The 72,089-nt window shown below is 36.0% G+C and overlaps 1 protein-coding gene across 4 annotated transcripts; it reads right to left on the reverse strand.

Moving 5' to 3' along the window:
• Window positions 1-9,844: 9,844 nt before the first annotated feature.
• LOC110686373 (translation initiation factor eIF-2B subunit beta-like) lies at window positions 9,845-35,411 on the reverse strand. Of its 4 annotated transcripts, XM_021862973.1 has the most exons (11): window positions 35,266-35,411; window positions 32,690-32,780; window positions 31,541-31,620; window positions 31,283-31,437; window positions 26,655-26,945; window positions 24,137-24,266; window positions 19,273-19,380; window positions 18,600-18,702; window positions 18,391-18,516; window positions 15,886-16,079; window positions 9,845-10,140 (listed from the first exon to the last, which is right to left on the reverse strand). In XM_021862973.1, exons 3-11 carry the CDS (start codon window positions 31,591-31,593, stop codon window positions 10,044-10,046), a joined length of 1,257 nt encoding a protein of 418 aa, XP_021718665.1. In that variant the 5' UTR covers window positions 31,594-31,620; window positions 32,690-32,780; window positions 35,266-35,411; the 3' UTR covers window positions 9,845-10,043. The 4 variants fall into 4 exon arrangements, with proteins under 4 accessions (XP_021718665.1, XP_021718666.1, XP_021718664.1 ...); XM_021862974.1 differs by lacking the exon at window positions 32,690-32,780; XM_021862972.1 differs by lacking the exon at window positions 35,266-35,411 and having other exon boundaries at window positions 32,690-32,832.
• Between the last annotated feature and the right edge of the window lie 36,678 nt (window positions 35,412-72,089).

Genomic DNA, 72,089 nt, shown 5'->3' on the forward strand with positions numbered 1-72,089 from the left:
GATACAAGGGCTGCTGGATGGGGTAGCCTATACTGATTTTTTCAGAGGACTTAAGGACGGGTCGAACTTTAAATTTGACCTTGTCAGAAAGAGGGTGACCACCCTCCAAGAGGCCATGATGGAGGTGGATGCCTATATTCAGGCAACCGACCTCTGTAATACTGGGAAGCAGTCGGCAAATAAAGAAGAGAAAAAGAAAAAAGAAATATGGGCGGCCGACTCCTCTGAACAGCCATCCCAGAAAAAGAAGAAAGAAAATAAACCATACTCCCTCAAGTATGAGTTCAACAAGGCTAGCCGCGCTATCCTCAATGAAATCAAGGGTCGGATCTCAATTGAGAAGCCGACCGCCATGAAAGGTTCGGTTAGCAACCGGAACCAAAGCAAATTCTGCCAGTTCCATAAAGACATTGTTCATGAAACCAATGAGTGTATAAGGTTCAAGCGCTTTCTGGACCGCCTGGCAGAAAAAGGCGATCTTGACTAATATGTCAAGAAGTCCAAGGGGAATGCTCCTCCCAAACAAAAATAGACGGCCAAGAAAAAGCACCGATCGGCTAACAGTTCTGAAACTGACGATGCCGTCGTCTATACTATAGCAGGCGGCTTCGCAGGAGGCGGCCCCACTATCAGGGGCAACAAAGACAACATCAGGCGGTTAGATGTTAATTCCGTCAACCAAGGACGGACCTCCAAGAGTTCATTCCCAGAATTTGTCATCACAGAGGCAGACTTGGGAGGCGTTAGGGGGCCGCATGACGACCCCATTGTTATTGAATGTAAAGTGGCCAACCAGAGAGTTGACCGGATCCTCATAGACACCGGCAGTTTCTCTGATTTAATCAGCAACAAGTGCTTGGCAAAGCTCAAGTACAAACCTGACTACATACATCCGGTATCTCACCCTTTAGTAGGGTTTGGAGGAAGCGTCGTACACCCAGTGGCACACAGTAGGACGGGTGGATCTACCCATCCGTGTGGGTGAGAAAAGGGAGGGCCGTCACATGGTGGTTCGGTTCTTAGTTGTTAAAGAGCTCTCGGCCTATAACATGATCTTAGGGTGACCAACCCTGAACAATTCCAAAGCTGTCATCATTCCATCTCTCATGCTTCTCAAGTTCGAGAAAGATGATGGAACAGTCGGCTCCCTAAGGGGAGACCAGAAAATGGCACGAGAGTGTTATCTCTCGGATATTAAACCCACTGTGGCGACTGCTTGCCCAAGTGGAGAGAAAACGGACCTTGAACAAATCAAGGAGGATGCGCCTGCCCAAGCAGTAGGCGGCAAGAAAAGAAAGGCCGCCCAACCGGGGGCCGAAAGAAAAGAAAAGCGATAGCAATCACTGCCCGAGGAGCGGTCAGAAGAGTTCCGCCCTTAGCCGGCTAGTGAACATGTGGTCGTCGTCCTGGACAACTCACGTCCTGACCGAACAGTTAAGGTTAGGACGACTGCTCTTGCGGCACTTGGTGATGATTTTCACCAACTCTTGAAGGAATTCAAGGATATTTTCGCATTTGAAGTACATGAGATGCCAGGTATAAGTCCAGACTTGGCAGTGCATAAGTTAGCCGTGGATCCGAAAAAGAAGCTGATCGGGCAAAAGAAGCGGAACCATGGTGAAGTAAGAAGCCAGGCGGCCGCCACCGAGGTTAAAAAACTACTTGATGCAGGGTTCATTCGGCAGTGTTATTTCCCTGACTGGGTTGCAAACGTTGTACTTGTGAAAAAGCCGAATGGTACCCGGCGCATGTGTGTGGACTACACAGACTTGAATAAGGCGTGCCCCAAAGATAGTTATCCATTGCCCAAGATCGACAGTCTAGTCGACTCTACAGCCGGCCACGCCTTAATGAGTTTCATGGACGCCTACTCTGGTTTCCATCAGATTCCCCTGTGGAAGAAGGACCAAGAGAAGACGACCTTTATCACAAATCAGGGCCTATACTGTTACACGGTCATGCCGTTTGGTTTGAAGAACGCCCCGACTACCTTCCAGAGAATGATAAACACGGTCTTCTTTGACCAAATTGGGAGGAACGTCGAGGCGTACATAAATGATATGATTGTGAAGTCTAAACTCAAGATGGGCCATTTAGCCGACCTCCGAGAAACATTCACCACACTCAGGCGGCACCAAGTCATGCTCAATGCCAAGAAGTGTGTTTTTGAAGTTGAGTTTGGGAAGTTCCTCGGATTTCTTATCAATCAAAGGGGCTTAGAGGCTAACCTCGAAAAAGTGCAAGCGGTCATAGACATGCAGTCGCCCCGTACTGTCCGTGAGGTCCAGAAATTAACAGGTTGTCTTGCGACCCTGGGGAGATTTCTTAGTCGGGCAGGCGACAAATGCCTTTACTTCTTTCAGGCAATAAAAAAGAAGGTTATGTTTGAATGGGGGCCGGATGCTGAGGCGGCCTTCCAGAAGCTGAAAGCACACTTGTACTCCTTACCAAGGCTGGTCAGCCCTTTGCCAAAAGAAGTCCTCTACATGTATCTAGCAGTGTCTGACCATGCTCTAAGTGTCGTCCTCCTTGCTGAGAGGGACGACTGCCAGCTCCCGGTCAGTCACATGTTGAAGAATGCCGAGTTGAGGTACCCCCTAATGAAAAAAATATGGCCTTGCCCTCTTCATGGCAGTTAGAAAATTGAAGCCTTACTTCTTGGCACATTCAGTCATGGTATACACAGACCAGCTAATCAAGCGGCTACTGACAACCATGGAGTTGTTAGGCCGAATGATCAAATGGGCAATAGAAATTCAGAGCCTTGAAATTACGTTCGAGCCAAGAAAAGCAGCGAAAGGACAAGCATTTGCTGACTTTATAGTAGAGATGACTCGGCCCTCTGATTCTCAAATTCCAGACCAAGTCTGGAAGGTTTATGTAGACGGGAGCTCCACTTTGAATGGTTGTGGTGCAGACATCTTATGTCAGTCGCCAGAAGGCGACAGGTACGAGTATGCTCTACGTTTTAATTTCCAAGCCTCGAACAATGAGGCGGAATATGAAGCTTTATTAGCCGGTATCCGCATGTGCAAGGCGGCTGGGGCAAGAAAAATAGACGCCTGCTCTAACTCACAATTGATAGTAAGCCAGTACAACGGCGAATACGAAGCAACCCATCCGACCATGATTAAATATTTACATGCGGTACGAAAGGCGGCTTGGTCACTTGAAGAGTTTCATCTAACTCAAGTACCCAGGTCCGAGAACAGCCAGGCGGATGCTCTCTCAAAGCTGGCATCTTCAGCCTCCTGTGACACTCCAAGGACCGTCTTCAGGGAAGTTATGGAAAAGAGAAGCATTGAAGAAGAGCTTGGCGACAAGGTTACTTGTAGCCTACATTGGAAGCTGATGCCATAGAAATGGTTAAAAAATGTGACAAGTGCCAAAGGTTTGGCAAGCTAATCCATCGTCCGGCCACAGACCTCACGGCCATCCATAGTCCCTTACCCTTCGCTAAGTGGGGCATGGATATCCTAGGTCCCTATACGCCTGCAACAGGCGGCAGGCGGTACATACTGGTTGCAGTTGACTATTTCACCAAATGGGTGGAGGCAGAAGCAGTTAAGGGTATCAAGACAAAGGACGTGATCTCGTTCATCTGGAAAAATATCATCACTCGGTTTGGGGTGCCCATGTCTATGGTTTTTTATAATGGTCCCCAATTTGAGACGTCTGTTCTCAAAAATTGGCTGGGAGACCAAGGCATCTCACATTGTTTTGCATCAGTCGGCCGACCACAAGCAAACGGCCAAGTAGAAGCTTTCAATAAAATCATCTCAGACGGTATTAAGAAGAAAATTGAAAGAGCAGGCAGCTTATGGGCAGACGAACTACCACATGTTCTCTGGGCCATTAGGACGACTCAAAAAAAGGGGCAACTGGAGATACTCCATTCCTCCTAACTTATGGGGCAGAAGTTGTTCTACCAATTGAGCACTACGAGCCGACTCTTCGAATAATGCTTTATGACGAAGAGACAAATTGGGAGTCCATGCGTCTGGCATTGGATTCACTCCCAAAACGAAGGGGCAATGCAGCCCTGCGCCATGAAATCTACCGCCTGAGAATGACAAGGGCATATAACAAAAGAGTACATAGGCGTCCACTCAAAGTGGGGGACTTTGTACTACGAAAGATGGAAGCAGTCGGTAGGGCTAATGAGTTAGGTAAACTAACTCCCAACTGGGAAAGACCCTACCGAATCTATGAAGAGGTTCGGGACGGCACCTACCACCTGGAAACAACAGACGGCCAACCCTTACCTCAAACCTGAAATGTAGATAATCTAAAGAAGTATTATTTTTGAATGATGTAAATAGTCGAGAGCTACTAATAAAACATGCTATTTTGCTTCATTTATATTGTAAATAGAGGGGCATGTCGCCTGCTTCATTTAGGAGCTGACTACTCTCCATTTTTCATCAATTGAGGGGCATGCCAACTGGTAAAACAGGCGGCTACTCTCCATTTTACTCTAATATGTACTGAATTAAGAGGGGCACGCCGCCTGTAGCTATACAACCGGCTACTCTCCATCAAATGTGGTCGCCTGAACCAAACAGACGGCTACTCCTCTATACTTGAGGTCTAAGGCAACTTAGCACCTTTGTTCGCCATGAACTAAATAAGGCCTATAGCGGTCAGTCCAAGCGCCAAGCCAACTGATCCTCTCTTTAAAACTAATACGACCTGTCCCAGCATCATAGCAGACGTCCGGCGACATCCATCCGGATGAGATTCGTCGCAGAGAGCAGCTCCCTTTTGGGTGGAATAATGCTCTATAAACTAAACACGAACCACATAAACGACTGTCCCCCAAGGACGAACCACGTAGCCGTTTCGAGACAAGGATATCTCTAACACTAACCAAACAAGTGCTAGCAGTTGACATCCGAGTCGGATAACCGCCTGTATCACTTGGGATAAGTACAGGGGGTACCTCTTGAGTTAATAACCAACAAAAATTGGCGAATCCAGGGGATCAGCCAGCCTCCGCCGCCTGGTACCTCTACTACTCAAGCAAGAGAGTTGACGACTGGGTAATCTCAAAGATTACTCATAGTCACTCCCACATACTTAGTATGGAACCTAAAAGGTATAAAGAGTCCGCCTGTTTTTTAGCAAAAGGAACTCTCAAATCACTACTCCTACTAGGTGAACACCTATTGAGTAAATAACCAAGCAACACTTGGCGAATCAAGGGGATCAGCCGGCATCAGCTGCCTGGTACCTCTACTACTCAAGCATGAAAATGACGAATGGGTAATCTCAAAGATAGCTCATAGTCACTCTCTCATACTTAGTGTGGATCCAAAAAGCTATGATAAGTCCGCCTGGCTAAAGGCAAGCAAGGACTCTATTTCTACTTCAACGAACAGGCGGCCCGATTATAAGCGGCATGTTCCTTCTAACTTAGTCAAGTAAAACAGACCTAACGTGTTTCCTAAAATACATTGGGAAACCGACTGGTCGCCAATCTGGAGCCAAGACAATAAGTCGTCCGGGGGCATAGGCGGCCGGTACTTGATAAACTTTGCTTGCAAAATTCTAGGCAAAATTCTAAAATTGCAAAAATCTAAAAAACATACAAGCCGAAACAGTCGGTATGGCATTCAAGCAGACGTCAAGGACCCTCTATACTTGGCAAAAATGAGCATAAACAAGATTTTGTGATCAAAGGCAACCAAAACGTGGTTGCCAGATTCATATATAAAACAGCCGGCCATGAAGACCGACAAAATATTCATAACCCCGACCCCTTGGTCGGGTAAAGATACAAGGAAACAAACGGCACACAGGCCGGTGGAAAGTTGAAAAAAATAAAAGCTTTAAACATTGGGAGGGGCTTGGCTCTCAACTGCCGGCTGATCGAGCTCAACGACGGGCGCTTGATTCTTCATAGCATCCTCTTTTGTTGACTCGTCTTCAGGGGCAGGAGCTTTAGGCGCATCCACCTCCATTGGCTGTAGGGCCACTACCTCTTCTTCCTCCTCGGAGCTGGAGCCGGTCGCCTCCTCCTCTCGCTCGTCTTCCTCAGCCGCCTGCTGCATGATCCTTCTGTTGTACTCTTAAGTATAAGCGTTGAATTTGGAATCCCATGCGGCATAGCTAGCTTTAAGGAAGAGGGACGACCAGGTCATCTTCATAATATTGGCCGGGTCCTCCATCATGGCCTAGGCTAGAGCCAGCTTATCGGTCCCGACCTTCGCATTAAGATCTTTGGTGATGGCCGCCTCCTGCTCCTCCAGGCGTACCCTGACCGTCTCCAAAGACTTCTGCGGCCCTTTAACCTTATGGGCAATGTTTTTGAGTGCACGCAACTCGTCTCGAAGACTTTTGACCGTCTTCTCCAACTCTTCGTTCCGTTTTTAGGCCGCCTCCAACTCAGTTCTGATTGTTGAAGTGGCAAGCGCCTGATAATAAAGAATATCAGTTGTCAATATTTCATTTTGGGCAATTTGAAACATTGCCTTATCAATGTCAGAGGCGGCCATAGCTTTAGCAGCCTTTACCTCTTTGTTTTGGCACTAATTGGCTTACGAAGGCCGTGTACACGGAGCATGGTCTGAAAAAGAAGCACCAGGCGTCAGATTTGCAAAAACAGGCGGCAGGCAAAGTTATTCGAAATTACAAAAATGCTAAGTATACCTCGGAGAGGAGACCCATGATTCCGTCCAGGTCAAGGGTGCCGACTCCCTTCACTGCATCCCTCTCCTCTAGAGGGATGGCTTTTACCATGGACTTGGCCATTTGGACCAAATCAAGATATTGAGGGTCGCCTGAATTCAAAGACAAATTATTAGAACAAGAGAAAGAATCAAAGGAAGAAAAATTAAACAAGGGCTAAAGGAGCCGGTTATACCTCTTGGAGGCCGGCTGTCCCTGGGGACTTGTGTTTGTTTCCCCTCACTTTGGGGGGTGCGCGGCTGTTTTTTGGCAGAGCCAGGCGTACTCCCAGCCATCGTTTCCGAACCTTTGAGTCCGGTTGCTGGGAGGAAGAGGGTTTGGACGAGCCCGCCTGCAAAGGCACAGAAAGTTAATACAGGCTAAAAGAGAATTTCAAAGGAAAACTTGAAAGATCAAAACTCACTTTGGGCGTCTCCTTGGCAGGAGAATCAGATGATGGCCGCTTGAGGCTCATAATAGAGGTCCGAAGAAGGGCGGCCGCCTTCTTTGATGCAGAGATTTGATCCATAGCTTCGACTGAAAATAGGCGACAAAGAGTTGGTTAAACTTGAAAAAAAAAATCAAATGATACATGTACAGGCATAAGAGGCCAGCTACCTCTGGAGGTCCGACTGCTCAGGCCACAGGCGGCCAAAAAGTACTCATCATATAGCCACTGAAATTTGGGAACACAGTTTAAAGGCACCTGCTCCCGTACCCCAGTAGTAGAGTTTGCTCTTATCTCTACTTTGAAGAGTCCTCGGTCAAGGATCTCCTCCTTGGCTCGGCAAGGAACAGGCGACATACTACAGCCGCTTGCAAGAAGAGGCAGATCCCTGTTCCACCTGTTATACCGTTTGTTCAGGAGTTTATCAGGGCCGGAGACTAGGAGGAAAGTGTTTCTCCAATCCTTCCACTTGTTCTCTTTTCCCCTAGTCATCAGATAGCCTTTGTGGCTTATTATCTGGTACCAGCCGGTACCGCTTGCCTTGGGGGTTCGGCTTAAATAATTCATATGGGCGAACGCTTCAAAATTCGGCTCCACCCCATGCATTTCACATCCGGCTACATAGCCAAGGATGTTAAACCAGGAATTAGGGGCTAACTGCCACAGCCCCACCTCGTACCCATCGAGGATTTGTTGAACGGCCGGATGCAAGGGAAATCGAAGGCGGGCCAGACGACTGCATCTTCAGCATCCAGCACGAATAATTGAAAATCCGGACCCATCACATGGTCCGACAAGAAAGTCTCTATTCGTTCTTTCATGGCCTTGATTCAGCCCTTTGGGACATGACAATAGTAAGGGGTATTCAACTCCCTATGGGAGGAAGATGGCTCTGACCAGTCGACCCCTTTTTCGACTAAATGAGTTAGTCTCGCCTCATGTAGGCGAGAATGCCTTTCTTCTGAGCTAAGGGAAAGGGGCTTGAAGAGCTGGCTTCGGAAGGGGCCGATTGCTGACCACCTAAGTCAAATGTAAAATGGGAAGGGGCCACCTTGGCCCCCTCCTTAGAGCTCTCGGCGGCAGAACCACCTTGGGTAGCCTTAGCATCAGGCGCCCTATCTGACAACTCACTCACCGTCACATGGTAGGTAGAGCCGTCTGAGCTGGTGTACCTACCCGTCCTTAGTCCGGGCCATTGTGTTCTGCACAGACACAGAGAAAGTCGGGCTACGTATAAAGGGCGAAGAGTGGTCCAGAAAAGGGCAGGTGGCACTCCTAGTCCTAGATTCAGATTCAGTCGCCGTCCCTGCTGATCGACTGATCACTAACCTAGGTCGTGCCGAGTGCTTTTGAGGTACCATATTCCACAGAAAAAGAAAAGAAAACACAAGAGAACAGACGGTTACCTGAGTACTGAGAATTGTTGAAGAAGAAAAAGCGGTCGTCCAAAAAAACCAGTCGGCTTGTCAGAATCAGTCGGCAGGTCAAAAATTGTCTCAAGTGTCAGAGCTTAAGTTCAGCGGTCCGAGTGTTCTCTTTAAGAAAGTATACAAAGTGTGAACAAAGTGTCAAGGCCCTTATATAGGGTAAAATGAGAATACGAAGGGTCACTTCCAAGTTCAAAAATTGAGCGGGAAAAAACTCGCAGCCAATCGCAGGACGACATCTGTAACAGGCTGTCGCCTGTTACAGGCCGACACTTGTCACAGGTGACTTGTGACCAGTCACGTGCCACCTGTGAGGGGCTAATGATTAGGGGATTTTCCCCGCCCAATCAGTGTACGCCATGTGGATCAATCAAGTCCTGCCTAGTGTCCTCCATTTGGACCTCTCAGAGCCTTCCACGTGGCACACGGCTATTTGTCCACCATGGACCAGTCATGCCACGCCATGTGGCCCACTGATTGCCAACTTGGAAGGAGGCCACCTAGGCCCACTTCCCGAGAAAAGCCCGCTCAGATATAGGGTTTACCAAAAACCCTAGAATTAGGCACGCATCCCAAAGCTATAAATACAGTAATTAAACCTTCATTTAAGACTGATTCAGCAATAATTACTCTCACCTAGAGAAGCCTAAACACACTAATCACTCCTCTCCTTGAGGAACCAGATCACCCTTTACTTTCCGCACCTTTTTACTCCACATACAAATACTAACTTGATCGTCGGAAGCGGAGCTCTCACCAACCGGAGTTTCCGTTGTTTTGTAGGTACAGGCGCAAGGATCCCAGTCCCGGAATTGTAACTCTCCCGCAGGACATCAAAAAACCCCGAAACACAGAGTATGTTGCTTATCTTTTCCAAGATGTTATTGGCAAAGAAGGATTTCATATTGTTATTCAAATCATCACCGGTAATGCTACACACTTAAAAGCGGTGGATCTGAGTATAGAAGCCAAAATTACATTTTTTGAATCCTTGGGTCATGCATACTATGAACATAGCACTCAAAACATTGCGAACCAGCTCTCAGTTCAAGCCAATACGACGAATGTAAGTGGATCTCTTCCTTATGGTCAGATTGTGATGTCATTGGTACTTTTGTTTTGTATCATGGGAAAGCACTTAGGGGGCATTTGGTTCGCAAGGGGTAAAGGAAATGGAATCAAGAAAGGGATAAAGAGGGGAAGGACTAATCATCTAAGTCTAATACTCATACCCAAGTCTTATCATCCTAGATAGTGTGGCCATATGCTTTGCAGTTGCATATGCTTCAGGAAGAGGTAATGAAACAGAACACCGAATTGAATTATGAATATTTTAACGGATTATCAGATAAGAGGTAGAACTAATTATATTAAGGACTTACATCAACACTACAATATGTTTAAAATTGGCAGCAGAATCAGGGTGAAGCTATATTTTTCTCCAAAATATAAACATGGACATAAAAATGTGCTCAACATACCAGACAAACTGACAAAGGTTAATTTCCAGCAGTTGACTTTCGTTTTATAACCAAATCGTCAGCAGAGTAGTAATCTGCAATCAGCCTGTACATATACGATGGATTATGCCCTCCTCTGCAGAGGAAGCAAAATTAAGTTAGAAGTCTTAGCAATAATGTACTTTGCATGTAAGAGGGAATTTAATGAATAAAACACAACTACTGTAACAAATAAGACAAACAAATAATTTCATTCAAAAAATTCATCAAGACCAGCTGATAACAAGTAAAAAGTTGGAAGAAGCTCTATTCATTTACAATAAAAGGTGATTCTGTGATACATCTACGCCTTATCTGTTCCTCAATGGTGTATTGTACTATTGAAGTCTACCAAAAAATTTCGTCTGCAAAATTCAAAGATATCTTTCTACACAACACATGTTGAATCCATTATAGCAGTGATGATGATTTTAGACTAAGAAAATATTGTTTACTAAAATACTAAAAGGAAAAAAGATAACATCACAGAAATCACAAACAACAATGTTGGAACCACCCTCCCCACCCTTCCGCCACATCCACACACACACACACACACACACACACACACACACACACACACACACACAAAAAAAAATAAAAAAAAAAATAAAGAGAACCTTCCCAAGCAACTAGTAAATCCAGGGTGTGGACTTTAAATCCAGAGTATTGTCCCCAATCTAGAAAATTGACACTCAATCCTCTTCATCCTTTTCAGAGAAATCAATACCAACAGTACTTACATACCTCTAAGTTGGATTCAACCCAGATTGAGGAGCATACAAGCCTTACCCTTGCTAAACCGTACAACATGAAGAGTTGTATTCATTAGAAATCATCCTTTCCCAGAAATTGACCCTGCAAACTCCTCACTTTCACAGCATAGTTGTAACTTTTGTAATTAAAATAATTTATTTAAGATTACTGTTTTAGTAGTAACTAGTAAGTGACGCAGACTCGTTATAACTATATGTCAAGAGGCTCTTGATGAGTGGCATTTATGCCGTGATATAGGAAATATTTAAAGCATATTTTTCCCTTTTCTAGGCCATGGTTCACTCTACTCTTTTTCCTTTTTGTCTTTTTCAGATTTGGTTATATGTTAGCAAGTTACCCCTCATTATTTCCTTTAATGCCTTTTAGTTGTATCTCATTAACTTGTTTTCTCGGTATTTTGGTATTCTTTGTGTTGTGGAGAAGAAGCCAAGACAGAATAAAGGGCAAAATTTGACAACTTGACGAGGCACTCCAACAACAATTGAGCTGCTGCTCGGATAACAAAGAGCCCATACATAAAGCTTCAACCGGCATCCTAAGCAGCTCTCCAACCTACAATGGAGTGGGTAGTTGGAGTTGAAAGAGGCCAGTAAGCGGGTACTCAGGATACCCAAGTGGACATGAGCAAATCTTAGTTTACTTTTTAGAATCCTTTTCCTTGAAAACCCAAATTAAGTTTAAGCTCAACTAAGTGGGGCTTCAAAGTTCAACTGAGTGTGACCTCAAAGTTCAACTGAGTGAGCATTCAAAGAATTCAACTGACTGGGAGCTCAAAATTCAGGTGAGTGGACACTCAATGTTTAAGTGAGGGGCTCAGGAACTCAAACCATGGAATTCAACCCTTCAAGCTGTTTAAGCTGCTCTAAAGTTGTAATTTAAGGGAGTATAAATAAACCCGTACATCATTTAATTAGGACGGGTGATTAATTTTCAAAAATCTATTAATTAAAGAGAAGAAGAGAGTAATTTGCAGAGAATTGAAGATATCTTGAAAAATCTTGAAGATTTCTTAGAAAAACTTGGAAGATTTCTTCATCAATAAATCATCTTGGTAATAGTACATTCATTTATTCATTCTCATTTTATTGCTTTCCTTCATTAATAAAAAATCCAAAATCATGTGTAGTACATTCATTCATACCCATTCTTCTTCATTTTTTGTTTTCGGTTTTCTGTTATTTTGAAAGCAAAAAAAAAATAAAAAAAAATAAAAAAAAAATAAAAAAAATTAAGGAAACCAAAAAAAGCGATTTTGGACTTTTTTGTTTTCATTTTTCAAAACAATGATGATTCTAATAATTTGACTAATTGTATTCATCTATGAAATATATCATATGACTTTTCAAAATTAAAACTAAACAAAAAACCTAAAAACCACAGTACTGCCAAACGGACTCTAGCTTTTTTAATCTTGGTTTAATCTTAATTTAGTTTATTTAGTACTTTCTCCATTTTCCCAACGTTGCAACAATTACCTTATTACCATTAACATAAATATTGCAACATTCTCTTATTTGTCCATACTTCTCTCTCATCACATGGGTCTCTAATTCTATGTCTCTCTATCTCTCTCCTCATCTTAAAATCCGTGCAATACCCCCATGTTGCAATATTAGGGGAAAGGAGGAAGTACTTTTTAATTGATTTTATACTTCATTAGTAATAGATTAATCTATGGTGTGAAGGAGCCAACCAGCCCATCCGTACCAACCAAGCCACCTGAGATCTAAAGTATGCATGAAGGAAAAGGTAAGATGGGACCACTGAGATACAGCAGCAGGAGCCACAGCAAACAGAGCAGCAGCCACAACACATTGAAGGAGCCACACCACTTAGTGGAGCTGCCAGCTGAATTACTTTTGTCTGTTGGAAAAGAGGACAAATATATAAATATAAAAGAGAGAAGAGAATAGATAGAAGGCATTCGGTTATTTGTTATTTGATCTTAGCAATAGGAGATTGATAGCCTAAATCTATCGCTATTGGAGATTGGTAGGCTAAAGCTACCGCCTGTATCAAACGCTCTTTTTGATTTATGCCAAACAATCAACTTTCTCTCTTGCTTGAGTGTGTGACTTGAGTCCATTGCATATGGATGATGATTTAGTCTATTTGGCTCATAAATTCTCTTTTGTATCTAGCTATTAGGAGAAGAATTGCATCTATTAAGCTTGAAATGTGTTATGATAATAATTTCTAAACCTTTCTTGAATCATGCTATTGAAAACTGTTGGGGGTTTGGTTCACTTAGTTGGAATGGAATGATATGGAAATCCATACCAAGGAGGTATGGACTCGAAACCTCATACCATTCTAAAATTGTCTGGTTCAATTTTGGTAAGGATTCAATATCCATTGCTGATGTTTGGTTCACTCTAGCATTAGATCAGATTTAAGATTCAATAAATAAATTTGATTAAAAAATTAATATAATTTCACCTTCTTCCTTTGTTAATTACCCTCCATATGTAGACACCTCAACTTCCATGGCTCATTGGCGGAGAGACAAAATAGGAAGGGAGGCAAGCCGCTGAGCAGAGCCAAAGAAGAGAAAATTGAGCAGCAATGGCAGACCTTTATAACAACACATCAGCACACCAACGCAGCAACATTAGCTAGTTGGCTATGCCTGAGTTTAACGGAGACGACAAAAACCACAAATGAGAGGAGAAAAAGCAGATTCCAACAAGGCATATTGAAGATTGGCTATCACAAGTGATGCTACAACAAAAATGAAAAGCAAAGGAGAGAGAAAAACCTAGGTGAGAAGAGAGATGGAGGCAGCAAAGATTGTGGGGAGCTTTGGCTACTTGATGCTAGGATTTGATAGTTGCAAGCATTGGAGTAAGAAACTTAGAGGTAGGGTAGAGTGAAATTCTAGGGAGATAAGGAGGAATGAAAACCCCTTGGGTATGACATTCTACCTAATAATGCCTAACAAAACATTGTAATGGCATCACATCCATTCTGTACCATCAAAAAAGCCCCAACTAACAACCTCTTAATATGAGTTTGAATATAATGAATGAGTAGTGTCATAGTTAGGAGTTGGGTAAAGACCCAACCATGCATGCTAGTTGTTGATTATAGCATTTAGGGGGAGTAATTAATTGTTTAAGGTCCTTGGTATTGTTAATGGATTTGAATGTATTGATGGAGGCCTAATTAATGCATGTTTAGGTTTTTAAAATAGTTTATTTAAATTGTTTGGATGGGTAGAGACGTAAAGTGTGTGTGAAATTGATTTAATTGTTAGGATGGGTTATCAAATTATTGGGGGGGGGGGGGGTGGAAGCTGTAGTAAAGAGACAGATTCAAGTTTTATGTGTACCTAGAATCAGGAGAAAAACCACTAAATTGTACTAGGACTTTCAAAAATGTATAAGGTGTGACACTATGACTTGCAAGGCATTCTCAATGTTCATAGATAGTCATTATTTTGGCTCTCTATAGTTATCCTTACTTTTACAACAATAACATGTGACATTCGTGTATCATGAACTACACTCGTTTGCCATATAATTCCCCTTCTTCTCAACAAAGTGGCACACAGTACATGATCCACACGATCCCTGAAAATGTCACTTCACAACTTCACATGATCACGCATGACATGCTTCATTAATCATGCCTTCTCTAACTACGCTTGTTCATAACATCTCCACAACCCAACAAACTCCACCAAGAGATCGTTAAAATGGAAAATCATCCATCATTGAAAACACATCACCATCATCAAACATCCTCCGAACACATAAACATCTTCCAAACCCTAAGGAAGAGATGACTTATCACCATCACCACATAGTCATGGACCTAAGCATTCATCCTAAATCATGTTCTCAATATTCCCTCGTGTACACAACACCCATTCATGGACTCAATATTTCCTTGTGTACACAACATCATGTAGATGACTATACGGTCTTCACCCTCGTCAAATTTCTAAATCATGTTCGCCTCGCATTACCCTATGGTTCTCCTCCATCAGCCAACAAAATTTCAATGACACCTTTGAGAAAACTCATAAGTTAACGTCTTTTCCATTCAGAGTATATAATCTACTAAGGTCCTTCAACCTTTGCTTCTAGTTTCTTCATCAACTTAGCATTATTGCCTAGTATGCCAATATCATTACCCATGCAATAGGTCAAGGCCCATGATAAAGGAGAGATGATCTTCATAAAAGGTTATAAGAGGTTCCATCCTAAAACCATATGACAAATCGAGCAAATGTCGACAAACATATATGCTTGTTACCTTCTTAACACTCTTCCAATTTAGGACTATTTTTCTTTACCAATTTGAAATTTCCAACAATCTCTCCCATCACATGTTTCCGCTCACGTGGAACCAATTTCGCCGCACCATGCCCATTAAGACAATCATCAAGCAACTAGTATGTTTCCGCTCATGCTTACAGGAAACAAGACTTGCAAACAATATGGTTCCACTTCTCTACCACATTCATTGTAGAAATTTGATGTTGAAAATTACATCAAATCCATAAAGTGGTGGAAATTTGGTGTTTGGCAGCCACAATAATAAAGGCAAAAATGAGTATGCAAAATCACGTTCTCTCTCATCCAATCATCTAATAGTGTTATCTTTTTATCTTTAGGGAGGCAACAAGTCATGTGAGATTTAAAAAATTGAAATTAAATAAAAGTGAAAAACAAATGCCACATCAACTGTAACAAAGGCAATAAGTCTTTCTTTTGGAAAGGGCACACTTAGGCACGGAACCTACGTGGGTGAGTGAATCACAGTCTTGGAAGACACTTTTTAAAACTAAGTACACAAGAGATGAATCATAATCCCCATGATTTTTAACATTGAAAGAAAATCAACCTCTCTTACATGACCCCATGCTAATTGTTATCTTTTAAAAGGATGTTTGGGTAGGGGGGGGGGGGAAGAGGGGATAAGAAAAGAATTGCCAATTAAAAAGGAATTACATAAACACATCCTGATAAAATGAATGCAATGTGCAAAGCATCAACCCATTTGCATAGTATAATATTTAGCCTATTAAACAGAAAATAATAAGCCTAAAAGAACTTACGTGTCCGTAATAAAGAGGCTAACGAGATTTGGTGGCACATAATCAAATGCAGGGTTGACAACATGCAATAGTGGTTCACCGGTGCCACATCCAATATCTAAACAATCTGAGAACTCTCCAAAATCCAGCAAATCAGACGGAGATTTCAGCTCGTTGAGTAAGACCTCAGGATTGTGAGGATATAAGGGGCATAACTGTCACAAGTCAAGCATAAAAAAACTCATTTGCTATATGAATCATGCGAATCATCTTTAAGAAAGAGAGCAAAAAAATCAAGAGCACAAAAATCCATAGCAGAATGTAAATCGTCTTTTTTTCAATTTTTTTTTTATTATCTTCGAAAGTAAACATGTGGATTTGTGAGAGATTTCAAACCACATGGTAAAACGTGATAATTAAGTCAGAGTACAAGGCACTAAAATGGAATTACAAAACTACCAAGCACAAAAAAAAAAAAAAAAAAAAAAAAAAAAAAAAAAAAGGAAAGAGAGAGAAAAAGGTAAAGTGGAATTAGTGAAATAACATAGCATCAAATTAACGGGGCACCAAAGTGGAATTAGTAAAATAATAGAACAACAAAATCACGGGCACCAAAGTGGAACTAGTGAAATGACAGGGCACAAAAGTGAAAATTTTCCAATCGAAAAACCGATACCAAATAATAAGGCTCTTGTTTATGTTTAGATTTTTCCTTAACTAAATTTAATCAATCAAATAGAAAGTCATAGAACATCTACAATATAAATCTAAGAAATACATATGAATTATCATATTTGATTAAATAGAACCTTTTTTAGTAAAATTGTGATTATTGTCTATTATGTACTATGTAAGAAACTAACAATTATTATATGATCTTTCACATCATGCGATGTAAAACTATTGTGTTGTTGAAGTTGATTTTGCTTTTAATTTTAGACAAAGATCCAACATTTGACTTGCAACCGCATAATTTCCCATCACAAATCGATTATTAGTAGACCAGTAAATATAAACTGATCAACAATAACTCCATAGGGGAGATTCAATAACAGAAACAACGCAAAGTACCCTCATAACATGTAAAGCTAAAACACATAATCTGAATTGATCAAAGAATTAGGGTCGATATATATTCAACCTAAAAAGAAAGAATGAAGAGAGACACTCAAACCATATATTCAATTTTCTATGTCTTATAAGCCATTCTTTATTTTCAGCTTCAAGAAATTGTTTCAATTCCAATGATAAGGTATTCATAGTTTAATATGGAAAATTCTTAACTCCATTCTCCAAAGGGCATGTGTGTGTAAAATCTATACAATAGCAAGCTGTAAATAAAATCAAGTGATATTTGATAGTAAGAACATGTGATTGTTAAAAAAAAATGTATACTTAATCGATATTCAACATTTTGCATAGTCCATGCATTATTAATTAAGTTGGTTATCAATTTCATGCAAACTTTCATTCGTCTCCTTGTGCCTCATAAATCACACGTCAAAGGTACACTCAAACTTTGAGTAAGGAGACCAACTCTAACCAATGTTGAATTCAGACAATAAGGAGTGCACCTCCTCTCCAAATGCATAGCTTACGGCACACACGTCAGCATGAAAGCTCTATTTGAAATAAGTGGAAAATGAAACAATAAGAGGTTATAACAAGTGGATTTCATAGATCCTCAATTTTTTTCTTTCTTTTCACTTCGTCCCAAACTCAGTTCACCAGGTTTTAAAAAGGTGACATTTTTCTCTAGTTAACCATCGCCCTCCCTCCAAAAAATGGTTAAAACAAAGATTAGATTTAAAGAAATGATAACAAAACCCAAGGTTTTCTTTACCCCTCAACCAAACACACATTTCTGGATGGGGATAACTTAGCATGGCGGTAAATCATTGTTATCTATACCAAAAAATCTCTCAAGCCTTCTTTGTAAGCTTATTTTCATGTGGATATCTACTACGGCATAGAAAACTCTCGTATCTCACTATTACAGCCTTGCCAAGAATATATAATGGTTTTACCAATATTAAATGGCACAACATTATGAGAAGAGAATTAATTTGGCTATAAAAGTCTTTAATTTCAGATTGAATTACTTCAGCACAGGCTGAATGCTGAACACAACAACCAAGCTCCTGTAATCTTGCCTTAATCAGCAACTTCATGTTTCTTAAGAGCAGGCACATGACCAAGATGATATAAGAACATCACGAAGCACGAACAAAAAGATTTTTCTATATGTTCATAATCATATAGTCTTGTATTGATTTGAGATATATACATATATATATACTAGTCTAACAAAAAAATTAGGTTAAAAAGAGACAGGTAACAAATTTTAAAGAAATGCCCAGTGGGGTGGCCTGTTTGTTTTTTTAAAGCCGGAATTTAAAAATCTTACTCTTAGTTCAGTGGAAAAGCAAATTAAATTAAACAACCCAAGGATTTACAAGCCTTTAGCTGAATATGAATTCTTTTCATTACGACATGAATACATATAGGGGATTCAGAGCCAATTACCTTGTGACTTCCAGCAACTACCACAAATGGGACAGCATGCCTTTGAGCAGCAAGAGCAACCATATTCAAGCCAACAGGGGCTATCACTCCACCATTAGCCATGATGGCATGAGCTCCAACAATGACCTTAAAACAGGAAGCTTGAATATCTGAATTTTCCCAGGCTCAAGAAAAACATTAACATATTGAACAAATAACCGAAATTATACCATATTCACACGAGATATCATGGCAAAAACAGCAGAGTCAGTGATTACAGTGGTCTGCAGATCTCTAGCCATTAATTCTTTGGCAAGAACATGCCCTTGGTACCTAGCTCCAACATGGACACATAAGATTAAGGCAATAGTTATGAAGACACAAGACATCCATCAAGGCAATATAGCCTTCTACCAAATCCCAACGTGATCAACTGTTGCTATTGTATGCAAAATAGAGCGGTAGATAAGCAGAGTTCCATATTAACAGAGTTCCATGCATTAAATTATTGTTTTTTCAAGATAATTTTATATAAGCTGAAAGAAAAATTGTTTTCCCCATCCTTTTCATCGGATGAATTTTCAGGAGGTTGAGAGATCCTTCGAGTTTTTAAGAGAAATCACCAACACCGTTAAGGAGGAAAAGAATAAAAGAAGGAAGCTGAACATAAGACTATTTGTCAAATTTCCGAAAATGAAGATACAAAATAGTAAGTCACTGCAGATCAAAGTACTCCTTTTTACAAAAAAAATTCCTAGTTTTATTATCATGATTATGAAAAAAAAAAAAAAAAAAAAAAGCAAAACAGATTTGCATTTGTATGCAACAAGAATGATTGATAATGGTACCCTCAAACATCTTATAGTATACACTTTATTAAGAAAAAATAAGACTTGGGAGTACCTTGGAGCGCCTTCTGCCACAAATACCCGAAACGATCGTTTTTTCTCCTTTGCTGCACAGAGAAATTCCATCACTGTTCTTGAGCGGCCCAAAGTCAATATCACCTCACTGCAATGAGAATTGTCATGGATTTCATGGTGGAAAGAGCCGATAGTAGTTGGCAATTTGGCATGTTTTGGCATTTAACTGGTTTAACACTATTCATTAACTCTATTTTAACTACCTTGTTTGATTCGTAGATTTAAAAAATAAATAAATAAGTCATCTGGGATCTTGTTTGATTCCTCTCGAAGTGTATATTCAAAATATCAACTTTATATAACTTTCACATATTGATAAATTAGTTATATTTACAATGGAATTTAAGCATCGGTAAATGTGATAAAAGAAATCAGTAATTAATTTGGAGCGGAGGAAATATGAAAACTAGTTTAGGACCTATGCAAAAATGTTATTAAATTTAATTATTATTACTACAGAAATAATAAAAAACAATACTCCGTATAATTTGTTTAATGGAGTAAAATCCATGACAATTCTCATTATATATGAATACTCGTTAACTAAATAAAATTCCACTAACAATAAAAGCTTTACTTTAAAGTTTAAAGCATATTATCAAATTATATTTGTTTGCCTCAATATACATAGTTGTCATTGGAAATAAAATCTCAAATTTTAGTTGGTAAATAAATGATATTCCATAAGTTTAAAGTATTTTTTAATGGGCTTAATTTTCGTACCCCTATTTCCTAATTCCTGCATCCGCCACTGGGACATATGAAGTAGTATATATTTTAAATTAAATTGAATAAATCTATATAGTATGTATGAATATTAAGTTTTAAAAAATACGAAACAGAATTGAAGTAGATAGTATACTTCAATGGACAAACAAAAAATAGGCTAAATTACAAGTTATGTATCGTATAATGAATCATATTCTTAGCTATATTGGGATATTTTTAAAAATAAATTGAATAAAATATCTATTTATGTCAAAGTAATTATCTTTTACAAATATAACTAGAAATGTACTTGTATATTTTATATGAAAAATAACCATAATTTAGATGACATTTTTTCTACATTTAAGTGACTTCTTTTTAATTCTTCTAAATTCTATAATTAAGGTTGTTTATATCTAAGTGAACTAACGGTTTACTTTTTTTTGTTATAGACTATGATTGTAATCTATATGATATTATCCTAATGCAAGTGATTGCTTTTTTATTTATTCTAAAAATATTTTATTAGCTATAATAAAAGTTCTTTACATCTAACTAATCTAAAGTTTATTTTTTGCTATTATTATAGATTGTAATTGTTATCTAGTCGATATTTTCCTAATACAAGTGATAGCTTTCTTTTTTTTTCCCCTAAAATCCAAGATTTGGGCAATAATTGAAGTTGGTTTCATGTAAGTCAACTAAAGTTTCATTTTATTATAATAATTATGATAGAATGTAATCATAATATATATGATATTTTCCTAATGTAAGAGATTGTTTCATTTATTCAATTAAATATAAGAATTGGACAATAACTGATCTTCCATAATTAAAGTTATTTATACATGTCCTTTATGTGTAACTCAGCTAGAGATTTTTGTTTAATTATCATAGGCTTTAATCATAATCTAAATGATATTTTCCTAATGCAATAATCCAAGATTTGGGAAATAATTGATTTCATATAATTAAGGTAGTTTTTTTTTATTTTAGAAACATATAATCAAGGTAGTTTATTATTATATATTGTAATCAAATTCTAGATGATATTATTCTAATGCAATTGATTGCTTATTTATTCTTGTAAAAAGCCAAAATATGTCATTTGTCAACTAAAGATTTTTTTATTATTATTACAGTAGATTGTGATCATAATTTAGATGATATTTTCCAAATGCAAGTGATTGCTATTTTATCTTTCTAAAAATCCAATATTTGAGCAATAACTAAATTCATATAATTAAGGTGTTTGTACATGCAGAAAATAACATGTATGTCAATTAAAGATTTTTTTTTTGTAAAATTACTATAGACTGTAATCATAATCTAGATGATATTTTCCTAATACAATTGATTGGTATTTTATTCTTCTAAAAATCCAAGATTTGGGCAATAATTTATATTAAGGTTGTTTATTATTACAGACTGTAATCATAATGTAGATGATAATTTCCTAATGCAATTGGTTGCTTAATTATTTTTCTAAAAATCCAAAATTTATTCATATAATTAAGGTTGTCCATATATGTCATTTGATTGTAACATGTGTTAACTAAAGGTTTTTTATTATTATTACAATAGATTTTGATCATAATTTAGATGATATTTTCCTAATGCAAGTGATTGCTGTTTAATCTTTCTAAAAATCCAAGATTTGAGCAATAAATAAATTCATATAATTAAGGTTATTTGTATATGTCAAAAAGAACATATATGTCAACTAAAGATTTATTTTTTTTAATTACTATGGACTGTAATCATAATCTAGATGACATTTTCCTAATATAATTGATTGGTATTCTATTCTTCTAAAACTCCAAGATTTGGCAACAATTGATTTCATCTAATTAAGGTTGTTTATTATTATAGACTATAATCATAATCTAGATGATATTTTCCTAATGTAATTGGTTGCTTATTTATTCTTCTAAAAATCCAAAATTTATTCATATAATTAAGGTTGTCTATATATGACATTTAAATGTAATATATGTCAACTAAAGATTTTTTATTATTATTACAATAGATTGTGATCATAATTTAGATGATATTTTCCAAATGCAAGTGATTGCTATTTTATCTTCTTAAAAATCTAAGATTTGAGCAATAACTAAATTCATATAATTAAGGTGTTTGTATATGCAGAAAATAACATGTACGTCAATTAAAGATTTTTTTTTTTAATTACTATAGACTATAATCATAATCTAGATGATATTTTCCTAATACAATTGATTGGTATTTTACTGTTCTAAAAATCCAAGATTTGGGCAATAATTTATAATTAAGGTTGTTTATTATTACAGACTGTAATCATAATGTAGATGATATTTTCTTAATGCAATTGTTTGCTTATTTATTCTTTTAAAAATCCAAAATTTATTCATTTGATTAAGGTTGTCTATATATGTCATTTGAATGTAATATATGTCAACTAAAGATTTTTTATTATTATTACAATAGATTGTGATCATAATTTAGATGATATTTTCCTAATGCAAGTGATTGCTATTTTATCTTTCTAAAAATCCAAGATTTTGCAAAAGTTGATTTCATATAATTAAGGTTGTTTATTTATTTCACATCAAAGATATATATTTTTTATTATTATTATAGACACTAATCATATATAGATAATATTTTCCTAATACAAGTGATTGTTTTTTTTATTTTTTCCAAATCCAAGATTTAGGCAATTATTATTGATTTGCTATAATTAAGGTTGTTTACATCTAAGGTAACTAAAATTATTGTTATTTTTATTATTAAAATACAAGACTTAGGAAACAATTGATTTCATATAATTATGGTTATGTACATCTAAGCCAACCAAAGATATTTTATTTTATTAAGAGCTATGATCATAATCAAGATAATGTTTTTCCTAACATATATAATTGATTTTTATCTTTCTATAGTCCTAGTTTTTTTGGCAATAATTGATTTCCTATAGTTAAAATTAATTATAACTAAGTCAACTAAACGCTTTTGTTTTTATTTTTATTTTTATGGACTATTCTCATAATCTAGATGATATTTTTCCTAACGTAGATGATTGCTTTTTTATTCTTTCTAGAGGTACGGTATAAGCAATTTGTAATGGTTAAGGTTGTTTATATTAGTCCACTAGATAATTAATTAAAAATACAAAATCACTAAGGACACTCTAGAAAATGACATGAGTCCTTACTAGTGTCTTTTAGTATATACGAAGTAGTTACTAAATTAGGTCTCGAATCATGCACGACAATTTTCTTTATCTATTACTAATATAACACTATTTAACACAAATCCTTTTACATAATTTTTAATTACATAACATGTCTTTCTTGTTTGACTTTTCTCTTTGTTAAATAATTTTTACTATACAGTATTTTATTTTTGTTGTATACTTCATCTGTTTCCAAAAAATTGCAAAGAGGGCAGAGATAGAGTGAACTAAAGATAAGAACCCATATGATGAGAACACAGAAAGAGATAAAACATGTGCATTTAGGGAAACGTTGCAATATTTGTGAAAACTCCTAAAATGGTAATTGTCGCAATATTTGTGGAATGGAGGAAGTATTAAGATTATACTTTATATCTGACAAATATTCTTTATTTTCTAACAATCCTTTTACAAGTATACTCTGATTGCATATAACTTTATTTTATATTCAACCTTTTATTAAGTAATTCAAATTGAATAACTTTGTATTATATTTGGAAATTTTATTATTAAACAATCCTTCAGTATTTTTTATTTAATAATTATATTTAATTTCACTTTTCAGAAAATGAATAATGAATAAGCAAAAAGAATGACAAGAAAAAACACACCAAGAAGGAAATAATCAACGTGTTTCGTACCTAGCAAACCTTATAGTACGTATAGTAGTAGATAACTAATTGATTTTAATAATAATATTAAATTAATCAAGCAATTACGTGTCACTAATTTGATATTTGCATTGCTTTGTTGTAGCTTTCTGTAGTATTTAGTGCAGTATGTAGTATAATGATATGTGAATGTAGCAACAGCCAAGAACAAGAGAGCCCAAAAAATGATGGTCAAAGAGGTGACATTAATAAATGTCTAACAAGTAAATGTCAACAGTAAGAAAAGATTAAAATTAGAAATTAAAACATACTTTTGATGAATGTGCTCCACCGCTTGCTCAGCAATGTGTTCATGGCAAGTAGCAATATCCTGAATAAGTTCATTAACTGCTTCAATAACATCATGTTTTAGTTTTCGGCTCCTTGAGTTCTTATCAGCAGCTGCAGTCAGTTAAGTCACTAAATTATCTTGACATAGCAAATTAACAAGTCTAAATCTTATAACAAAAGCACGATCTTCCAACACAGTTCTAAGAATTCTGAATATTAAGATCAAGGCAAGATGGAACATGACCAGTTTTAGAGAGTAAGATTTATACAAGCCCTCTTATAAGATGGCTTTCAATTCCATTGCTATATCCCAAATTTGTCTGTAATTTCTACCGAGTATTCTATTATAACAGGATTTCATATAATTATGAATATTTAGAATAATTTCAACTATAAATTACCCCACATTCTCTCTATTCTTGGCTAACCATTATCCTAACAATTTTTTTTTTTTTTTTTTTTTTTTTTTTTTGAGAAAAATCCTACCAAAATATAGTTTAGAGGAATTAGCTCCAATTCCCGGACTGACTCCTTCAGCACTTCAAACTTCATATCTTATAACCAACAGCATGAACATCAACCTCAACTTACCCCAATACCTCTAAGAGGCTCCCACCCTAGGCAGGGCAAGTAGGTTGGATGTAAATAGATTCACCCTGTAATAACTTTCACATAATAGTTAGAAAAGACCGTCGAATAGTTAGAAAAGTCATTAGAAATGGAGAAAATGGAGGGACAGCAAAGTGTATATATGTTGTTCTCGAAGATTGGGAGATGAATATGAGATACAGCGAGAAAGAAAGGGGCACATGAGAGACAAAAAATGAACCAGGACAGTTTTAGCCTATGGGAGGTAAGACAAGGATTAGAAGTCCACTTAAGTTGCAGTCATGCAGATATCCAAATTTCCTTTCACAGGCATAGATATACTTCAATAAAAGACAATAACTACTACACGGTTATCCAGTAAAAACACTTCATCCACAAATATAGGACAGTACATACATTGACCCAAATCAAGGAACCATAAATCCATCCTTGAAGTCAAGTGAAGCATATATATTTTGCATCATACTCAAACCCAATCTGGTGCTACCAGTGGGAGACAGGAAAAGAAAATTTTGGCCAAGTATTCAGTAAACGATTAGGAGTGAGAAACATTTGAATCCATTCAGCACAACGAGTGCAAGAGAGCTTAAACAGTTGCACAACTGCGTGACACTCTTGTGCCCATTTTAACTAGAGTAGGCAGCTAAGCTAATGAACTCAGGTGCGAAGAAGAGTGCATTGAAGCCCTATCAGACATTATGTCTTAAACTCTTAATACACAGCACTTCTGGATCATTAAGGATAACAATCCCCACAGAAGAGTTATCACCATTTCACCACAGAAACGCAGCTACTATAACAATAATCCTGCAAAATCCTAAAACAGAAACAGAACAGCTAAGGGCTCGTTTGGTACACAGTCCGTTTTCAAGTTTTGGTTTCATGATTTGAGATTCAAATGGTTAAATCTGAATCATGAAGTTGATGCTAGTCATACCTTTAAGAATCTTTGATTGTTAAACTGACAACAAAATGCTGGAAATTGCCTTTTGTGGGTTCCATGATTTTGCTTTAAGTTTTCTTATTAAATAGAAAACTGGAAACAAAGAATGATAACGGATGGGCCCTAAGGTCAGTCTTGAAAAAAATTTACGCAAGAAAAAGGGTAGTACAACAAGAATAGGACCTTGCTCACGTGTAGATACTAAGACAGCTAGCCTCATGTTTTGAGCTATTGCGAGCAAGCAAAAACAAAAAAAAACGAGCACACAGTTAGTAACCAGCAAAGTACAAAAGCAGGTCTTTAATCATTATATCCGGGAAAGATTTGAATAATAATCGACTTGTAGATGATCAACAATATAGATAGTAGGCTCTTAAGGACTGCAATTATGAAATTAGAGGGACAAGTGGTGCTTAGAATTGTAATTAAACTCTAATTGCCCACAATAGAGGTAAATGGTCAGTCCAAAATTCGACAGACATGAAAAATACAAATTCTATAATTCTAAATTGTACTGGACTTTGAAAGATCTTTTGCAGAGAAAAGAAGGCAACTGTCTCCAATGGAAAGCTTAGAGAGGGGGAAACGGGTCTGGAGCAGCTTACAGCCACCACCAGATTATAAAGAATTTCTTTTAGCATATCTGCAGACTGGGAGCCTTGTATATGAAAGTTCTTCTACTGTCAATTTTTTTGAAAAAAAAAAAATATTCTAATTCTCATAAAGTAGCACCAATCTTATGAGTTAAACTCAGACTTATATTACAGACACTGAGAGACACACATTTAGGAAGAGCTTATTGCAAAGAAATCTCATGTCTGTGTATCTAGGCTGAACTAATACTTCCCTGACAGGGCTAAGCCTGCTTAGTTAGATTTTTTTTCATGACAAACATAAATGAGACACAGTTGTCACAGTAGGCTTAAATATACAAACAGTAAACTTACATTTGCTTCTCCCTTCAGAATCACCCCCAGATGAAGAAGTATGAGGAACAGCAGTAGCATCAGGTACATCCTCAAGAAGAGTCTGTAATGATGGTGGGCGCAAAGTGCTCCTTGCTGCAGCAGCTACAGCGGCAGCTGACAGGACAGGATGATCATCTTTGTCATCATCTTCATCATCATCATCACTTCCAACTGAAATGTTCAGGTCACCTATAGCCGCAGTAGTGAGAGATAAGTCCTCCTCCCTGATAATGTGCAGCACCCTCCTGATAATATTACCAACAGCAAGCTCTGCATTTCAACTCCAACAAAAGTCATTAAAGGTTCCTAGACAATCTATCACAAATAGGCATTACGTCCTGGAAATAAATTGCAAAGAGGTGATGGAGATGCAAAAAGCCACCTCCAGTCTATGGTTCGAAAATGCGGTTTCGGGCACAGTTTAGGTCGCAATCGTGATAACGGTAACATGTCGCGGTAACGGAATTGATGCGGTTATCGCGAATGTAGAGACCGAATTTTAGTTTAATAATTTTATATGTTTTATCAATATTACAACTCATAAATATTAAAAAATTTAATTTTTATCATTTTCTAATAATTAAAATTAGTATTTATTTAATTATTTTCAATTATTAATTCAATTCCTCTAAAATAAATTGTCTTCTACTTTAACCATTGGGTAACACATAAATAGAGAGTAGAAAGAAAACAACTTGTTAAGTTATTGGAGTAGTCAAAAGGTCAAAAGCAAAAAGTAATGGTAAATGTCACTTGTCCAATACCCACTTCCTAACCCTCACCTGTCTGACAGCTCACTTCACACCCCACTCAAATATCACAGCACCCCTCTCTCTCTCTCCTCTTCCTGCCTTTCTCTCTCCTCTTTCTCTTTCCTTTTCTCTCTGTTTTTCAATGGAGTCGAAGAAAAAATCGCGAATTTATGCGATTTCTCGGACGATTCATAAATATATCAGTGTACCGGCCGATTCGGTCCATAAATGAGGTGTATTATAATAACCCGCATCAAATCGCTAAATCTCGGTTCGGTAAAATTGAAAACCGCTACAACTCGCCCGATACATTATGATATGGCCGCATTTTTTAACCCTGCTCCAGACACTCAATTGAAAATACTGACACTTTCAAGTTTTTTTCCAATTATTCTTTGATTAAGCCAATGAAATTGTGATGTTTTATTATGACAATCCTAATGATATGTGGTTTGTTTTATACCCCCTTCGTCCCTAGATAAAAGCTCACCTCTATTTGGGCACAAGAGTTTAGGAGATGGATTGTAGTGGGGTAAAAATGATTAAAGTTTAACAAAAAACAGAAAATACTGAGAAAAGTATATAGTTATTTAGGGAAATGGAGGTAAAAGGGGTTTTGTTAATCAAAATTGAAAAAAAGCTAATAGGAGATGGACCCCACCCAGATGAGAAATGGAGCTCTTATTTAGGGACAAGAATTTCGGGGTTTACCAATTACCCCACACACGCACGCACGCACGCAAGCGCCCACGCCGCGCGCACACACACACAAAATAAAACAGAAAAAAAGAAGAGAATTTAGGGGTACGACCGTAATAGGGCTTTTATTTCACAGCAAAGGAAGAAATATAATTTATACACGAATAGAGAAACATGAACTAAGAATGCATATCTAGGTCAGCCTTTATGTCCCATCTTAAGCCTAATCTCCAAGATCCTTACTGAACTATTGTGACTCAAGTCTTTCAAAACACTGTAAAAACAATATATTACACGATTACATGCTAAAGTTGCAGATGAAGATGCAAGGCGAGCCAAGGTCAGAAGTCAAAGAATGTAACCAATGCCAACAAATGATCCTTTCATGCTTATTGCTTCAACCTCTCCTTTTAATGACACTAGTACAAAATGGGTTCTAGGAATTGCCTCTTCTTGAAGAGGTGACGCACTCACAGATAAACAACAACTTAGACTCACTAGCCAATTATAATAAGGAAAGTTCTATTGTAGTCATATATGTCACCTACCGTTGAGAGTGTGATGCATAAAATGATAACCATCACTTTTGGTTCATGTAGCCGACCCCACTTATGGGATTAAGGCTTTGATTGATTGATGGATTGATTGACTAGGGGTGATAACGAGACCAGCTGTTTACAAAATATTCGAGCACAGCTAGGCCAAAGATTGACTCGAGTTTGCATTCGGCTCAAGACCTTAATGAGCCAAGCCAAACAAACCCAAGCTGAGTTGGTGAACAGGCTCGCTGATTTTTTAATTATTGAAAACATATTTATATACATAATTTAAATTTTTTTATTTGTACTTTAAAAGAACTTTAACATACGGAGAATTCATCTTAACTATCCATATTCTACCCAAATCTAATTCCTATATGAACAACTTCAGGCTGACAATATATCATCCTCATACCCACTTTGTAAGCACACCTCTCTAGACATGATTCCCTTTGGCATCCCATGAAAACCATAAATAGATCAAGTTCATACCAATATTAGCTATTTGGGTCACAAAACTTACAGAAAATAGATAAATTCACCACTCTTCAAAACCATTGGCTTACTCAAACAAACTCATGCAACTACCATTAAACCAACCCACATCTTATAAAAAGGTTATTCACTACTCTCCATAAATTAAGTCAAATTCATAGATAACTTGTTTTTCAGCAATAAATATCAATGGCGATGAAAGAAGCCCCAATTATAATCAAGATGTATAGGAGCATCTCATATTACCAACTAACATCAGTGACTCGAATTATAAGCTATGAAATACAACATGAAAATCAAAACTTTAGATAAATTCATCAATACATGTCTGCTTGAAAATCGAAGACAAATCAAGGGTTCTTCAATCCACCATCCTTAAGGCTTGTCCTGCATTAATCAGTGATAGTAGGTACTAGGGAATAAGAGCTATAAATAACTCTGACTTTACACTTACCTTTACTTTAATATGCAGACTCTAGGGACTTCATTTGGGCTAGAGTTTGAGTTTGAGCTAAACAGTTATTTTGGTTGGACTTCACAAGCTTTAAGCTCGTAGAGCTAGAATTGAGCTTAAAAATTTGAATCGCGAGCTCCACTCGGGCTCCAAGTTTTAAGCCTATCGCGCTTTAAGCCCGAGTCGAGCTCAAAAAGGAAAGAATTAGGTTCTATCACTAAGGTAGTAAGTAATAAAAAATTCAGCTGTAAAATGTGTCAAAAGAATAGGAAAATTTTGACCTTATATAGTGGATTTTAGGAAAAGTAATCCCTGATTTCCCACTCTCTCCTCAAACTTCACATCTCGATTTGAATAAATTTATGGAATCAATCAAGGCCTTAATCCCATAAGTGGGGTAATAAATTTATGGAATAGTGGATTGAATTTAGAGTTGCACATTTGAAGATATTCATCTTTTTCCAAAATATTCATTACTTTTCACAGGACTTAGATAATCGAAGAGAGAAAGATATTAAAGAACTGACAACACTCAGACCAGTATTCCATCCCAAAATCCTTGATTTTTTCAATGTTCTTAATTGATGATTGAATAAGACTTGGACAAGCTAGCTGAAAAAACTCATGGGGGGTTCAGACAATTCAGAAAGAAAAAGAAATAACAAAAACAGCAGCACTAGCCACAAGGCCCACAACCACTAACAACTTTTTCTCATCATTCCCTAGAGAGCAAGATTGCATCTTTCTATCTTTCTAATTGCAACATGATCACCTTAGACCACAAAAGGTGCATGGCCTGTGTTGAACTGTCACCTTACATGTTACACCACAATGTCACCTTTTCATCAGTTCTTTCCAAAATCAAAAACATTGGCAAGTGATAACACATAAAGTATACTGAATGTGCCTACTCTAAGACATTGCACGTGAAAATATAAATATTGATGGTTATGGGTCAATTCCTAGTATTGTGACTTTCACTGTACACTGTTTTCTTTTTGCTTGGGAGAAAGTGAGGAACAGAAAAGAATATATCTTCATGCTGAGTACAAAAAGAAAAAAGGCTCTTAATTTCAACAATAACATCTTTCAAGGGAGAATGCAATATACTGGAATAACTATTTTAAAATATAGACAGACAGCAGCACAACATGAAGCAGAGGCATCATTAGATTCTCAACTTTCACTACAGTTCACAAATCTTCAAATTGTTAATCATACTTCCTATTACACCGCCCGTCTTGCCACAAGAACTTTTTTAAGATATCTGAACCAACAAAAAAAAGTCATAATACGGGTTGAGTTTGTAGTCAACACGACTCGTCAAGTACAATTCCGCATTTTAAATTAACTTTGGTAAAACTAAGGTCACACACTTACACGACATGTTTCCCACTGTTTGACTTCAAGCAAAGATGTCAATAACAAGTTCTAACACCCCTCCCTCCACCTCAATAAGAAATTAAAAATGTATTACAAAATACACCAAGAAAATGTCACCTATATACTACATAAAAGGATCATAGCTAAAAAGATATCATGCCCTCAAGCTATTGGGTAATTATTATGTAAAAATCACAAAAATTCAAGTTTCTGTGTAATTGTGAACATGACGAAATTTAAGTACTTAAAGCTCAGATATAGGACGTACATAGAATAGAGGCCTACCAACAGGGTTTGCAGCAATAAGCTGCTCTCCAACAGCCTTTATAGCATTAATAAGAGCTCCAGCCTGGTTTGTGTAGGGGATTCTCTGCTGGGATATAACTGAACGAAGCAATTCAGCAGTGTGCCTTGCTGTGGCTTGTGACCCCTCGATTTTGCTAAGAAACCCACAAAAAGTGGAGATTTCATATGTAAGCTCAAATGTTAATTTTTTTTCCAATAATGTTATCGAAAATCAAGAAGCTAAAATCAGTCACTTACCGTTTCTTGAGTTTGTTAACAAAGTCATTGACAAGAGTTTGTGTGTCGGGCATATTTAATTTATTTCTGGAAAGTTTAACCTGAAACCATGGAGCGCATAGAATTTAGTTCTCTAATTATTGAACTTGTATGAACTTCTGGTAACCAATATTACTTTAACAATTGCAATTTGCTACATCAAACAATTACCCCATACTTGATACATAAGTAGATATTACAACAACAAAAAATTGGGACATATAATTTCATGATCTAATATTGAGATGTAATTTCCTACTTCTGACTATATACTTGGAACATGATCATGATTATACCACATGACATAATAGAATTAAATAAATAAGAAGAATGAATAGACTTCCATGAAATTGAGATGAAATTGAGAGGGTGGTATAGGAAGCAGATACAAAGAGTGCCAATGAATCGATTATTTCTATTTTGGAGCAGACAGTGGATACTAGGACTGTCGTAAACTCATAATGACCAATTCTCTTTATACGCATTGCTTTCCCAGTATTTTAAATCTTGGCAAAAAAAATCAACTAATGCAATCACAAAAAAAAAACTTACTGTGAAGTTGTTTCTTACATATGTATCACCTAAAAATGTGCAAAAGAGATACATAATATGCATTTTACCCAAAAAAATTCGTCTAAGTTAGGGTTTTCTTTTGTCAAATGCCGAAATTCCTTAGACTTTGGTTCATCATTCATCACTTCCTAATCGAATAAATGATGACTTAGATGTTTTTTAAATTTCACAAGTTTATACTACTCAGGCAACAAGAATCACAAGAATAAACAGCTTGGTAATCACAATCATACAGAGACAGTGCAACCCAATCCGCCGCGACAAGAATATAGCTCCAATCAACAATTTCCTCAATTGAAATAACAATTCCACAAAAATTCTCACGATAATCAGTTTGCATGAACACAATACCATTCTCAAGCTATGAAAACAACGAAATCAACTAAATCATCAACATACTAGCCGAAAATTAACTACTTCATTCACATGATCATGTAAATTATGCAGAAATTAGAAATATTACTAGTAGTGTCGTATTCATGAAATCTATATTTGAAACATATGTAAAAATGAATTGAACAATTTGAACTCAAAAGAAGATTTATTAGAGAGAATTACCTTTAGAATGAGTGATTCTGAAATTAAATTCTCTGGAAAAGTTTGAACGCCCGTATAATTTGAAATTATTTCCTCTCAATCTTTTATTTATCTGGAACCGAATTAAGACTTTAGACCTATTCTCGTTAGCTTAATTTCAATTCAGTTCATAATTTCCTTCTCTCATAAACAATTCAGTTCAGCTCAGTTTAGTTTAGTTTTATTCAGTTTAGTAAATCTAAACAGCTTAGTTTCATTTTATTTTACTCCTTTTTTTAAAAAAAATGTATTTCATATTTCCATTCCATTGCATCTTGTGTGTGACTAACTACACCATGTGGCTGCTTGTAAACTAACAAAGTAACAACGACGTAACCCCTATAACACTGACTGAGTAACCTCTATAACAATGACCGAGTAACCTCTGTAACACTAATGAAATAACCCTCATGATGGTTGGCCACATAAGAATTTGTGTTTTCCTTTAAATTTTAATTTTCTCTTGTGTTAAAAAAAATTAATTTTCTCCTCTTATATTCCCACTCAAACCCATAATTAGTTTTTTATGTAGTATTACTTACTTTTAATACCGTGCTTGGACTAGGGTAATATTTTAAGGGGTAATAAATGTCAAACTTGAAAAAACACAAGTAATTAGAGGTGGTGTTATAAGAGACAAAGTATTTACAAATGAAATAAGGTAGTTGTACCATAAGGAAAAGAGCGAGAGATGGAACTCTCAAAATGAAAGTAATAGTTACCCACCCTAGTGTAAGTATTACCTATAAAATGCGAGTAATATTTCCTCTTTTTTCACCCTATACCACACCGTGACTAGGGGTGGCAATTCGGGTCAGCAGGTCGGGTTCGGGTCAGATTTCGGGTCGATTTCGGGTTATGCTTAGAAACTATTAAAAATAGTGTAAAACTTAATATTATTACGAAATATGAAATTTGGGTCAAATCGGGTCGAATTCGGGTTGTTCGGGTTCGGTTCAGGTCGGGTTCGGGTCTCTCTCAGTAACTTCGGGTCGGGTTCGGGTCGGGTCAGGGTTTGCCAGCCCTAACCATGACTATATAATTTTCCTTACCAACACACCATAACTATCTCCCCCTTCCCTATATTTAATTTTATTTTGCTTAGTTTGACTTTTATTACCCTAATAACATCTCCCTCAATCCAACCATACATATGCAACTCTTGAAAAATAACACTTATTGCATTCAAATTATTCAAGTTGCAACCCAAATAATTTGTATGTTGGACAAAATATAGTTATGTTAGATCTTCTCAAATTAGTCCTAATTTATTGTTTCACAATATCTAAGTTTTATATTTTTTTACTAATTAAACATCGAAGAAGGATTAAAATTAAGCATTGTCACATGTGAAAGTCGAATTGTTGCAAGTAAAAGTGAATGAGGAAGTATTTCTCTCCCTCTCACATTACTTACTTTTTAATTAAATACTAACTTCACATCTTTTCTTCTAATCTTATAATACCCCAATGACCATACTTAGCTCTTTTATATTCAAGTTAATTATTGTTTAAAAACTATGTGTCGGTCAAAGTATAACACCAAAAAAAACAGAGGGCGTACATTAATTTATCTTACTTGAGGCAAAAAGTTATAAAAAGTAAGTTAAGTAAGGTTCAAATTAACTAGCTAGTGTCATGTTTTATTTATCATATTCAAATAATGTTAAGTTAAAATAATTTAAGTTCAGTAAAATTAAAAATATTTCAGCTTGGTAAAAATAAGGAAATTTTGACTTTTGGTACCTTGAAAATGGTCTCTACTAACTTCTGGTACCCATTTAAAATTTTACTTTATTTTACTACCTATCAAATTTTAAAAATATAGCTTTTGGTACCTCCGTCCAACTTCTGTTATTGTTTCCATTAGTGGGTCCCACATAAGTAACCACCTACCATTTACCTCTTCTCTCTCCACGATTTTAACACAGTGAATGCTTCTTCCTCCCCCATCAATTCTCCAAATCTCCATATTAACTCCGTTGTTGATTTTAACCACAAATTTATTTCTCTCTCTCTCTGGTCAATTTCTCTATCTTTCTTTTTTACTCGTTTTTTCTGCAAATCATCTGAGCATGGAAGCTTTTGACAAGTTCAACACAGCAGAGTAAAATCCAAGCTAAGTCTTTGGAGTTGTCATCTCCATTATTGAAAGAGGAAGATTCTTCTAACAACGACTTGTGGGAAGGTACGAATTCTTTTACTAGTTGTAGTGGTTCCACAATCAAACTTTTTCTATTTGGAGGGACAAGACCTAATGAACAACATCATACCCTGTAATTGGATCAATAAACAACAAACATACTCAAATTTAGTTCAATTACCAACCTACAACCTCAATTTCATTGCTGTAAGCCCCATCAATAAAGCCTTAAATTCAATTAACAAAAAAAACCCTAAAAAAATTTTTGTTTCTAATCTACTACAAATTAAATCAATTGGAATTGGAATTGAGAGTTTAAATCATTGATATACAAGTTATAAATCACAGTCACACCTAAATTAAGCGTTAATCGTAATTTACTTTGATAATTCATTCGTAATTAGAATAATCCAAACCTTTTTTGCTATAAATTGATTTGCAATTCAAGCCCTCCTCTTCCAAATAGCGTCCTCAACGCTTTACGCACAAGATTGTACTCCAGAATTTTAGAACTCTCTTTTTGTGGATTGCTTTGAGGAATTTTTGCCTTTTGAAACATGGTTGAATCGAGGGAAAAACAAAGAAGACAAGTCTTTACAAGGAGGAAAATAGCAAAAGTAGCTGTTGAAATGGGACCCACTAACGGAAACAGTAACAGAAGTTGGACAAAGATACCAAAAGCTATATTTTATTAATTTGATAGGTAGTAAAATAAAATAAAATTTTAGATAGCTACCAAAACTCAGTAGAGGCCATTTTCGAGGTACCAAAAGTCAAAATTTTCTAAAAATAAGTTATGTTCAACAAAATTAAGTTAAGTGCAATAAAAATAAGTTTCAATAGGAAAATATCATTCACTTTAAAGAGAAAATATAATAAATAAACAGTGAAAATATGTTTTAATCAGTACAAATAATTTAATCTCAATAAAAATAATTATAGTTAAGTAAAAAATAATTTCGGCTAAGCAAAAATAAGGTGAATAAAATAAGACTTAAGCTTTAGAAAAATAGTTCAAACTAGGTGTTTAGGGTAAAATTACCCATGACAAATGGACCAATCCGGACCTGCCACGTGTCCACCACGTGGGCCAATCAGCGTCCGCCACTTGTCACCCTAAGAGGTCCAACATGGACTAATCAGGCCACGCCACGTGGCCTCCCATATGCCAAATAGGCAAAAATGGCCACCAAGGCCCAAAGTCCGAGAGAAGCCCAATTTGCCCTGGTTAACCTAAACCTAGGATTCGCACGCTTCTCAAGACTATAAATACTTAATTAATCCTCATTAAAGGGGATTCAGCAATTGATGACTCTCACCTAGAGAAGTCTAAACACATTGATCACTCCTCCCCTAGAGGAACCAGATCTCCCACCTTTATTTTCCGCATTTATTACTCCTCAAACAAGTACTAACTTGATCGTTGGAGGCGGAGCTCCCACCACAAGGAGTCTCCGTTGTTTTGCAGGTACAGGCGTCCGGTTCCAGTCTCGGAATTGTAACTCTCCCGCAGGACATCAGAAAACCCCGAAACATTTGGCGCCGTCTGTGGGGAGAGTACTTCTGAGATGGCATCCACGTCTGTACCGACTCCTGAAGAGAGGCGTCCCCTAGACGACCCTCAAGTTCAGTCGGACCATGATACTGAGGAAGAATTTAAAGTTGAAGCTCACACAGCTTCAGACGGGACCCTAAGGGCCCGGCGCACCCGTCCTACTGAAAGGAGGGAACGAGAGGCTGGTCCCAGTCGGCCAGCCGGCCCACCGCCTGAGACTCAGCAGGCGGCCGAAGGATCTGCTCCTATTACTAGGACAGAACTCATGACTCTCATGAGTACTTTCAAGGGAAAGATCCAAGAGCTTGTCAATAAAAAGGCGACTGCTCCACCAAAGGAACAGTCGGCCAGATCAAACAACTGATCCTCGGTCGGTTGTTCTACATGTCTAGGAAGCCTGCTGTTTTTCCTTCGATAAAGGCCCGACTGTGAGTGCAGTAGTGGCATGCCAACGTCGAGCCTTTGAGCTTTTAGGCGGCAACCATAAGAGCAGCCTTCATTCTCGCATAAACAGCCGGCTCTATATGATGTTTTATCAAGGTACAGTCGCAAGGTTTTTGGCTCAAAATATAATGCCAAGTATACTTGATACAAATGAGTTTGGTTCCAGCTTGTTCTTCCAAAAGCAAACAGCCAAAATACTCGCACATATAAAAATCTTTCGGCCTGCCGAGAGGAGTAGCGCTTGGCTCGTAGTAATATAATTGGCCATGAGAGTGAATGCTTTAACTTGTTCATGTGCTAGTCTCTTATTGTGAAAGCTGGGCATTGGCGTCTCGCCCAAGGAAGCAGGCGGCCAGATGATAGCCGGCCTAGTCCTAGCCACGAAGCATGACAAATCAGCTAGCCATGCTAATGTAGGCGACACCTAAACATCAGCCAGATGACAGCCAGCCCAATCCGAGCCACCAAACAGCCGGATTGATCACTTCAAGAACAAGCAACTCAAAAGGCCGAGACGAATGAGTTCGTGTGTATGTAAAAAATAGGCAGCTAGGCAGCTGTATTTATGTATGGGAAGCATTGAAACCGGCCGTTTAGCCATCAAGTAAATCCAACAAACCACTTGTCTTTTATGAAAGCAGGCGGCATCTACAGCGAACGCATCAAGCAATGCGTGAGGTGATATGGGTCTTCATGTTTTGTAATGAGGGCCGAGTCTTGAATCACTTTGGTCTAAATAATGCCCAACACGATCAAAACATAATTAAAACAAGCGGCAAGCTGATCATGCGGCATCATGTGGCCGAATAAAATTTTGAAAGTTAGCTCCATTGAGAAGAGCAGCTCGGCATCCTTACCAAAGCACCATGTAAGCTCAAAATGAGTGCCTTTTGAAATTTCATAGTATCATGGGTAAACATCAAGAATCAAACGACACATTGCTATTGTTTGTAAAGAAACAGCCACCATGTGTATGCACGCAACAACAAGTCCCTTGTATGTCTATAGACAGCCGGCCTAGTCCTAGCAACACAGCAAGTAGATGCTAAGCTATCCATTCGTCCAACCAAGTGTGTATCCATATGTTTGAAGAGCCGCATGAAGTGATCATCCAAGCCAAATTTATGAGCCCAAGAGTATATAACTCAACTTGCTAAGTTAGGGAATCCTCATTGCTCTTATTTCAGCCGGCATTCAGTGCTCAGACGCTCAATAAAATCAAATAGTCGGCCACCCTTGTTAATGAAAACAGGCGGCCACAAGTGCTCTTCAAGACTCAAGCCCAGTCCCAGCTAGACTCACCTTAAACAACCGACACTTGGTTGAAAGGGCATGAGCAAAAGTGGGTCTTCATACTTTTTAAATAGGGGCCGAGTCTTATGATCATTTTTGTCTAAATAATGCCAAGCACGTAAATAGCATGCAACCGGCATCATGCGCTAGTCACCTAGCTTCAGCCGGCATATCCACTTCGATGGCACCTTCATTGGTCCTCATAAATAGGCTAGCAGGCGGCAGCTCAAACTCCAACCGGCACATCACGACAAAACCAGCCGGCCTTTGAAATCATTGACAAAGTACAAGGTGGAGCATGGGCACCTATGATTAAAGCATCCGGCAGTAGCACAAGCAAGGGGCGAAAGCCGTATGTTTGATAGACTCCTTGCTGAGTGGAAAACTGAAGATGAATTAGAAACACAAGCGGCATAATAAGCCACCTGTGAATATGCAAGCTATATACAAGTGGCTCGGCAATCGACATCATACAACAGGCGGCATGCCAAATGATTATTGAAAACACCCCCTCGTATCTTGGTGCTATGAGAGAGCCAACTCTCTTTGAACAACCAACAGGAGACCGGCACCATGCTTGGCCGGATGTGAAGCTTGAGCAGGCGGCATGTAAAAGTCGTAGCTCAAGCAGCCGACCTCAAAACCCAAAGAGTAGTCGATTGCTTGTTCATTGCAAGCATGTGTGGGGCTTGACGCCTTGCATATCGTATAAAACCTGCCGCATGATTGTTCAGGAAGTCTCATCTTATGTGTGAGTTGTCACCATAAGCACATTATCATTATTATGATTGCAAGTAAAAAAAAAAAAATTGCCTAAGGTTAGTAAAACCGGCTGTTTAGGCGGCACCCTATTGAAGACCGTCTCCCTTCTGTTTAGGCGGCACCCTATTGAAGACCGTCTCCCTTCTGTTTAGGCGACACCTTACTGAAGACCGTCCACTTATTTGTGTGACAATCTATCAAGCAAGAGAGGCGGCATGAATAGTAGTCGGCCCCCTATACGACGAAGTCTCGAAGCTATGAAAGCAGTCGACCCTCATTAATTTCACTAAGGGGCTAAAGACCGGCAGAAAATGTGTGGGCCGAACAGCAAGGTCGCAAACCACATTAAAACAACTGTTCCTATTCGAAGAAAGTAGTCACCAATCCTCCATGGAAGGGAGCTAAGTGATCTATCTACTCTAACACTTGAAATTATTTCAATACTTGATACTAATTCAGAGGGGATGCCGCCTGTACCTTTACAGTCGGCCACTCTCCATTGAGTATTTTACTCTATCTTCAGAGGGGCATGCCGCCTGTACCTTTACAGTCGGCTACTCTCCATTGAATATTTTACTCTCACCATAGGGGCATGCCGTCTGGACATATAGTCGGCTACTCTCCATAGAAGAGGGCCGACTGGTTCCAAAGCACACAGCCACCCCCCTTATACTTAGCTAAAAAAGATTAGGGCCTGGCCGACCCTGTGCCTAAACAGGCGGCTACCCTCCTCTTACTTAGCACCTACGTTCACCAAGAACTAACCAAGGCCACAAGCCGAATGATCAGTCCAGGCGCCAAGCCAACTGATCCAATCTTTAAACTAATACGACCTGTCCCAACATCATAGCAGGCGTCCGGCGGCATCCCTCCGGATGAAATTCGTCGCAGAGAGCAGCTCCCTTTTGGGTGGAACATTGCTCTATAAACTATTACACGACACCTATACGACTGTCCCCAAGGGCAACCACGTAGCCGTTTTGAGACAAGGATAACTCTATCACTAACCAAACCAGTGGTAGCAGTTGACATCTGAGTCAGATGACCGCCTGTATTACTTTGGATAAATGCAGGGGGTACCTCTTGAGTTAATAGCCAACAAACATTGGCGAATCAAGGGGTCTAGCCGGCTTTCGCCGCCTGGTACCTCTACTTCTCAAGCAAGAGTGACGGCGATTGGGTAACACCAACGTTAACTCATAGTCACTCCCTCAAACTTGGTATGGAACCTAAAAGGTTTGAGTAGACCGCCTGTTTTTTGGCAAACAGGGGCACTCAAACCCCTATTCCTACTAGGTAACCACTCCTTGGGTTAATAGCCAACAAACATTGGCGAATCAAGGGGATCAGCCGGCCTCCGCCGCCTGGTACCTCTACTACTCAAGCTAGAGTATGACGGAGACTAAGTAACTCCTATGTTAACTTATAGTCACTCCCTCAAACTTAGTATGGAGCCTAAAAAGTATGAGTCGCCCGCCTGTTTTTAGCAAACAGGGGCTCTCAACCACTACTCCTGCTAGGTTAACAACCTTTGAGTTAATAGCCAAGCAAAACTTGGCGAATCAAGGGGACTATCCGGCCCCCGCCGCCTGGTTTCCCTACCACTCAAACAAAATAGGCAGTGATTGACTAACCGCAAGGTTAACCAGTCGCCCTCCTTAGTACGGAACCTAAAAGGTATGAGGAGTCCGCCTGTTTTTTGGTAAACAGAGGTACTCGACCACTATTCTTACTAGGTTGGCTATACTTAAAGCTGTCGTCTGAAACCCAACAAGCGTAGCTACTTTGGTTGGACGTCCTGTCTGACGCCTGCTTCTATGCAGCCACCAAAGCAGACGACCAGCCATCCCCCAACGAAATAAACTAAGTACCAAACTTAGTATATTGAATCAAAAGAGGCCAATGGTCGAATAATGCTAATCGCTTACCCCTTATGCAATAGTTGACAGTCCACCTGATCAGGGGCTATCTGCATAGTGGGGCAAAGAATCGGCATCTGTCTAGTTCGGCGGCAATCATTATTATGATTGATTAACTTTGAAAATGTCATACCGCCCAAGGTATCAAAATTTTCTAAGTTAATCAAGTCCATCTCCCATTAGAACTAGACAAGATGTCGACCTAGCAAAGCTTCGAGGGTCTAACTTTCGAAAGGAGCAATCCCTCCTGGAAAGAGAAATAACTCCTTCCGAGGGGCAAATGTTTAGGGTAAAATTACCCATGACAAATGGACCAATCCGGACCTGCCACGTGTCCACCACGTGGGCCAATCAGCGTCCGCCACTTGTCACCCTAAGAGGTCCAACATGGACTAATCAGGCCACGCCACGTGGCCTCCCATATGCCAAATAGGCAAAAATGGCCACCAAAGCCCAAAGTCCGAGAGAAGCCCAATTTGCCCTGGTTAACCTAAACCTAGGATTGGCACGCTTCTCAAGACTATAAATACTTAATTAATCCTCATTAAAGGGGATTCAGCAATTGATGACTCTCACCTAGAGAAGTCTAAACACATTGATCACTCCTCCCCTAGAGGAACCAGATCTCTCACCTTTATTTTCCGCATTTATTACTCCTCAAACAAGTACTAACTTGATCGTTGGAGGCGGAGCTCCCACCACAAGGAGTCTCCGTTGTTTTGCAGGTACAGGCGTCCGGTTCCAGTCTCGGAATTGTAACTCTCCCGCAGGACATCAGAAAACCCCGAAACACTAGGGATGCAAATGGAGTTGAGCAACTCACGAGCAACTTAAGATGGACTTGAACAACGCTTAGTCAAAACTCGACTCGAGTTGTCTAGCTATTAGACTCGACTTGAAACCTTAATGGTCAAGCACAATTTCGAGCAAACTGTAACACGGCTTATTAAGCTCGTGAGCAACTTGATGATTTTGTATTATGAAAATATTATATATAAAACTATAGCTAAAAAAACATTTTTTTTTAAATGAAAAAATCTCAATGGTAGCCATATAAAATTGTGCATTCTCATTGGTATTAAATTTTTTCAGAAATCTTTCAAATAGCATTGAAATTAAAGATTTTCTCTAATATGGCAATAATAGTATAGTAATTCTCACATCATCAAATGAAAATGGACTACCATGGTTAAATTAAAATACTCTCACCGCCACACCAAGCCACTTACCCTCATGACCAACTAAATCTTCTTTCTTTCTCCACATTCCAAGACGACTTTTCATCTTTTTTTCCCAACTTGTTATATATCTTACGACTCTCATCCTTTCTCAAGCACTATCCTCCATAATAATTCAATGCTATCCTCCACAAAAACCGTCAACTACCCCTTTGAAGTTGCATTGGCAACGTCGAGCGCTATGAGTTTCACCTTTGTTGCACTAGAATTTTTGCTAAAATGTCGAAATTTCTGACGAATAAGACAATAAAGATGAACAACTTAATACAGAAGCTAAAATTAAGATATTGAGATTATGCAAAGGTTGACTCGTTTTGGAGGTAGAATTTCTAATTAAAGATATTAATTATATAAGAAGTGCATTAGTAAAGGTGAAACTATGTAATAATTAAAAAAGAGCGGAGAAAAGAGTTTTTTTTTTTTTTTTTGGTGAAGCTGAGGGGCAAGGCCCAAAAAGAAAGGAAAATACAAACAAAAAGAAAGGAAAATACAAACTAGAAACAAAAAGCAGAAGGAAAGCACACAAACAAAACCAAGAAAAAAAAACAAAAAATCAAACCCAAACTCGATACACTAGGTTTCATCCCTAATAGGGACTATCCTAGGAATCGCTAAACCACCCAAGTCCTTCAATAAAATAGGATGAAGACCTAGTGGGGCCGCCTCAAAGAGCACCAGCTTCTGATCTTGAGAAACGCCATGGTTAGCAAGCCAGTCAGCCACCCTATTCGCTTCTCGAAAGCAATGCTCAATCCTAACTTTCCACCCATTCCTCCTAATTAATGCCTTACATTTACGGATGATGTGAATGTAAGGGGAGATGGTAGGATTATCTCCCAACAGCAGATGCACCACAACCTCTGAGTCTTTCCTCACTTGCACCCTTTGATGTCCCCCATTCCAGGCTATATCAAGCTCTCTAAGCACAGCCAGCAGCTCGGCCTTAGTGCAGCTACAAATCCCATAATTCATAGCAAAAAGTTCTCGAACTTCACCATAGTGATCACGCATGACCCCCCCGGCACCTACAGGCCCCAGTTTACCCTTGGCAGCACCATCAGTTTGCAGCTGAACCCACTCAAATAGGGGGCCTTCCCACCTAATAAAGGCTTCAACATGTTTCCTTTTCCCTCGAGCATCTTCCTTAGCATAGACAATGTGGATATCACCAACTCTAGCATGTATAAAGCTCTCTTGATCTAAAGGGATTGAAACTTCTCTATCTAAAAATCTAGCATTCCTCCACCGCCAAAGCCACCAACAAGTAACCGCAAAATACAAAGGCCATCCTTCCATGTCCATAGCCTTCGAATTTTTAAGATTAGCCAACAGCCAATCTTGAAAGGGAAGATTAAAATTAGAAGACTGCAAATCCACTCCTAACTTGCGCCAACCTGCTCTAGCTGCAGGACATTGTCTAAGTATATGCTCGATATTTTCTTCAACATAACCACACACCATACACCTAGGATCATTAGTCAAATGCCTAAGAAAACGAGCAACATTAGTCAATAGCTTATTTTGATAAGCCAGCTAAAGAAAAAAGCATATCCTTTGCGTGCTCTCACACCCCACAAGATCTTCCATGGCTTAATATTTTCTTCCATCTCAAGGCTCACATTGCGCACAATACTCATAGCTGACTTCATTGTGAAGCCTCCACTTGGGTGCCCATTCCAGAAAATCTTGTCAACCACGTCTTCCTCTTCCATGAGCTCAAAGGATTGAATTATTTTAAGCACGTTCTCAGGTAAGTAGTCTGCAAAATCTTCACTTTTCCAGCCTCTATTTGAATCCCAATAATCACAAACTAGTTTGGGGAGAGTATGATCAGGGGGGTCAACAATCACGTGATCAATTAAAGGTTCTTTCATAGCCCAGGGGTGAGTCCAAAACTTCGTACCTTGCCCATTTCCAACCGCAACTCCAATGCCCTTCTTCAGCACATCCACATTTTCTACTATCCCACGCCAAGCATTAAAACAATCCGCCTTCGGTTTAAAAATGTCAATATCACACTGCCCTCCACAATACTTGTGACGCAGCACTCTAGACCACAAAGCTAAAGGTTCAGTCAACACACACCACCCCAATTTTGATAAGAAAACGGCATTAGCTTGTCTCATAGAACGAAAGGGGGGAGAAAAGAGTTTGTTAAACCTAGTAGTTTTGGAGGAAAATTTCCGATGTTATAACGCCAAGTGTCCTTCCATGTGTATACTTTAGCATTACATAATTAATAGTTTAAAACATACTCTTTTGATTGTCATTTGTGATTTATACATACATTATGAAATATATAGTCACATTGGATCTTGTTACGTTCGTCACGATGCTTATATTTTTTGAATTTTATACTATTCATAGTTTTTAAGAGGATATAATAAAAGATATTAATTGTGTAAGATGTATATTGCCAATCATGAAACTTCAAACGTTTCAATTTTAAAAAAATTCAGGAATTGTATCTCTTTTGATTGAGTAGAAACAAATCAATGCATTCACATAGATATACATACAGTGATTTCTAAATACATTTCACATAAGGCAAAGTTTCGGAATAATACAATATCTTAACTATCTATGTGATGCATTACTTATTCTCTAATATCATAATTGATGCTTTACCTAAAGTAGAAAAAAAAGTAAAAATTATAATTAATCATACACTAACTAAATAGTTTCAAAAAATATGTATTTTAATTCATTTCACATTTTTTTTATAAAAAAAAACTCATATAAATCTGACAATAATGCAGTTTAAATGATCGGGCTTCCTCCACCCTAACATTTATTATTAATATTACATTTATAACCTTAATATAAAATTATTAAACTTTCGAATACAATTAATATCTCTCGCACAAATATAATATTTTTAAATTTATTTGTAACAAATTATTTTTACTCTCATATCCCGCTCGCCCACCTTCTCCCCTCCCCTAGCCCCTTTATAAGTATAATATTCACCAATTTATTTCATAAATGGCTACACCATTTCATTATGTCAAACAAAACCAAACTTCTGAAATGGCACCAAAGAATAAGGGAAGAATGAGAAGGCTAAGAAACAAATTCTATGGTTTTAATACCATGAGCGATGATATTCTTAGCCAGATCTTGACTAAACTACCAGCAAAGTCGAACTTTGCTTTTGCATCTTGTGTTTCTCGTTCTTGGAATAGAGTTTCAAGATCTATTCTTTCCAAGCCAAAACTTGTCACTGCTCTATCTACTGAGAAAAACCCAAAGGTATAATTCTTTAACCATCGCTTTTGTTTAATTTCTCAAGTTCTATAGATAATTACATTATTTTTATAGATATCTCATATCAAAACTTTAATGTTTACTTTTAGATTTGTGTGTTACTCTTTGGAGTTCATTTTAAAAACTTTTCTCCTTCCTTTTTTGAGATGGTTAGGGGATATATAAAACTAATAGATGAACTAATATTTTATGTTTGAATTAAAAGATGTAAAATAATATTTATTGGGTAATAGTTGTTACAAAATAAAACAACCTACATGATATTTTTTCTTTAATAATATAGTTAATGTTGTCATTTTGAGTGTCAATTTTATTTTAAGGGTGAAACAATCTCCTTTAACCAAGTTGGGCTAAGAACTCGTCCTATTGTGTTCATTAGTATAATTATTTAAAGGGTCCTTCGCATAATATTATATTGTGAACCTTTTTTGTTTATGCGATTTGGCGTATTTTTGGTTTGAAAATTTTTCCAAGGTTTAGGATTTCAATAAATATAAACTAGATGAAATCCGTGCGATGCACGACTTTATATAACATTTGAATGATTCTTGTAATATCATAATCATAAAATTTACCAATATCCTATGTGGCGATCTAATATCTCTCGAAAAGTTTCTCATGTTTATATTAGATTTTATATATTATCTTTTGTCGGATTAATTATTTATACACAACTAATTTATTATAAAATAAATTGTAAATTTAATTATTCTTTCATTATATAGATAATATTCAATTCCTAGATAAAATAAATTGTAAATTAAAATTCTAACATTTAAATCTCATTCATTAATTTCTTATGTAGCCCTCAATTATTCGATTGGCTAAAAGAAATTGCAATTTTAACATTGGCAATAATGATTTTTTATATGTTACTAAAATCTTGAGGAAAAAAATATCATTTATTTATTTTGCTTATGTGGAACTTTAATTATTTATTTCTAAGAGAAATTACAATTCGATATTTTTGGTTGAAACTAAATGAGCTCCTATGTGGCATTCTACTATATCAATATGGAAGTCTACGTTTAATAATTACTATAAGTCCATTAAAATTTTCAGATCTGATCAAATATACGAAAATTCTTTCTCGACTACCATAAAAAACCTCGATCGCTTAACGATTGGATCCATGATTTCATTAGTGAAGCTTACCATATAACTTTTCTCCTTAATTTCAACTTTATTTTCGTGATTTTCTTTGTTCTTTCATTTCTTTTATCTTAATTCACACACCAAATTCAATATCATCCATTATTATCTTTAGTTCCTAATACCCACAACAATTGAATATTTAATCAATTTTTTTTGGAGCGCAACAAAAATGACCAAATTAATCAATAATAATAATAATAATGATAATAATGATGATGATAATAATAATAATAATAATAATAGTAATAATAATAATAATAATAATATCATCATCATCACCATCATCATCATTATTAATATTATTATTTGATATTCTTACCATATGTTAATTAAAATACTAATGAGTTATTACCCCATAATTAATTTTGTAGAAAATCACGTTTTCTCTCTATTTTAAACAATTTTATGCTTTGAAAAATAAAAGGAGACTAAGGTAGTTTAGATATTTAAAGGTTACGTTGTTATTCATGGTTACTGCTACTGTTGCACATTGAGGTAGGTTTTTGTTGGAATGCGTGTGTTAGGTGATTTTGGGGCATGATACATAGGAAGTTAATTAAGGGAAGGTAGCGAGGGTGTGTTCTGAGGAAGGGGCTGGGATTATTGCTACTTGGTGTGGTGAAGGTTAAGGATGGTCGAGTATAGTTTAAGCTTAGTAGCTTAAAGGTTAAAGATGAAGAAGAAGAAGAAGAAGAAGAGGAGGAGGAGGAGGAGGAGGAGGAGGAGGAGAGAGTGAGAGATAGAAAGATAGAGAAAATGGAGTAACTTGAATTTGTTAAAGAGGGTCAGGAATTTAAAGAGAAGAATTGAATGAAATAAGGTGAAGATTGAGGTCGAGAGAAGTGAGAGGGAGAATCGTGAAGAGGAAAAGAGAAAATGGATGAAGATAAGCCCCAATGACGGAGTAATGGGCAAAGAAAAGAAATCCAATTTTTAATTTTTTTGGTGGTGAAATAATTTTTTTTATGAAGATGGTAAAAGAAGAATCATTATTTTTAAAGGTGGTTTAATAAACAAATCTCAAATATAATTATATTTTTTAAAAATGTTACTTTCATTGAGTTTTTGTTTTTCAAAAGTTTAAGTTAAAGTGCAAAGTACATTGCTTCAAATCGTATTTCACAACACAATTAGGTTATTTATGCTTTTTTTGTATAGCGTTTTAGTTTAAGAAAATTTCAAACCTCGTTTTTGCAATTTGACACATATGGATATTGGTTGGCTACTTAATTAGATTAAGAGTAACATTCTTTAATTGTTGATTGTTTATATTCATTTAATACTCTATATTGTAATAGAACACATAGCAACTTAGTTGGTCTCTATATGCAGCGTTTGCTGTTGATAACCATGCATCACATGTTTAAACCCCAACAAGTTCCTTTTTATTGTTAGAATTTAGAGTGTATGAGAGGAGAGCCCTCTCCTTAATAAGTAGAGGCCGCGGCTGGAAGCCACGAAAAGTCGCGCCCGCGGCATGGGCGCGGCCAGCCATCTCCAGAATATGAGGGTGAAACTCAATTCACCCTGTTCGCGCCCGCGGCTTAGGTCGCTGCGCCCGCGGCACAGGCAGCCGCGCCCGCGGCCCTGGCAGTTGCAGTTTTTTTTGTTCTTTTAATTGCAAAATTAAAAGAAGAGACATAGATTCTGTTTTTGCTCTTCTGGTTTTTCCTTTGTTTTCTCTACATCTTTATTTAAAGAAACTTGCAATCTCTTCATCTAAACTCTATTAATTAAACCAATCTTCGTGAATTTGTCATCTTTATTTCGATTCTTAGTGCAAAGAACGAATTGATGTCTTTTGTATCTCAAAGAGGATTTCCGGATTGAACCCAAGCACCGTTGTGGGGGAAATTAAACTCTTTAGGGAAAGTGTATACACGCCTAAGACAGAGTATCAAGGATTGAGACTCAAGTAGTCATTAATATTCTCATGTTCGTGTTCTTTCTCAAGACTTGGAGTTGAGGCAAGTATAGAATTTTTCACATTAGTGTTTTCTTTTGTAATTTCTGAATTACATTGTATATTTGGTGCTTGGTTTGTAATACTTTGATTAGTATTTGGATTGTTGTATAATTTGATATTAATTATACACTGTTTAGGTTTTGTTCCCACAATCTTAAGTAATTCTTAATTTGTTGAATTGTTGTAAAACCTAACAATCTAAAGTGATTATAGAATCATGTCTAGTGTGAAAGAACTTACCACTAATTTTGTCAAACTTAAGAAGTTTGATGGTGTGGAGTTTCGACGTTGGAAGAAGAAGATCTATTTTCTTCTTACTTCGTTGAAGATTGCCTATGTCATTAGTACTCCTAGGCCAGTAGAACATGAGAATGAGACCATGGAAGATGTTCGTGAGAAATCAAAGTGGGATAATGATGACTTTATTTGTCGGGGTCATATTCTTAATGGGATGGAGGATGATTTATTTGATGTGTATCAACATGTTGAGTCTGCTAAGGAGCTATGGGAGTCCTTGGAGAGAAAATATATGGCGGAGGATGCTTCTAGCAAGAAGTTCCTTGTAAGTAATTTTAATAATTTCAAATTTGTTGATAGTAGGTCCATCATCGTTCAATTTCATGAGATACAACGTATATATGGTAATTTGAAACAACATGGAATTAGTGTTGATGAACTATTTGTTGTTTCAAGTATCATTGATAAGCTGCCTACTAGTTGGAAAGATGTGAAACATGAATTAAAACACAAAAAGGAGGACATATCTTTGTCTGATTTGGCTACCCATCTTCAAGTTGAAGAAGGGATTAGGGCCATGGAAAATGCTAAGGATGGGAATCCTAGCACTTCCACAATTAATGTGGTGGAAGAAGGTAAATCTAGTGCTTCAACTAGTGGAAAGAGGAAGAATGTTAATTCTTCCAAAGGAAAGTCCAAGAAGAAGAAGGACAATAACAAGTTTTCTTGTCGGGAATGCGGTAAAACTGGACACCGCAAGAAGGACTGCTACATTTTCAAGAAGAAAATGGAGAAATCCAAGGAGGGCCATGCTTCTAATAGCAAGGACCCATCTGTCAAAGGTAATCCTTTACATGAGGTTGAATTTAATTCCGGTATAGATTTAAATGCAACGGATCCTAACATTTTTATGGTACAGGATGATGACTCATGGTGGAGGGATTCGGGGACTTCAAGGCATGTATGCAAGGTGAAGCATTGGTTCAAAACCTTTCACAAGGTTGTTGATGGTGAAGAGCACTATATGGGGAACAACTCTACCATCAAGGTTCTTGGAAGAGGACAATTTGAGATTGTGTTTAGTTCGGGGACTGCAATTATTCTTAGGAATGTTTTGTATGCTCTGGAAATTAGTAGGAATCTTATAAAAGAGAAGTAGAACTACAAGTAGAATCATTTATTAAGAGAATTAGAACTGATAAGGGAGGGGAATATTATGATCCAGCTTATTTCCAATCTTTGGGTATAATTCATGAGACTACAGCTGGTTATGCACCACAATCAAATGGTGTAGCTGAAAGGAAAAACAGAACTCTTGAAGAAATGGTTAATTCCATGTTATCTTACACTGGTTTGAGTGAAGGGTTCTGGGGTGAAGCAATGTTGATAGCTTGTCACATTCTTAACCGGGTTCCTACTAAGGGAAAAGAATCTACTCCTTATGAACTTTGGTATAAAAGAAAACCAAACTTGAAGTATCTCAAGGTTTGGGGTTGTAGGGCCATCGTAAGAGTGTCTGGCAACAAGAAAAGAAAGCTCGGTGAAAGGGACTTGGATTGCATATTTATAGGTTATGCTGAGCATAGCAAAACCTATAGGTTCTATGTAATAGAACAAAATGACTATATATCGATTCATTCGGTTATTGAATCAAGAGATGCAATTTTTGATGAAAATCTGTTTTCATCAATGAGTAGACCGAAAGATCTACATATTAGTGCCAACAATAGGGAGATAGTAGAGTTGAATGATCAACTTGAAACTCATGAAAGTACATTCGATAATGAGAATGTTGAAACTCCTCAAGTGAGGAGAAGTACTAGGGAAAGAAGACCTAGGAACCCTCTTAATGACTTTATAATTTATTTAGTTGAAGGGTCTAGGGATGTCCTTAGTTCCACTACTCCATATTGTTTCAATTTGGATAGTGACCCAAAGACTTATAGCGAGGCCATATCTTCCCAAGATAGTGCATTTTGGAAGGAAGCTATAAATGATGAGATGGATTCCATCATGGGAAATAATATAATACTTAGGTCATAGAGGATTTACCTCGGTTGCAAACCTCTTGGTTTCAAGTTGATTTTCACTAGGAAAAGGAGACCGGATGGCTCCATAGTGAAATTTAAAGCCAGATTGGTTATCCAAGGCTTTAGGAAAAAGCATGGTGTTGATTATTTTGATACCTATGCACCGGTTGCAAGAATTACCTCCATAAGGTTATTGATCGCAATGGCTTTGGTATATAATCTAGTGATTCATCAAATGGATGTCGAAACGACATTCCTTTATGGAGATCTAGAGGAAGAAGTGTATATGAAACAACCCGAAGGGTTTGTTTTGGAAGGACAAGAAGATAAGGTGTGCAAATTGGTTAATTCATTGTATGGACTTAAACAAGCACCAAAGCAGTGGCATCGGAAATTTCATGACACGATTTTGTCCTTTGGATTCAATGTGAATCAAGCTGATAAGTGTATATATAGAAAATTTGATGACAAAGGTCATGGTGTCATCATTTGTCTATATGTTGATGATATGCTTATCTTTGGTACAAGTCTACAACAAGTAGAATTGACCAAGGAATTCTTATCCTCATCTTTTCAGATGAAGGATTTGGGGGAGGCGGATTTCATTTTGGGCATCAAGATTATTAGGGACAATGGAAGACTTATCTTAAGTCAATCTCATTATATTGAGAAGATGATCAAACGGTTTAATATGTTTGATAAGTGTCCTGTGAACACCCCCATGGAACCTAATGTTAAATTTGTTAAGAATTCGGGGAAAACGGTTTCCCAATTGGAATATTCAAGGATAATTGGATCCTTGATGTATGCTATGACTAGTACGAGACCGGATATTGCGTTGGCTGTAGGGAAACTAAGTAGATTTACTAGTAACCCGAGTGTACAACATTGGTTTGCAGTTCAGAGGGTCTTGAGGTACCTTAAGGGTACGTTGGATTATGGTTTATCTTATAGTGGATTTCCTTCGGTTTTAGAAGGATATTTTGATGCAAGCTGGATCACTTACAAAGAGGATGACTCTTCTGTAAGTGGTTGGGTGTTCATGTTTGGGGGAGGTGCCATTTCATGGTTTTCCAAGAAACAAACTTGCATTGCCAATTCCACTATGGCAGCGGAGTTTATTGCTCTTGCCTCAGCTAGTAAGGAAGCTGAGTGGTTGAAAAATCTCATGTTAGAGTTGCCTTTATTTCCTAAGCCAATGTCACCGGTGGCAATCCATTGTGATTCAAATTCGGCTTTAATAAAGGCATATAGTCAAGTGTATAATGGTAATTCTCGGCATATTTCACTTAGGCATAGCCTAGTGAAAGAGCTTATCAATGATGGGGTCATAAGCCTTGACTATGTTCCTACAAAATTGAATTTGGCGGATTGCTTTACTAAAGCAATGCCAAGGCATTCCATCATATTTGCCATGAATAGAATGGATTTCTGTCCAAAAACACGAATTTGTGAAACACAATCTAACGCTTGAAGAAACATCAAGTCTTAGATTCAATGTGGTTGAATTACATTTTTGTTGTTTGTTAGCAATGTTTGATGACCCATATTGCTATGTTACTTGTGATGTGTGAGGTAGCGTCTATTTAAAGTTCTAAAAGATCTAGAGTTGAGAAGCTCTAGATGAAGGTGTCTTGTCACAAGGGCACCATAACATATATGAGAACCTAGCTATATGAGTTCGAAGTTTAGCCGCTTCAAGAAGTCTAGATGGACATATAGACTTTGATGAACTTATGAAAGATACGGACACATGGCTGTATAAAAGTGTCAAGTGATGATTAATTCGATTTGTCTTGTGTGTACTTCACCTTCGAATGGTTGGATATATTTGTGTGATTCAATCCATATGGAAATCATGGGATATGGTCATCGTTAAGTGTGTTGTACTAGGTGTCAATTCAATCCGAAGGGACATTGGCATTGATGCATGAGATGTGGCTTAATTGATAGAAGTAGAGAAAGTTTTTTAAAATATACACTCTAAATGGGGGAGGATTGTTAGAATTTAGAGTGTATGAGAGGAGATCCCTCTCCTTAATAAGGAGAGGCCGCGGCTGGAAGCCACGGAAAGTCGCGCCCGCGGCCTTATGTGTCGCGCCCACGGCATGGGCGCGGCGAGCAATCTCCAGAATCTTAGGGTGAAACTCAATTCACCCTGTCCGCGCCCACGGCTTAGGTCGCTGCGCCCGCGGCACAGACAGCCGCGCCCGCGGCCTTGGCAGTTGCAGTTTCATTTGTTCTTTTAATTGTGAGACATAAATTCTGTTTTTGCTCTTCTGGTTTTTCCTTTGTTTTCTCTACATCTTTATTTAAAGAAACTTGCAATCTCTTCATCTAAACTCTATTAATTAAACCAATCTTCGTGAATTTGTCATCTTTATTTCGATTCCTAATGCAAAGAACGAATTGTTGTCTTTTGTATCTCAAAGAGGATTTCCGGATTGAACCCAAGCACCGTTGTGGGGGAAATTAACCTCTTTAGGAAAGTGTATACACGCCTAAGACAGAGTATCAAGGATTGAGACTCAAGTGGTCATTAATATTCTCATGTTCGTGTTCTTTCTCAAGACTTGGAGTTGAGGCAAGTATAGAATTTTTCACATTAGTGTTTTCTTTTGTAATTTCTGAATTACATTGTATATTTGGTGCTTGGTTTGTAATACTTTGATTAGTATTTGGATTGTTTTATAATTTGATATTAATTATACACTATTTAGGTTTTGTTCCCACAATCTTAAGTAGTTCTTTGTTCTTTGAATTATTGTAAAACCTAACCTTTTTTATTCCTTTTATAATAATAACACACATATTTTTTCCTGCCTTATGATAAATTTCTAGATCTATTATTGTTTGAACTAACTCTAATCAAATACGGGAACTTTTCAATTGACCGTTGATAGGATTTGACTAATCAAAGTTTACATCTAATTGAATTTATTTTTTTCGATCTAACGTAAAATTTTACTAAAACTAAGTAATTGAAATTGATGATAGTTTTCCCTGTAAACCTCTAGAAATATATTGATACTTGAATTTATAGGAACTACTAATATATCTTTTAATATGTTGTGCTTGACTATGCAGAAAGATCTTGAAGAAGTTGTGAATGAAGTGTTATCAAAGCCTATTAGACCTCAATTTGTTATTGCTTCCTTCACCTTGTGTTACAACCTAACCATGGTCCATGAATATGTAAGATTATTTATTTGATATATACTTTGCACGTAATATTTAGTATTATAACTAAAAGTTGTACTTTTATAACCAAATATTGTACTTTTGAAATCAAATGGTATATGTACATTTAAAGTTAGAAGGTATGAAAAAACAACGTATGTTATTTTCAATTACAATTATTCAACATGAAACAATAAGCATTGAGTATTAATTTTGCATTTTTTTGTTAACATTAAATACATCTAATGTTTCATATTTCAAATGAAATATTTAAAGCGTACTAACAGTGAGTTAAAGTCATTAAAAGATTTTATAAAAAAATTAAAAAAAAACAGTAAATGGTCAAATTTATTGAATGAGATCTTAAAGAGTGGAAATAAAAGTCTCAAAGTAATGTAACTTCCTAAAGTAATGATTAACTCATAAAAACTTCATAGACTTTTTTTTCACTTAAAGTATTATATTTAAGTCATATGACGATTTATATCATTATTAAGAACCAAAATTTTGTTAGAGATATACCCTTTTTTCATTAATTAAAAATAAAAAAAGTGAGCACTTTTCATCCATTAAGTAACATTGGTTTTGTTTTTTAAAAAAAAATTAATTGATAGCGTATAAAAAATTTATATAAAATTATATTCGGATTTATTATAACGCGTGTTTGAATCTCTATTTTTCTTTCATTTTTTTTATTTTTTTTTGTAATTGTTTTGTTACACGAAAATTATCCAGGCATCACAATCAACACTATACACCTAGTATTGGGTTAAGTTTCATAGATTATATATATGAGAATAATACTCCTAAAATAGATGACCAATCACGGTAACATAAAATTAACAAAAACATTTTTTTTTATTAAAACTTTTAAAAAAAAATTCTCATTTTTTTAATATATATTCCAACACAATAATTTGAGAATATTTTTAATTATCGATTTTTTTTCCTAAGATTTCACATGATTTTCAACTTATGTGGCATCAACATTTAACCTTTTCTTTTACAACGCTTGAAAAATATTTAGATGAAGAAGACGTTTGGAAAAATTCTAAACATCACCAATATGGTTGAAGGTGTAGTTGGACATAACGTTCAGAGTCATGAATTAACTGAGGTATGTAAAATTTGAATTTCTACTTCCTCTTGTACTATTTAAATAATTTTAAGCTGGATTGATTATAAAGTTTAGTGGTAGGCATGAAATTTATGTGCATCACCTAAATTATCATAAATATGTACACTATGTACTACTTTCTCCATCTCAATATAATCTCAATGAATGGACTTTTGCATTATGTATATAGTGACCTTAACTTAAGTAAATGAAAGGAAAAGTATATTACGAAGGTGTTTGGAATATTTTAAGTTATATTTTTACAATAACATTCTAATGATTTTATATAGAAAGTTATAAATAATCAAAAGGTTTAAATAAGTAAGCATAATGGTTAAATCAAATGTTAAAAATATATAGTGAAAAAGGGAGTACATATTTAGTTTTAGTAACAATATTTTTTTAACTAAAACACCTCTATGTTATTATAAACCAATTTGTTAGAAATCAAAACTGATCTTAAATAATGTTTCAAATATTTCTAAACATTAAACAAGTCTAGTAAAAAGATGCTCTAGTTTTTAACACAGGGATCTTGATCATTAATTATTATTTTTTTCATCTTACTCTTACTAAATAATGGATGGGTAATAAGTTAGAGATTTTGATTTGTATAATTTAAAATTCTAGCTTTTCCTTATACATATTAAAATAGTGCATTTATCTTATTATTTACTTAGGTTTGACTTTAGCACTAAAAATATAATTGTAATCCAACAAAATTATTTCAGTGATTTAAATGTAGTTTGTCCTTCTTATATATTCGAGTACTTCCATTGCTCAATTTATACTTCAAAATAAAATATATACATATTAAGTATTGAAAACAAAAATTATATATTACATTTAGAATTTTATACCAACATCTTGGTTATTGAGGGGATTACTTCATATTATATTAATATATGTGGATAATTGATTCAATATCATTTATTCTTCAAATCAGTAGCTAGCATTATAAACAAGAATGTTTAAAAAAACTTTGACAATGACTTAAATCTAAATAAGAAGGGTGTTATACGCTTCTTTCGGTCCATAAATATTGTAACATGCATGTTATTTGAAAATATCTATTTATCCAAATTAAACAAGATGAGAATGTGTAGGAGAGAAATTGTATTGTTGAAATTGTTAGGATAGTATATATTTATATAATTATCTTATGAAAGTATATTTGCACTACTAGAAAACAACCGTTTTTCGACGGAAAAAATCCGTCAGAATCATTTTAAATTCCGTCGGAAATCATCATTCCGATGGAATTCCGTCGGAATGGTCTGTCGCGAAACATTTTGTAGGAAATTCGAATTTGAGGGTTTTTCCGTCGGAAAAACATATTCCGACGAAAATAGATCTGTCGGCGCATGGATTGATTTAAGTTGAGAATCCGTCGCAATATTCCGACAAAAATAATTCCGTTGGAATATACCTCTTCCGACGGAATAATCCGTCATAATCAAATACGTTTCCGACGGAAATATTCCGTCGTAAGGTCTGTATTTTTTGAGGGATTAAATTTCCGTCGGAATTTTACGATGCTTTTTTCCGTCGCAAAGTTCCGACGGATTTATTTTCCCTTAGTAAATATATGATTTCTGACGATATTTTGCATCTGAAAATCCGTCGCCATATTCCGACAGATTATTTTTCCGTCACAACAAAAGGAACTTCCGACGGATAATGCCATCAGAAATTATGTCGGAATTTCACCTGCTAATTTGGCAAATTAATCAATTTTTTTTGGAATCACCACCATTCGAAACCTATACCTCATGCACCTAATTCAAGATAAAATTAAATTAATGATTTAATTACGAAAATATATAGATAAAATAATACATAGATTGTATGCGGGCACAAAACATAATCCAAATAAGTGCATGTACATACTACATAAACAAAAGCTAAGCTATAGCCGGAGTACCCTGCCTGCTCCGCCACTACCCGGGTCGTCCCTGGGGTCTCGACTCTGAGGTTGAATGGTGGAACATGTGTTGCTAGGGAAACGACGCATAAACTCATCCCACTTCTCCTGGTTTCTCCTCTCTATTGCGGCCATTTGGGCTTGAAATCAGGCTTCCATCTCGACTTCCAATTCACTTCGGATTTCACTACAAAGAGCCTGCACCCTATGCTTCATCTGATCTTGCATCTGAGAAACAACGGAAGGCGTGTACTACTATAAAGACGTGGAAAATCAACCCATCAGGTTGCCACAGTACAGCTCTGCACTTTAGCCGAGTCCCTTCACACGACCCATCTTGTTGCGACCCCCCACAGTCTCCCAGTACAACTCATTCGGACTCTTTTGAATCCCTTGAGTTCTAGCTTCTTGAACCTCCTTCTGGTAGGCCTCCTACAAGATATACATATGAAAAGGAACAACTTACTAAGTTTAAGGAAGCATTTTCAACAAAATAGAACCAAGTAAGGCCTAAATGACTTCTACTTTGCCCATTTTCTTCATTTCTTACCAAATGAACTCTTTCTTTCTCATAACATGTCAATAATAGGTAGTTTTAGGTGTATAGGGCTTGAAATCACAAAAAAAAAAACCAATTAACTAAGTTTTAAGAACCATTTTCATCCAAATTCATCCAAATATGGCCTAAGTGACTTCTAAGTTGCCCATTTTCTTCATTTCTTACCAAATGAACTCTTTCTTTCTCATAACATGTCAATAATAGGTATTTTTAAGTGTATAGGGCTTGAAATCACAAAAAAAAAAGCAATTGACTAAGTTTTAAGAACCGTTTTCATCCAAATTCATCCAAAATATGGCCTAAGTGACTTCTAAGTTGCCCATTTTCTTCATTTCTTACCAAATGAACTCTTTCTTTCTCATAACATGTCAATAATAGGTAGTTTTAAGTGTATAGGGCTTAAAATCACAAAAAAAAAAACCAATTAACTAAGTTTTAAGAACCTTTTTCATCCAAATTCATCCAAATATCGTTTTCATCCAAATTCATCCAAATTTGGCCTAAGTTACTTCTACTTTGCCCCATTTTCATGAAATTAATCAAATAAGTTTAGATTCTAAGTTATATAGAAGTTGTTACCGCAATTTGCTTCTCTTTGGTGTTGGCTGGCACTATGCCTTTCCCAGGCACATCCTTGAAGTGCGTCATCAAAAAAAGCTCAGGAGCTATTGGTAACTGGCCTTGATTCTTCACCGCCTTTGATTATACATGCAAAAATCATCGTTATAAATGTCACACCACCATTACATAGTAATACACAAATGCCTTCTATTTTACTTGCCTATTAAACAAACTTACCATCCTTTTTGCATGTTGTATAGCTGACATAGAACCCTGATAGTGGGTTGGTTAAACCACATTTTCCAGGGAACTGCCCGTTATGTTCTTCCTATTTTGGGCCGACCACTTATTATACATCGGGTCTGTGGCAACAATATCCATCATCTTCTTGTGGACTTCCTCATTGAGCCAGCCTGGCTTGGCGCCATTCATCTTGTGTGTGACTGTGTGGAACTTGTCACGTAGGCGAGTTGCAAACTTCCTTTCAAAATTTTGCTTCACATTCTCGTTCAATTGAGGTGCCCATGTGAATTGTTTCTGCGAATGATAAACTTTAAAAGTTATAAACTCAACTCTATCAAACCACTTAATAAAACATGTATTAACTAAGTTAAAAATAGCATACACTGAACAAGTTCCACCAATTTTGTTTCGTTCCTTCATCAACCTCTCCATAATTCCTCCAAGGGTCTTGATAGTATCTAGTTAGCGTACTGGAGACCGCACTCCTCACCTTGTTATGGGAACTAAGTTTTACCCTCATTTGACACACGACCGCTATCCTCCGTGAACAACTCTGATATTTTAGCGTTGTCCACTGTGGAGTCCACGTCGGCATTCACATTTCGATCGAGATCTAGTGTTTTTGTGTCAACTGACGCCTAAAAGTAATTAGAGCAAAAGTTTGCTATCTCTTTGGTGAGATAAGCATTGCATATGGAACCTTCAATTCGAGCCTTGTTCCCAATTTTTCATTTCAAGTGATTGAGGAACTTGCAATTATGGTTATATAAATGTATAAACAAGTCATGACAATAAATGGGATGTAAAAAAAAGGATGTGAAAGGGTCTTTGATTTACCTTTCGAAGGGATACATCCATCTATATTGAACAGGACCACATAACTTGCCCTCATATGGCAAATGAATAGGTAAATGCTCCATAGAGTTAAAGAATGCAGGAGGGAAGACCTTCTCAAGCTTGCAAAGGATCTCAGCTATGTTTTTCTCCAATCGCTCCAGGTCACTAACTGTGATTGTGTTGCAACACAAATCGCGGAAGAATTGGCTGATCTCTGTAATTGCATTCCAAATATGGCAAGGGAGTAATTCCCTCAAAGCAGTGGGCAACAACCTCTCCATGAACACGTGACAGTCATGGCTTTTCATTTCGTGTAGCTTACATGCTTGCAAATCTACGCATCTACTCAAATTGGAGGCAGTTGTTTAACCCACTCACACAAAATTTTTCTCTAAGCCTTGTCAAGAGCGAATGGAGCCTTTGGCATGAACTCTTTTCTTCTATTATCCTCCTAAAGATGAAGCCGCGACTGTTTATAATATTTGACAATGTCATTTCCAGCTGATGACGTGTCACATGTATGCCTTTTCACATCTATTATAGTGTGAATTAACTGATCAAAGAAATTCTTTTCAATGTGCATGACATATAAGTTATGACAAATGAGCAGATGCTTCCAATATGGAAGCTCCCACAGTGTGCTTTGCTTGAACCACCCCTTTTTAGATTTTTTGAGGCATTTAAGTGCCTCGGGCCCATATGTAGCCTTCGGAAGGTCTTTCACACATTCCCACAGTTCCTCTCCTGACATGATGTGTGGAGGTGCACCTTTTTCGACTTTGTTTTTACAAAATGCAGTTCTACTATTCCGAATAGGGTGATCTGACGAAAGGAATTGGTGGTGGCAATCAAACTAAGAAACTTTACCACCATGTTCGAGCCAAAATGCTTTGCTTTTCTCCATGTAATATGGACAAGCCTTCTTACCAGATGTGGTCCAACCAGACAACATACCATAAGCCAGGAAGTCACTAATGGTCCATAGGATGGCTGCTCGAAGATTGAAATTCTATTTCCTCGAAATATCGTAAGTATTTGTGCCAACTTCCCATAATTTTTTCAACTCTTCTATCAACGGTTGCATGTACACATCCAAGTTGCCCTTAGGGTTTTTAGGACCAGGAACGAGCAACGAAAAGAACATGAATTGTCTTTTCATACACATTGATGGAGGCAAGTTATAACGGGTCAAAATGACAGGCCAATAAGAATATTATCTCCCAAACTTACCATGAGGAGCAAAACCATCTGTACACAAGCCAAGTCAAACATTACGAGGCTCGGAGGCAAACTCTGGAAAGCAACTATCGAGGTGTTTCCAAGCTTCACTATCACTAGGGTGTGCCATTATGCCTTGTACTCGAGGGTTTTTCGAATGCCATGTCATTTCCTCCGAAATGTTCTTGGTTGCAAAGAGTCTTTGCAACCTGGGTGTGATCGGGAAATAAAATAAAACATTCAAAGGCATTAAGCTACCATTAGAAGTCTTCTTGTATCGGTCGCTGCCACACACCCTACATGTACATAGTTGAGCATCATCCTTCCAAAACAACATACATCCTTTTGGACATGCATGAATCTTTTCATGAGGCAGCTCTAACCCCTTCACAATCTTCTCCACCTCATAAAATGTGTCGGCCATATGGTTGTTGTTAGGAATCGCTTCATTGACCAGAGAAACAAACCCATCAACAAATCTGTGGGGCAAATTATACTTGCACTTTAGATTAGCAATTCTAGAAGCCATCTCTCTTACATAGACAATGAACTCCCTTCGTATAATGGTTGTTCAGAAGCCTTCAACAAATCCAAAAAATGATTGGCTTGTGCATTAGGATCCTCCTCTAATGAAACACTAGCCTGTTTGGAATGCCCTTGATCTTGAGTATGACCAAAAGCATCGAAAACCATTTCATGATATTCATTGGACCGCCGTTCAGGAACTCCTGGAAACCCTTCCCCATGACACATCTACTCATAGTAATTAGGTACAAAACCCTTGCGATACAAATGAATTTTAACCGTTTCCGCATCCCAAAGCCGTTTGTTCTTACATTTAAAACATGGACACCTAACTTCATTCGGGTTACTACTCTCGGGATGATCTTTGACGTACTGAATGAATTCATCAACCCCTTTCACGAACACTGGATTAATAGAAAGCCCAACCTTCCTTTCATACATCTAGCTACATTCTGTTCGTTTCATGATTACAACTTCTACACAACTCACGCATATGTATAATCACATTAGTCACAAAGCATATTTAATATGCATTATCAATCAAAGTGTTATGGAAATGCAAATGAGATTTGAAATGATGTCCAAGGGTCCTTATCACTCCAACCTAAACCATCCTTGGACATCTCATCCCACTAGTGAATGTATACCAGGTTTTCAATTCTATGGAAAATCCGGCAGCATTTCCCTACAGTTCTCCAAGTTCACGATGTAGGCAATTACGTACACCTACATATGTACTAGAGAACATTGTAGAGAAATGACAAGCCAGGATATTCCCTAGAATCAATAACAAGGCATACATTCACCACCTAAGTGAGAATAAACATCCAAGGACAGTCCCAACCGGGGACTATTCAAGACATACTCCTAATGTGTATGCCTTGAACGGGTATCTAGACATATGATTATGCAAATGATTCATTTAAACATATATAAACTAAACTAACATACATTATATAAAACTAAACTATATTATATTAAACTAAACTACATTAATTAAACTAAACTAAACTAACATACATTATATTAAACTAAACCAAACCAAACTAACATACATTATATTAGGGTTTGTAATGTGACTAACCTCTAGATTTGCACTTCTTTTTGACAATTAAACCAACTAATTCTACAATTCCTACAGCTAATTAAAAATAAAAACTAAATAGGGGTTTGTTATTAAACAAAAAAAATTGAATTAAAAAAATGGGGGGAAAGAACTCACTATGGGTAGAGGACAAGTCGGTGGTGACTGCACATCAACCTTGGTGAAGGTGGCGTCCGTGGTGGCTGCAAAAAAAAAAGGGGGTTGTTTTTTTTAACATGCAATTAATTAATTAAAAATTAAAATTAAAAAAAAAGAGGGGAAGTAGGAAAGGACTTACCGAAAATAGACAAGGTGGTGGTGTTGTCGGTGGTTCTGGTCGCCGCGAGGGAAGGGAGGACGATGGAGGTTGCGCGGTGGTGTTTAGGGTTTAGCATTTCATTTGTGAATAAAAAAAAAACAAAACCATAAAAAAACTAACCTAGTTGTGGCGCCTCAGGGGCGGCAATTAACGGCGGCGGCATCAGCAGCGTCGGCGTCAGGTGAGCGTCGACGGCGGGTCTTTTTCTTTATCTTTCTCTTTCTCTGTCGTTCTCTTTCTTCCTTTCCCTATTCTTTTGTTAGGTGAAAATGTCCTGAAAAACAAATGGTTTTTTTTTTAATTGATACTTTCTGATGGGATTTGATTTTGTCGGAAATAAGCTCTTCTGACGGAATATTTCGTCGGAAACTAATTTCCAAGGGAATATTCTATCGGAAGAGCTTATTTCCTACGGAATATTTTTCCGTCGTAACTTTTTCGACGGAATTGGCATCAGAAATATGATTTTCCGTTGGAAATTTTGAAATTTGCAATGGAATTTTGGGTCCGTCGGAAGAATTCCGTCGCAATTTAGCCTATTTCTAGTAGTGTTGATTCATATATATGTTTTTTTATTATATAAAATAAATAATCTAATAAATTTATTATTAGTGTTTTGATTAAGGAAGAAAAAATGGTGTATATATTGACTAATGTTCGTGTTTCTACAAATGTATAGATAATTATGGAAGAGGTAGTTAATGAACGTGTTGAAGAAGAAGAAGAAGAAGATGATGGTGATGATGATGATGATGATGATGATTTGGATTATAAATTTCCATTATTTGGACTTGCATTAATAGTTGGATGGTTACCTGGTTTAAAGGTTAATGCAATACCTTTACTATGTTCAAGCCATCAAATGGTAAGCTTTGATTTCTTTTCTTTAATAAATTGACAAGACTGAATGTGATAAATTTTAGGTGGCTGATGTTTATCATGAGACATTAAATGTGATGTTAACATTAAATATATAATGAACTTCTTACTAGGTATACATAAGCTAAATGTTATAAATAAAATCTCATATTGAAAAATATTTATTAAGCATTAGTGTATTAAACTTTATTTCCCTAAAAAAGTATATTAAAATATAATTTAACCCTAATACTTAATCCAATTCATTATATTTAACTAATATTTAAACATTTATATATAAAGATAAGCCCATGATATGTTTTGGAAATAAATTTACAAGTAAAATCCCAATTTTGTATGTGACTTTTTCTTTAGTATTTTATATGAATAAATCAAATTTTAATATAAAAAAATAAAATCTTTTGACCTATGAAAAGTCCACATTAGAAGGGTTCTTTTAGTAGGTATTTGGTAGTTGATAAATATGTTTTTCGTCAATAGTTTTCTCTTATCAAAATGACATAAATTCCTTGGGATTTCAGAAGGTACGAAGATCAGGATTTGAAAAATTTATCAGTGATATAAAGAAGTATACCATGAATGTAGCCGACTCTTTTCTCCAGCTGCCATTATCATGTTTGGAGTAAGTTTCTTATCTTTCGTTAGGGTTATGTTTATTTGGGAGTTGTTTGATAATTTTACAATGATATATAATACAGATAATTAAATTAGCTTTAAATGTTATAAATTTTGCCTTACAATTGTTTGTGTTGGGATAAAAGTGCAATATGTATAAATTTTGCCTTTAAAACAAATAATTTTTCCTTTAAATTCATAAATTTATAATGTTTGGCTATTAAATTAGTAATTTCAACTAGATTATGAAAAAGGTCGGATATCCGATTTCCGAAATATTTGGATTGGATATCAGACATCAAATATAAGAATTTTTAAATACAAGTATTCGATCCAAAATCGAATTTCAGATCAGATATCCGATCCATGTCCACCCTTAATATCCACTTATGTATTGTTCACATTATATGGTAGGATAATCATGGAGCACGCAAAACCGAACTCGTGAAAAATATGGGTAAGTAACACATTTCTTTCTGATTCTATTTGTTATTATTTTATTCTTTTTCATTTGGTGTATCTAATTTAAAACTTAATTAATTTATAAATAATGTGAAACTGGTTTCTCTTTCAATTCTCTCTCACTCTCTTTCTTGCTTCACATTTTCTATATATTTATTTTAATTAAAATATATAATTATACATGTATTGTTTTTGCTTTAATATCTCTTAAGTTCTACAAGAAGAGTCATACCTCTGAATTAGGACACCTTTTTATTATCCCACCTAGAACGATTATTCTTTTTCTGATTTTTTTTATTCTACCTAAATATTGTATTATGTGAACAAGAAGGATAAGGTATTTCTTTATAATATTTTGGCTTAATAATCATATTAATTGATGAACAGATAAAGAATTTGATAAAACAACTGCAATAGTGGGTCATTTTAACAACTACATCGACTTTTATACTCCGAATCCAGTTATAAGAGTCAATCGAAATCATTTGCCAGAAGTTGTTGCCCTCATAATTGCGAGGGACAAAAACAAATATAATGGTAATTGTTTAATTCTTGATTATATTCCCACCATGTATTAAATTACACTGCGTACATGATAACCATGCTTTAGATCAGATTAACCAATAACTAATATTTTTTGTTATGTAAATGACACCTAGCTTAGTTAGGAATGTGGATTTAAAAGCTTATTGTTTGAATCCTTATTAAATTAACGAAGAACTTCAATATAAATCATACATTGGAACAAAATTCAAAGTATTAATTATATTTGATTTCTTGCTTATTATTTCTTTAATCACCCATTAATTGAAATATACTGTTGTTTGAGGATATATGATATTTTCTATTGAGTTTTTATTTTATTTTATTTATAGAAATCTTGGTTCGTAACCCAAGTTAATGTACAAAATAATTTTCTTTTTAAAATAAATTCAATAATGCATTAGATGTGTGGATGCAAAGTACCATGATCATGATAAATATCAGAATTATTGAATTAATGATTTATAATACAGTTTTTTCACCATATACCCCTGAATTATTCGTTTATTCACCATATACCCATGAAACTTTCCAAATTCACCATATATCACAAAGTTTTACAAAAATGTCATCAAATGCCCAAATGACTAACGAGCGTTAACTCTGTTAGTCATTAAAGCTAATTATGTCACATGGCATCCTATGACAGACTCTCTTTTAAACTATTTATTTAATTAATAAAAAAATAAAAAAACTTATAAAAAAACCATCCTAGCCCAAATATAAAAAAACCATCCTAGCCCAGGTATCCGCCCCGTCCTCCTGCCCCCGCACCTACCCTTGCCAGCCTCCTCCCCTGCTCCAGTGCTGGCACACTCCCTCCCGTCGGCGCTAGGCCTCTCCCATGCCAATGACCACTATGCTAACATCCTACCCCCACTAGCAACCCCACGTTCTCCTCCCCCAATCTTTCCCCTCTTGCACGAACCTAGCCCCTTCCCTACTTTGGTGCCTGCACCGCCCCCACCTAGCTAATCCCCTGCCCCACTGTTGGTGCTGCACCCTCTCTACCCAATTCAATCGCACACACCCCCCCGTTTAATCACCATCCCGAACCCTAGATTGAAATCCCTCCACCTTTAAAACCCTAGATAAATAACTAGGTATGGTGGTTTAAGGGGAAGGGGAAGGGCGATGACGCGACACAGGGGGAAGGAAGGGACCGCCAGCACTGGGGGAGGGTGGCTAGGGTTTGGGCTGAGTTTTTTTTTTTTTTTTTTTAATTTTTAATGTTTTAATTTTTAATAATTAATTAAATAGCCTTACAAAACCAACCAATCAGAGGGTGTCACGTTGCACAATTAACCCTTAATGACTAATGGAGTTGACGTCCGTCAGTCATTTGGGCATTTGGTGACATTTTTGTTAAACTCAGAGGTAATGGTGAATTTGGAAAGTTTTATGGGTATATAGTGAATAAACAAATTACTATAACATGGCTAAATAAGGTACTAATATTTTGATGACTTTTTTTCAAAATTAAATTTATAAGCACATTAAAAAAAATTTAGAAAATAGTTTTAATGATCTTTTTAATATATTTATGGATAAATTAATTAACAAAGTTTAAATCTATAATTTATTTTTACTTGATAATGAGGTAGAGTAAGTAAACACCTACAAATACATGAACCAATTTTTAAAATTATGATTCTATTTAAGATAGTTTAAAATCTCACAAGTAATAGTTTTTTTTTGCCAGATATTGGTTAAACACAATTTCATATTCCATCCATGAAGTGCGTATCACAAGTGGGCTTAGATCACTTCATACTTTCGATCAATGTTGACAAAAAAAAGAGAAGAAGTACTCTTGATGCCAAGAGTAAAACTAATGACAATATTCTGCATGAAAAAGTGATTCATTTGCCTTAGGTGGTAGATTTTTATATAAATAGTTTAAAGTCATGACTTATTTAATTTGCCTAATCATAAGAATTATCAATATATACATATTGCAAGGATATAATATGTTAATATTCATATCATCTACAAATTAAAAATGCTTATATATATATATATATATATATATATATATATATAGTATGCTCACTTTGTTCGAAAATGATAGTTTTAAAAACATTGTTAATAAATTGGCTAGTAATATGTTAGCTATATATTTTTGGAAAATTTAGTACATACCTAAGTTATTTTCTATCTTTCTTTCACCCTCCAAATTGATGAAAGTATTAAATATAATGCATGTTTATATTTAGATGGAAGAGCGAATCTTCATAGATGATTATTATATTGGAATTGTGAGAAATTCTCATAGAATAGATGAGGCAAGTACCTCGTCCTCACCTCCATCGTCATCAGTTGTGATATCACTTCATGGATTCAAAATGTAAGTTATTATAGCATTATTTTACCTTATCCTATAATAACTCATTGTAAAAAATAAAGCATGCTTTTAATTAATTCATATGTAATTTTTTTCCACTAAGGATAAATGGAAATGCAATGACAATCTTGTAGTGGAAGGCGAGGACATTGCTGAAGGTGAGTCCTTTAATTTGTATAAGTCTGACTTCAAGAGAGGATTGTTAATGGATGGTATCCTCCATGAATCCACCCAAAATAACACTAAAGTGTTTGGAGGATTGATTTTTGCGAATATGTCCGATTATGTGGCACGTATGGTAAGAAGTCCTATAGCTTATAGCTTACCATTTGTTGAGAAATTTGAAGATGTTCCCCTAGGAGGATTCTTCACGAGACACATTGCAAAGCGAGACTCCATAGGCTTTGCTTGGAAAAATGGCGAACTTCAAGAAGTGGGTGATTGTAATACAAGTCGTAAGGGCGTCTCATATCTTATCATATAATACACCCCTCCTTCCGATTAAAGTCATTCAAGCTCAAGCTAGTTATTTTCATCATTATGGTTTGTTTTTATTCATAACGTTGTTTTCTTCTAGATTTGTCATTAAATTTAAGGAGGATCCTTTTCCTTAAAAATTGTAGTATGAAATATTTTCAAGAACCTAAATGTCTGATGTTTTTTTAATACATTTATTTCACCGTTTTATTTAATTATATGAATTAGGAATTATGGTCCATTTTAAAAACTTCTGCATATTATAATTTTTTTTCCTCTGGGAACACATATTAAGAGTAGAAAATCTTTGGCGATCGATAGAAGAAAAACTAGAATAAAATAATTGATCGAGGATGAAAGAGTTAGATGATGTAGGGTCCAAATCACAATTTGTATGTGAAGAAAAAGAGTGACACTATGATAGGTATTAGTGGCTTAGCTCACTTCACATACGCTAATGAGTTAAGTGGAATTTTACATTTAAGGCCAGGTAACTAGAAAATTATTTGGGGACTAAATATATTAGTATGATATAATATGATTATATAAGTAGTTTTATTTATTACTATGTTAAAGCTTAGTAAATTGAATATTACCATATTTTGGAAAATATATAATCGTAAGCATCAAACTCAAAAATACAACCATAAGCATTGAATTGCAAAAAGACTTTGCAACTTCAAACTAAAAACACCCACTAAAACAAACCAACTTAAATAAAACTTGATACTCAACAGAGCACAAATACCTATAAAAAACTATAGACTTTTGAACAAAAAAAAATGTATAGGTAGAGGTTTTAATATATAACTATAAATTTGAAACCTAGTATACTCATAATCGCAATCGATATAAAAACCTACTTGACATGTTTGTGAAGTTGTGAAAATATCATCTTTAAAATTTTTTGTTGTGATAATCAACTATTTATTAGATAACAATGCTTTTATCGAATTCCAGCCAAGTACTATTCTTGTTAGTCTCTTAGTGTTTATGAGTTGCATCTGAGAAGAAGATAAAAAATCTATGTTGATGAAGGAAACTCTTCGATAATGCTTCAACGAAAAACAATAACAATATATGATTCGGGAAGAATTAACACTAAGGCCATATATCGAATTTTCCATGTCTATTAACAAGACTCCAAGCCAAAAAAGGTACAATTATTACTTTACAAATTTCGTAACAACATATTTAGGGAGCTTAATTCTTTGCACGAACATTGAAACATTGAAAGCATAAAAGTTGTTTAATCAATTATAAATCTCCACAATAATTGACCACTAATTCTCATTTTAACAACTTAATAATCATCGATTTGTTAAATTAATTTTTAAAAAGTATCTTTGGAAATATTTATGTTATTTTAAATCGATATATATTATAGAAAGAAGATATGTACAAATAACTCACCTTGATAGAAGAAAGTAACGATGGTAAAAGTATGACAAGCTGAAGAAGAATTCTGGGAAGAATGGCTAATGGAATGAAAAGAATCTTGGTATTTACTTTCTATCTTCAAGTTAAATGAATGAAAGAATCTTCACAACTCGAGTTAGGAATAGGTCCCAATAAATCAAATCACAAAGTATTGGGTGAGAAAAGCCTCACCCAACCATTGGTGAGAGGCCTTCACCTTTACAAAATAAAATAACCCGATGACGTCTGGAAGTACCTTCCTCGCCAACCCTATATGTTGCTGCTCTTATTGCTGCAAATTTTAGGGCCCACTTTCTTCATCTTCATCGGGAACTGGATGTTCCTCATTTTCTCTCTCTTCCTCGACATTATATGATAGGTTGTCGTAAACCTGTCAAAAATAAAATCCTAACAAAACTAACTAGCAAGTAGTAAGGTAAGTAAGGTTGAATCCATAGATAGATGTCGATTCAATCTAACTTCTAAGGATCGGAGAAACTAAACAATGTCATGAAATTGGGATTGAAAGGTTGTCTAAACTAAAATAAAAATACAATTAATAAAAAGGCACAGGGTTGTGGTTCACCATGTTTATAGTTCTAAATCTATCAAAATACCATCAACAATTCAATTAATCAATTATCTAGAGCAATTGCTAAGCCTACGGTCGGGCCTTAACACTCTCAATTCAATATATGTAGTTCGGTCGCTAATATAATCAAAATTGCTAATTGCAGGTCAACCTCTAAAAGTACGATCTTTCGATTCAAACTCTTATTAACATGAATTAATCAAACAATTGATCAGGTTGCAGGATTAACTATAAAATGCTATTAATTAGAGAAATCAATAATCAAAATATTAATAACATCAATCAAGATTCATTATATAAACATGGATTCCCAAACCCTAGAAATAAACTACTCAAGCATGAAATAAATAGTTAAAATTAAATCTAATAAAGAAAGCATTTTATTTAAAGAGAGAAATAAAATACCTTAATGATCTTTCAAAAAAAAAAAATACCTTAATGAATTAATGTAACAAACTCAAGAGCAATCCATGGAGGAATCCATGGAATTGCCCAAAAGAAACTATGGCTAGAAAGAAAAGAAAATAATCGTGTAAAAATAATGAAAAGCATAAACGACATAATTAAGGAAAAAGTAGTATCACTTGAGTACTTATATTATCCTAAAATGATTAAAATTAAATAATTAAAATAAGATAAGGAAATAAAAATAACAAAAGTCGTCGATTGAAAGAGTCATAGTCAATGTAGGATTCATCATTGATACACACACACCTAACCCATCAGGTGATGGGTGGGCGTTGGTCGGAACTCCTTGGCTAGCGACGAACTCGACCATCGGACGATAAAAATCCAGCAGTCAAAGCAGCAACTCACGCTCGAGCACATAGCACAGCCAACGCCCAATTTTTTAATTATTAATTATTAGTTATTAATTTTGAATTATTAGTTATTAGTTATTAATTATTAATTAATTATTTATTATTAGTTATTTATTATTAATTTATTAATTATTATTTTATTAATAATTAATTATTTTTATTTATTTTTATTAATTAATTACTATTTTTATTTATTTATTAATTATTATTTATTAATTATACTTTATTAATTATTTTTATTTTTACTAATTATTATTAATTATATTTTTACTATTTTTATTTATGTATTTTGAACATAGTGTAGCCATAATTTTAACATAATAACCTTAATTTTAACTTGTGTAACCTCATAATATTATTGTGACTTTGAGATATGGCATTGATCGAACATAGTGACCTTTATTATTTATATTGACTTGTATATTTAAAATTTCATTAATAAGAAATTAACCTCTTATGACATTTATAATATAACACAATGTCTTTTTACAACATAATAATCTTTAGGATTTTTGGTAAATAACCACCCTTTAATACCTGATGCGGAAGCATTCAAGTTTTCCTTTCTTGGTCCGTTTCTTTAATGTTTCTTAGATTAGATTTTGGCTTACAAGTTTTTACCTTTCACTTGAAAGGGTTTTTCTTGTTTTAAGCGTTAGGATTTCTATTTTGATTAGGAATTGTTTTGGTCTAAAAAGTTCCTATTTGAATTAGGACTTGTCTTTAGCAAAAGAGAGTTCCTATTTGAATTAGGACTTGTTTTTAGCAAAATAAGTTCCTAAGTGGATTAGGACTTGACTTTGGTTTTTAGGCGTGTCTAGGAGTTTTAGGAGGATTGAATAACCTAATCTAAGTTGAATTAAACTTAGTTAGTTTAGTCATATCCGAATTAGGAACTTGGGGATCAAGTTTAGGTTTTCTAGGTCAAATGGGATTCTAATTCAATTAGGATTAGTCTTCTAATTTGATTAGGGTTAGAAGTAGTTTTTTGAGTCTATAAATATAGGTTGTAAACTTCGAATTATACAAGTTTGTTTTGTTAATTAAAGCTTTATTGCTTGTTAATTTGGAACGTTTCTTTCCAAGTTTTCTTTGTGTTTGACGAGTGAAGTTAAACATAAAAACCCTTAGATTAGGCGAGTGAAACCTGATTTAAGAGAGGTTAGATTAATTAGTGAGTGAAGCTAATTCAAACTATCCTAAAAAAACCCCTAAATCACGAGATTAAGGTGAGTGAAGCCTTGAAATCAGATTTAGAACCCTTAGGCGAAAACAAATGAGTGAAGCTTGTTTAAACCTAAGACCAAACGAATCAAGAAACGCATCAATACCCTATTTTGAAATAACCACCCTTGTTTTTTTTTTTTTTTTTTTTTCATCAAAGGCATCAACTTTTACCACCTCTTAACCAAAAGTTTCATTTAAAAAAATTAAAATATCGTTTTGAGCCAAAATTTGATCTGGTAGGGTTTTAGGGGACATTTTGGTCTTTTGGGTTCAATTTGAGGTCAGAATTTGAAAATTGTTTCTAAAATGCCTCATTTTGTATATGTCATGCAAACTGAGTTAATTATTAGCACGCAATACAAGACATTTTCGATAACTATTTTCAAATTTTGACATCAAGTTGAGTTCAAAGGGCCAAAGTAACCCTC

Source organism: Chenopodium quinoa, unplaced genomic scaffold, assembly GCF_001683475.1.
Source record: "Chenopodium quinoa cultivar QQ74 unplaced genomic scaffold, ASM168347v1, whole genome shotgun sequence".
Taxonomy (NCBI): domain Eukaryota; kingdom Viridiplantae; phylum Streptophyta; class Magnoliopsida; order Caryophyllales; family Amaranthaceae; genus Chenopodium; species Chenopodium quinoa.

Excerpts from the sequence above, each read along its gene's own strand:
- LOC110686373 (XM_021862970.1), bottom strand. Across the intron at positions 19,381-24,136 it reads GTGGAGCACATTCATCAAAA|TGAGGTGATATTGACTTTGG; the intron begins GTATGTTTTAAT and ends TTCTCATTGCAG. Across the intron at positions 10,141-15,885 it reads AGCCTCTTTATTACGGACAC|AGGAGGGCATAATCCATCGT; the intron begins GTAAGTTCTTTT and ends CTTCCTCTGCAG.